Source organism: Lampetra fluviatilis, chromosome 44, assembly GCF_964198595.1.
Source record: "Lampetra fluviatilis chromosome 44, kcLamFluv1.1, whole genome shotgun sequence".
In the NCBI taxonomy this organism is placed as follows: domain Eukaryota; kingdom Metazoa; phylum Chordata; class Hyperoartia; order Petromyzontiformes; family Petromyzontidae; genus Lampetra; species Lampetra fluviatilis.
This window is the reverse complement of record NC_136318.1, coordinates 4099553-4169238: the sequence shown is the minus strand read 5'-3', so window position 1 is coordinate 4169238 and position 69686 is coordinate 4099553. Positions and strand designations below refer to the sequence as shown.

The 69686-nt window shown below is 51.6% G+C and overlaps 5 protein-coding genes across 6 annotated transcripts in view; 3 read left to right on the top strand and 2 right to left on the bottom strand.

Moving 5' to 3' along the window:
- RAB7A (RAB7A, member RAS oncogene family) overlaps positions 1-10643 on the top strand; it is a 12730-nt gene extending 2087 nt beyond the window's left edge. The window contains exons 2-6 of the mRNA XM_078876509.1: positions 4589-4649; positions 5493-5619; positions 6325-6543; positions 7226-7354; positions 8589-10643. Coding sequence (XP_078732635.1) covers positions 4597-4649; positions 5493-5619; positions 6325-6543; positions 7226-7354; positions 8589-8675 — 615 coding nt within the window. The 5' untranslated portion in view covers positions 4589-4596 and the 3' untranslated portion in view covers positions 8676-10643. The remainder of the gene's footprint in view (positions 1-4588; positions 4650-5492; positions 5620-6324; positions 6544-7225; positions 7355-8588) is intronic.
- A 9631-nt stretch (positions 10644-20274) lies between these two features.
- On the top strand, positions 20275-23160 carry LOC144947184 (uncharacterized). Its single transcript, XM_078876375.1, has 3 exons — positions 20275-20338; positions 20486-20619; positions 22346-23160. Exons 1-3 carry the CDS (start codon positions 20317-20319, stop codon positions 23138-23140), a joined length of 951 nt encoding a protein of 316 aa, XP_078732501.1. The 5' UTR covers positions 20275-20316; the 3' UTR covers positions 23141-23160.
- Positions 23161-24274: 1114 nt separating this feature from the next.
- NEK4 (NIMA related kinase 4) lies at positions 24275-34224 on the bottom strand. Of its 2 annotated transcripts, XM_078876373.1 has the most exons (13): positions 34102-34224; positions 31320-31583; positions 30329-30526; positions 29753-29860; positions 29425-29570; positions 28374-28911; positions 27775-27987; positions 27565-27628; positions 26822-26946; positions 25858-25958; positions 25407-25627; positions 24985-25112; positions 24275-24531 (listed from the first exon to the last, which is right to left on the bottom strand). In XM_078876373.1, exons 1-13 carry the CDS (start codon positions 34192-34194, stop codon positions 24430-24432), a joined length of 2301 nt encoding a protein of 766 aa, XP_078732499.1. In that variant the 5' UTR covers positions 34195-34224; the 3' UTR covers positions 24275-24429. The 2 variants fall into 2 exon arrangements, with proteins under 2 accessions (XP_078732499.1, XP_078732500.1); XM_078876374.1 differs by lacking the exon at positions 27775-27987.
- A 1516-nt stretch (positions 34225-35740) lies between these two features.
- SPCS1 (signal peptidase complex subunit 1) lies at positions 35741-40263 on the bottom strand. Its single transcript, XM_078876503.1, has 5 exons — positions 40177-40263; positions 39640-39699; positions 39170-39256; positions 37669-37781; positions 35741-35882 (listed from the first exon to the last, which is right to left on the bottom strand). Exons 1-5 carry the CDS (start codon positions 40219-40221, stop codon positions 35855-35857), a joined length of 333 nt encoding a protein of 110 aa, XP_078732629.1. The 5' UTR covers positions 40222-40263; the 3' UTR covers positions 35741-35854.
- Positions 40264-42799: 2536 nt separating this feature from the next.
- Positions 42800-68409, top strand: TXNRD3 (thioredoxin reductase 3). The gene is made up of 17 exons (XM_078876502.1): positions 42800-42883; positions 44163-44412; positions 48138-48198; positions 50006-50115; positions 51312-51464; positions 55731-55803; positions 56095-56214; positions 56645-56787; positions 57308-57423; positions 61097-61322; positions 62143-62235; positions 62429-62505; positions 62756-62912; positions 64057-64164; positions 64447-64542; positions 64865-64999; positions 65772-68409. Exons 2-17 carry the CDS (start codon positions 44302-44304, stop codon positions 65832-65834), a joined length of 1842 nt encoding a protein of 613 aa, XP_078732628.1. The 5' UTR covers positions 42800-42883; positions 44163-44301; the 3' UTR covers positions 65835-68409.
- The last annotated feature ends 1277 nt before the right edge of the window (positions 68410-69686 follow it).

Sequence of the window (69686 nt, the reverse complement as noted above, 5' to 3'; positions counted from 1 at the left end):
TCTTGTCTCCCCCTCTCTCTGCTGCCCCTCGTCTCCCTCCACCCCCTCTCACCTTCTGTCGGTCCTTCCGGTGTCCGGTTCGGGTGTCGTGGAAGGATCCGGTTGATGTTATGGATGTTGTATTGTGGTCCCGAAAACTGGACTTGTTATGAGTAGTAGTAGTTAGTGTGTGAGTGATCTGTAGTGGTAGCATTAGGGGTAGTGGTAGGCATAGTGTGGGTGGTCGGGGTAGTTGTAGAATAAATGTGGTTGGGGTCGTGTTAATGGTAGGGAGTGTGGTAGGGGTAGTGTGAATGGTATGGGTTGTGTAAATGGTAGGCAGAGTGGTAGTGTTAGTGTGTGGTAGGGATCGTGTTAATGGTAGGGGTAGTGATCAGATCCGTTGACCGTGTGACTCAGATGGAAACTGAATTGCGTCTCGAGATTATTTTATTCAACATGGGGGCTTATACGAGCACCGCTTCTTGATTCTTAGATTCGCTCTTGCCTCAAGTACCATGCTTTTCCACGCTGCTCTCCCTACTCCCTCTCTGCTTCTCCATTCTTTTCTCTCGGTTACTCTCCCTGCTGCTGCTCCCTCCTCCCAGTGTCCTTGTTCCCTCGTGATTCTGGATCCACGTGGCTCCTCGTGGCTCAGTAGATCGTGGGTGTTAGTGGTTGTGGTGTTAGTAGTGGTTGTGTTGGTGCTAGTAGTGGTTGTGGTGTTAGTGGTTGTGGTGTTAGTAGTGGTTGTGTTGGTGTTAGTGGTTGTGGGTGTCAGTAGTGGTTGTGTTGGTGTTAGTGGTTGTGGTGTTAGTAATGGTTGTGTTGGTGTTAGTGGTTGTGGTGTTAGTAGTGGTTGTGGTGTTAGTAGTGGTTGTGTTGGTGTTAGTGGTTGTGGTGTTTGTAGTGGTTGTGTTGGTGTTAGTGGTTGTTGTGTTGGTGTTAGTGGTTGTGGTGTTAGTAGTGGTTGTGTTGGTGTTAGTGGTGGTTGTGTTGGTGTTAGTGGTGGTTGTGTTGGTGTTAGTGGTTGTGGTGTTTGTAATGGTTGTTGGTGTTAGTGGTTGTGTTGGTGTTAGTGGTTGTGGTGTTAGTAGTGGTTGTGTTGGTGTTAGTAGTTGTGGTGTTAGTAGTGGTTGTGTTGGTGTTAGTGGCTGTGGTGTTAGTAGTGGTTGTGTTGGTGTTAGTGATTGTGGGTGTTTGTAGTGGTTCTATTGGTGTTAGTAGTGGTTGTGTTAGTGGTTGTGGTGTATGATTGCCAAAGTGCACCTAGCCTGGCACAAGCGCATTGGTAACGTCACCGCCACTCAGTGGCGAACGCCTGTGGTTGTGGTGGTTGTGGGTGTTGGTGGTGGAGCAGTGTTGTGTCGTGGTTAGCGCGCTCCTCTATCCACCCGTCGACCAACATCAGTGACGATTATCTGAAGCAATCTTGGGCCTCCCTTAGGTCGACTCAGCCTCAAATGGGTATCTAGTGTATGTGTGAGATGTTCATGGTGGTGTTAGTGATTGTGGTGTTGGCGGTGATGGTGGTGGTATTTATGATGATGTTCGATGAAGGTTGTAGTCTGAGTTGTGATGGTGTTGTGTTCATGGCATTGCCTTGTTTATGATAGACTGTTGATGGTGGTGATGTTGTGATGGTATTCATGTAAGTAATGTTGTTGATGTAGTAAGTGACGTAGTGATGTTGTTGGTATTGATGTAGTGATGGTGTTCATGTAGTAATCTTGTTGATGTAGTAAGTGACGTAGTGATGTATTCATGTAGTGAGTGACGTAGTGATGTGTTGATGTAGTGAGTGACGTAGAAGTGACGTAGTGACGTGTTGATGTAGTGAGTGACGTAGTGATTGATGGTGGTGACTTCCCTGTCGATCTGCCTCTCCCATTACGCGCTCTTGCTCTGGGGCAAAGTGAGTTATCCTGGTGGCGTGATGTGTTGATGTTCGGGTAGTGGTGATGTTAGGTATGGACCAAGTGATTTGGTATAATGCATTTTGATGTTCGAATCGTGGGTAGTGTTGTGAAGTTCTTATTGCAGTGAGTAGCAGTGTCGTTCGTGCTGATGTGGCGTTAAATTGGTAAAGGAGTGATGATAATGTTGTGATCGTGTTGTGAGTAGTGGGATGTTATTCTATCGACAAGTGTTGTTAGTAATGATGTGAAGTTAGTAGGATTGATGTAATGATAGTAAGTGATGTGATGTTGTTGTTGTGACGGTAGTATATTGAGTAGTGATAGTGTATTGATTAGTGTGGTCGTAATGTTAGTGATGTGGTTAATAAGCCGACGTGTTAAACTGGTTAATACTGTAGTGACAAATGTTGTGCAAGTCTGATCATGTGTATATGGTCATGTGCTCTGGGGGTGGTGATGGTGGTGATGATGATGATGAGTAATGTCAGTCGCCTGGTAGTGTTGTCATGGTAAAATAACAATAATTGACATCCCTTTGTGAATCCATTGCTGGATGAAGGCATTCATACTTAATGTCAGTCAAGATAGGGGTTTAAAGTAGTGATGATGATGTGAGGGATGTTAGTTACACTGAGTAGTGTTCTGCTACTACTGTGATGTTGAGTGCATTGTGTTGTGAATGTGTGGGTCTGCGTGTCTTTGTGTGTCAGTGTCTCTGTGTGAATCTGTGTGTGAGTCTTCTGTGTGTCTCTGTTTGAGTGCGTGTGGTTCTGTATGGGGCTATGGGTCTCCGAGCGACAGTCGGTCATAGGCAAAGGGGAAGAGGCAGGTCTTGAGCCTAGCAGGGGCAGGGGGTCGACAGCACGGATGGCTGGAGGAAGAGTGTTCTAGACAATAGGGGCAGCAGAGGAGAATGAGCGACCTCCCACCGAGCGAAGGAGTGGAGGGGAGAGGTAGGAGAGTTCCTGGAAGGAGTACAGTGATATGAGAGGGGAGAAATTGGAGAGTTCGTGGAAGTAAGGGGAGAGGTAGGCAGGGTCGAGAGCCCAGTGTGGTGTTGTGATGACGTGGTGATGTTGATGTGGTGAGTAGTGGAGTTGTGGTGATGTTGGTGTGGTGAGTAGTGGTGTTGTGGTGATGTTGGTGTGGTGAGTAGTAGAGTTGTGATCACGTGGTGATGTTTGTGTGGTGAGTAGTGGTGTTGTGGTGATGTTGGTGTGGTGAGTAGTGGAGTTGTGGTGATGTTGGTGTGGTGAGTATTGGTGTTGTGGTGATGTTGGTGTGGAGAGTAGTGGAGTTGTGGTGATGTTGGTGTGGTGAGTAGTGGAGTTGTGGTGATGTTGGTGTGGTGAGTAGTGGTGTTGTGGTGATGTTGGTGTGGTGAGTAGTGGAGTTGTGGTGATGTTGGTGTGGTGAGTAGTGGAGTTGTGGTGATGTTGGTGTGGTGAGCAGAGGTGTTGTGGTGATGTTGATGTGGTGAGTAGTGGTGTTGTGGTGATGTTGGTGTGGTGAGTAGTGGAGTTGTGGTGATGTTGGTGTGGTGAGCAGTGGTGTTGTGGTGATGTTGGTGTGGTGAGTAGTGGTGTTGTGGTGATGTTGGTGTGGTGAGCAGTGGTGTTGTGGTGATGTTGGTGTGGTGAGCAGTGGTGTTGTGGTGATGTTGGTGTGGTGAGTAGTGGTGTTGTGGTGATGTTTGTGTGGTGAGCAGTGGTGTTGTGATGACGTGGTGAGCAGTGGTGTTGTGGTGATGTTGATGTGGTGTGGCAGTGGTGTTGTGATGATGTTGGTGTGGGGAGTAGTGGTGTTGTGGTGATGTTGGTGTGGTGAGTAGTGGTGTTGTGGTGATGTTGGTGTGGTGGGCAGTTTGTTATGGTGATGTTTGTGTGGCGAGTAGTTGTGTTGTGAGGTTGCTGTGATGTCGTGTTTGGAGTGATGTCAGGTCTATTAGCAATGCTGGATCACGTGCGCTGTGTGGTGAGAGGTCACTGATGAGTTGCTTGGTTGTTGTCGTGGTGTTGGACGACCGTTTTGTTGTGTTATGTCATGTGTTGTGCTAGTTATGTGGTGTTGTGTTGCTTGTGTAGTGTTCTACGTTTTGCTGGCTGTGTAGTGTTGTGGTGTGTTGTGCTGGTTGTGGTGTGGTGTGTAATGGTGTGTTGTGTTGGTTGTGTAGTGTTATGGTGTGTTGTGCCGATGGTGTTTGCGGTGTGTCGTGCTGGTTGTATAGTGGTGTGTTGTGCTAGTTGTGTAGCGGTGTGTTGTGCTGGTTGTGTTGTGTGGTGTTGTGCTGTTTGTGTAGTTTTGTGGTGTGTCGTGCTGTTGTGCCGCAATAGTGGGGAGAGGCTGCGCACTGCCTTGGCTCGGCGCCCTGTGACCCCAGCCTCCTTCCCCCCTCCCCTCACACTTGAGCCTCTTGGGTCCTCTTTCAACTCCAGTTCATGATCCCTGACCCCTCGACCCTGACCGCTCACCCTTGACCTGCTTAGTCGTAGGAGGCTCAGCTCTGCTGATGAGTGCGGCTGACACCGAAACCTTCCATGCACAAAACTCGCCAAGACTCGCCCCTCCACACATCCCTCACTCTCACCCTGCCATACTCGCTTATCCAGACTCAACAACCTCACTCTCAATCGCCCCAACTCACCCCCGACTCACCCCCGACTCACCTGTGTGTCTGTCTGTGCCGGCAGACTCCGCCATGACTTCCCGCAAGAAGGTTCTGCTCAAGGTGATCATTCTCGGAGACTCTGGGTACGTGCACACGTGCACACACGTCAACGCACTTACACATACTTACACGTACAGAGATTCCCCGTGTAGCCTTAACAGACTATTGGGGCAAGTGCTGTTAGTGAGCACCTATGAAGGCTGGAACGGCACATGAGGAGGTGGGTGGCCAGCGCCATGCTTGGCCGCCGTTGTTTCCCCAGTGGCGATGTTTACACACCACATCAGGTACTCATTTCAGGATGAATCGGCCTCGGGGAGGCCCAGGACCGGTTCAGATAATCGTCACTGGTGTTGGCCGTGGGCGAGAGTCGAACTCGGGTTGCTGAGTTTGTAGTGCAACGTGCTAACCACTGCGCCACTGACCCCCCCACGCAGGTATACAGGGATCCCCCATGTAGCCTCAAACAGACAGTTGGGGCATGTGCTGTTAGGGGACTTGCACGCTCTGATAAATGTAGGCCGTAGCTTCTGAATGGGGCTTTGTAGTTGATGGCTGTAGGGCTGTGCGCGTGTCTGTGTGTCTGCATGCGTGTGTGCGGACTTGTGTGTGTGTGCGTAGCTGTGTGTGTGTCACCCCTACAAGTCTATAAGGCAAAATGTGGGGAGCGGCAGTGTCGCGGTTAGCGCACTTCGCTATAAACATCACAACTGGGGAGACAAATGCGGCCAAGTGTGGCTCTTAGCCATACCGCCCTCTCGTGTGCCGTGCCGGCCTTCATAATCGCAAACTCGCTAACAGCCCTTGCCCCAACATCCTGTTAATGGCTAGACGGGACATCTTGGGCACAGGCCCTTGCTGACAGCATTTGGCCCGGCAGTGTATAGAACTACACGGGGGACCTGTGCCTGTGTGTGCGAGCGCAGGGTGGGGAAGACGTCGCTCATGAACCAGTACGTGAACAAGAAATTCAGCAATCAGTACAAAGCGACCATCGGCGCGGACTTCCTCACCAAGGAAGTGATGGTGGATGACCGGCTCGTCACCATGCAGGTGTCGCTCGCCCCCCACGCTCACCCACGCTCACCTCTACTCACCCACGCTCAACTCTACTCACAGATACTCATCCGTGCTCGCACCTATTTGCTCCGAGTCCCCGTTCGTCCCCTCTCACCCACGCTCACCCTCGTCTTCACTTATCCTGAGCCGCGCTCGTTCACCCGCCCTCGCCTCAAGCCCATGCTCATCCACAGTGAGCTCGCCCACTCGCTCCTGCTAACCCCAACCCACTCCTCACCTCAGGCCCACTCACCCCCGGCTCCTCACCAGTGAGCGTTCTCGGTGTACTTTGAGAGACGTTTCTACGTGTCGCAGACTCTGGGACCCCGCGGGGTCAGGAGCGGCACCAGTCTGAGAGTTGCCTTCTGTCTCATGTCTCGGTGTGTTTCAACATCTGCGTGTGGGTGTGTGTACTGTGTCTGCCTGTGTCCTGTCGATGACGTCCCTGCCTTCAAGTGTCCTTGTGTCCTTTGTAGCCGAAACGTCGTGAGAATTATTTTATTATGTTTAATTTTTATTATTTTATTATTTCCCTTCTACGTGACTTTACCGAAAGAACCAAGAAGATGTCCTTGTGTTTCGAACTGGGACACGGTGGGACAGGAGCGATTCCACTCCCTGGGCGTCTCTCTCGCTGTCTCATGTCCCCACGTCTCCCCCCCCCCCCCCCCCCCCCGTGTGTTGTCCCCCTGCGTCTAGATCTGGGACACGGCAGGGCAGGAGCGGTTCCAGTCGCTGGGCGTGGCGTTCTACCGCGGCGCCGACTGTTGTGTGCTGGTGTTCGACGTGACGCAGCCCGGCACGTTCAAGACGCTGGACAGCTGGCGTGACGAGTTCCTCATCCAGGCGTCGCCACGCGACCCTGAGAACTTCCCCTTCGTGGTGCTCGGCAACAAGATCGACATGGAGAACAGACAGGTGGGAGAGATGAAGAGGGAGACACGGGAAAGAGAGAGAGACTGAAGAGAGAGTGGTAGCATTATAGTTAGCACTACATTACAAAATCCCGCGACACTAGATAAATTACCCGCTTACGGCCAACATCAGTGACGAAATTAATGTACCAGCCTTTGGGACTCCCCCAGTTCTACTCGGTCTGAATGAGTACCCTGTGCGGTGCAAAAACATCTGCACTGGGGAGACAAAGGCGGCCGGGCGCGGTCCTGGTCACGACACACTCCTCGTGTGCCATTCGGGCAGCCGCAGGTACTCGCTTAACACTTCCCCGTTCCGTGATGACTGCAAGTTGCAGGGTGGGGTCCCGTTCACCGCTGAAACCCAGAATGTGCAAGCAGTTAGCGTACATTTTATTGAGAGGCATAGCGCCATTGTTTTTAAAGACATTGTACTCACCGCAGAGAACTGTAGCGACACAACCGCACACTCTGATAGCTGGCGCCAAACTGTGCCACACGCCCTCCCGCATGGCCTTGTGGGAGCCTCGGCACCGAAAAAGTGATTTCATTTCAGTTTTTCTTCTGGTCCCGTTCCGATGACAGGCCATCAGAATGAAAAATGGTGAACAGCTCTTGGCCCCTGCAGCCTGAGTGTGCTACCCAGGGGACCTTTGGCTTTATCTGTGAGTCCCTGTGGTCCCCAGGTCCCGACGAAGCGTGCCCAGACCTGGTGTCAGAACAAGAACGACGTCCCCTACTTTGAGACGAGCGCCAAGGAGGCGATCAACGTGGAGCAGGCCTTCCAGACCATCGCTCGCAACGCGCTCAAACAGGTACCACCAGCGTCAACACCATCAACACCATCAACACCATCACCAGCATCATCACCAACTTCAACAACGTCGAATACAACCAACGTCAATAACATCTAGATTTGAAGCTTTCGTGACTGCAAGGATTCATATTCTTAGGTTTTTTCGGTAAAGTCACGTAGGTAAAAAATTAAAATAAAATAAAAAAGTCACGTAGGTAAAAAATTAAAATAAAATAAAAATCACGACGTTTCGGAGTCAACACAAGCTTCTGTCTTGTGTTGCCTCCGAAACGTCGTGATTTTTATTTTATTTTTATTTTACTTTTATTAATTTAAATGTTTTACCTACGTGACTTTACCGAAAAACCTAAGAATATGTCAATAACATCATCGTCATCGCCATCACTAACATTTACATCAACATAAATATCATCACCACCTTCACTACCACCATCATCACCACCACCATTAACATCAACACCACCATCACCACAAACATCAGCAACATAGAATAGAACCAACATCAATAATGTCACCATCACCATTCACGAACATCACCGCCATCGCCACCATGCTCATCATAAACATCACCATGAGTACCATTAATGCCTCTCGCATCACCAACATCACAACCATCATGCAACTTCAAACAACATCGTCAACATCGTATGTCTGAGTATTTGTGTATGTATGTATGCATAGTGTAGTGGGGAGCGATAGTGTAGTGGTTAGGCAAAGCTGCGCTATGAACCAACCATGAGATCTAAATTCAATCCCCGCTCTCAGCCAACACAAGTGACGAATATCTGAACTGGTGCTGGGTTTCCCCTAGGTTGACTCGGCCTCAAATGAGTACCTGGTGCGGTGTGTAAACATCGCCACCGGGAGCACAAAAGTGTTTGAGCGTGGTGCTGGCCACCCATCCCCTCTTGGACTGTGCCTGCATTCATAGGCGCTCGCAAACAGCACTTCCCCTAAAAGTCTGTTAAGGCTACACGGCGGGGAATATTTGTCTTTCTGTTTGCATATCTGTGTGTGTATGAGTATCTGTGTTTGTCTTTGTGCACCCAGCCTGGCACGAGTGCCGTAGTGACACCACCACCACCAAATGGCCAATGGCGGTTGTTGTATCTTTGTGTACATTTATATTAGGTGGAGTGTGTACAGAGGTGGATCTGTATATTGGTATGTATATATCTCCATGTATCTCACATATCTGTGTGTGTGTCCGTCCCTGTGTGTGTGTGTATTAGGAGACGGAGGTGGAGCTGTATAACGAGTTTCCCGATCAGATCAAGTTGACCAACAACGACAAACCAAAATCCAGCAGCTGCTGCTAGAGCGGGGCTCGCTGCTCACGGTTCACTCGCCGATCACGCACCGCTCACTCACAGCTCACTCACGACTCGCCGCTCACTCACGGCTCACTCACGGCTCACTCACGGCTCACTCACGACTCACCGCTCACTCACGGCTCACTCACGGCTCACTCACGGCTCTCTCACGGCTCACTCACCGCTCACTCACCGCTCACTCACCGCTCACGCACGGCTCACTCACGGCTCACTCACGGCTCACTCAGCCCTCACGCAAGGCTCACCGCTCACTCGGCCCTCACGCACGACTCACTCAGCGCTCAGGCACGGCTCACTCACGGCTCACTCAGCGCTCAGGCACGGCTCGCACACATCCACCCAGCCTTCGTCGCACCTCTCGCTCACATCGCACCGAGCTCTCACTCAAAGCTCCATCACCACAGCTCTTAAGAACACCGACTCACACCCATCTCCTCCACCTCGCACACACAAAGAGCTCACACCCACACACACACGCCGAGCATCACGCACACACTGTACACAGACACTAGTGCACAAGTCTCGTCGCCTGTCAATTCACACACCCTGCTAACACACGCCCGGTAGCATGCTCTCACACACATCCTTGTTAACATTCACACGCGCGCACACGCCACGTCGCAGGGTGTAACGCACACGCACTTGGCGCTTGCACATCTTCCCCCCCACCCCCCACGTGGGGGGAGGTGGGGGGGCAAGGGGAGTTTGAATAACATTATAAATACAATTCTAACGTCGCCCCTCGCGTAGTTCCCCGTGTCGCCCCGCATAATTCCCTGTGTTACCCTTCGAGTCCCCCCCGTGTCGCCCCACCAAGAGTCGGTCCCTGTCGTTCCTCGCATAGCCCCCTGTTGGCACCCCACCAAATCATCCCTGTGTTTAGCCCTTAGTCCCTTGTGTCAACCCACCAAGAGGCGGTCCCTGTTGCCTCGCGCAGAGCCCCTTTGTGTCACCCTACCAAATCGATCCTTGTGTTGCCCCTTGCATAGTCCCCTGCGTCGCCCACACCCACCTTACCAATATTCACGGAGTTATGGGGGGCAGAAGTTGAAACGGATAATTGGAGGACAAGTTTGCTTGTAGAGTTATAGAACTGCCTTTGCTTTGCTCTCCCCTAACTCTCCCACCTTGCCTCTCTTCACCCTCTCTTCCTCCTCGCTCTCATCTCTCTCTGCCCCCCGCCACCCACTCCCGGGGGCTGTGGTGTCGGGCTCACAAGGGGGGTCTTAATTTAGGACCCCTTGGCACCCCCTATAAGACCCCAAGACCAGGCCATGCTCCTTGTGTTATGTCTATCCCCAGTACCCCAGATTTCCTGGTTCCCCGAAGTTCGGCCAGACAGATTCTCTTGGTGATGACCGCCTCTCACTGGAACCACAGACAATTAGACAACATTGGTGTATGGGTCATGAGCCCTCAAAGAGCAGAGGGGGGGGGGGTAAAGAGGGAACCGGAGGTTGGGGGCGGGGAGTTAGTGGTTATCCCTTTGATCCCGTCTCCCACCCCTGTTCCCTATGACGCTGCACTGCCCTGACCCCCTTTGCTGCACCGCTGCCCCCCTCCTGTGCCTGTATCCCCCGCTACACCCCACCCTTTCCGCCGTTACCACCCCCTGGGTCTCGGTCTCTGTCTCTCAACATCTCTCCTTCTCTCGCTCGGTTTCCCTTCCTGCCCCTCTTCTTCCTCTTCGTCTCTCCTCCCTCCGTCACCACCACCGGTGTCTGGACATACGTTTCTCTTTCAAATGATGAGTCAAAATCCAGGGGAGGAATTTCAATTATGATGGTGGTGGTGGTGGAGTTGGTGGTGGAGCAGGTTGTGGTAATTTTTTGTTATTTTAAATTTCTTGTTTTCTTTGCAAGCTATTACCTGTGGCATGACTATGATGATGATGATGACGATGATGATTATTGTTGTAAAAAAAAAACCCCAATATATCCCGTATAAAGATGACCGATTCCTCCGCGTGTCTTTTCTCTGAGGGGTCGGGGTCGGCATGACGGTCAGGGTTAGCTTGAAGGGGTCACATTAGGGGTCACCCACCCCCCCCCCCCCCCTTGGGGTTCTCTGTGAACGGAGAGTAAGGGGTGGGGGGGGCAACTTGATTGGGGGTTCGGGCACCCACTTGGGGGGGGGGGGGCGACCCAGTCCCCTCTGTATGGCGAGAGGGGGGGGGGGGTCTGGTTTGAACCTGTGACCTCCAAAGGGGATGCTGCCGAGTTCATCTCACGTGATCATGAGCGCTGCGAGGAGGTGGTGGTGGACGATGTGGTTAACGAGGTGATGGTGGCAAAGGGACTCGCTGATAATTGAGGAAATGGTTATTGAGGTGATGGAGGTGGTGGCGATTGAGTGGGGAAGTAGGTGATTCGGGAGATGATTTAGGGAGGGAGATGTGGAATATGGTGGTGACAGGAGCTGATGGTGAGTGTGTCGTAATGATGATCATGGTGGGGGGGGGGGGTCGCGTTGCATCTTGGGAGTATGTTCAATTCACCCACGGAGCTGGGCAGCACAGCGTGTTTGCGGTCACGTGATGCGTGTGAGGGGTGGGGAGGGGGAACCTGCCTGGAGGCCACGTTCTATGATGCTCGACTGGTGCACGTGTGTGGCAGCCGCTCCCTCGCTCCGTCGGCAAGCAGTGGACAAAAGTACCCCTCGTATATAAACATCATTAAGGGCCTCGGACTTTCTGCCATTAAATAAGCGGACAATGTCGTCTCCTTCACATCTGTCTCTTCACCTATTTTTACACGTCCCATCAGCCCCGCGGGCTTCTGGGAGTGCACAATTGCAGCAGCGTTTTCAACGCAAGCGAAAACAACGCTTGACTTGAGCCGGTGTCGACATTCAGTGGCTCGAGAAGTATTCCGTTGTTTTGCTTGAACCAGTGCTGCCGAGCTGCCAAGGTGTCTTATCGACAAGGTCGCTCCGTGCTAGACGCGGGGGGTCCCCAGTTCGATTCGAAACCTCGAGGCAGTTCACAGAACGGAGTCGCTCGCGAACGCGTCTCAATGTTGGCCCCGTCCACGGCTCGGGAAATCACGCCCACGCCCATATTAGGAGTTAAAATGTAAAAAATAATAGGTTTGGGGACGTCCATAAATGACGTCACGCACCTGGGGGGGTGGGGTCAGACATTTGTGATGATGTGTAACGAGGGAGGGGGGAATGAGACATGTGACGTCACATCAAAATGCGCAACTTTAAATACATATAGAATTGTTATAACACTAATTTCGATTTGAAGCTTTCGTGACTGCAGGGATTCATCTTCTTGGCTCTTTCGGTAAAGTCACGTAGAAGGGAAATAATAAAATAATTATAAAAAACATAATAAAATACAAAGTAATAAAAAGAAAACATAATAAAATACAAAGTATTTTATTATGTTTTATTATTATTTTATTATTATTAAGAACCAAGAATATAACACAAATTTTTATAACAACAATCCTACAACATCAGAGTGCAGCGCCACATTAAATACGCACTACAATGACAATAGTTTAAAGCGATTTGAAGCAGTTTTATTTTCAAAATGGAAATATGTTTTGGGGGGGGGCAGAGCTTTGTGACGTCATATTTGAGGGGGGGGGGGGTCTGAATTTTTGTGACGTCGTGTGACGAGTGGGGGGGGGGAGTCAAAAATCGTCCAAAATCGTGTGACGTAATTTATGGACGGCCCCTTTTACCCTTTCTGGCAATAAAACAGGCGGCGTGAAGATGTTCAAACACCAAATTGAAACCCTTTTCAAGGAATCAAGCCTGCATTAAACCACAAGTACGTATTCTTAGGTTCTTTATCGGTAAAGTCACGTAGGTAAAATAAATAAATTGATAATTTTAATTTAAAAAATATTTAAATTAATAAAGTCACGTAGGTAAAAAATTAAAATGAATAATTTTAATTAAAAAAAATATTAAAATGAATAATTTTAATGTTTTACCTACGTGACTTTACCGGAAAAAAACCTAAGAATATGAATCCTTGCAAGTCACGAAAGCTTCAAATCTAGAAACACACGTACGCACTCTGGTGAGACTAGGCCCGAAAGAATGTTGCTCTGTCTGGTGTAGGCCATTCAGTTAAAAAGACAATGCAAATATTATCAGAGCATATTGTTTGCATGTTCAACACAAGTACCGTGTGTGGTTTGGGGCCGTCCATAAATGACGTCACGAGATTTTGGACGATTTTTGACCCACACCCCCCCTCGTCACAAAAAGTCAGACCCCCCCCCCCCCTCAAATATAACGTCACAAAGCTCTGCCCCCCCCCCCAAATAAAACATGCTTCAAATCGCTTTAAACTACAGTATTGTCATTGTAGTGCGTATTTAATGTGGCGCTGCACTCTGATGTTGTAGGAGTGCTGTTATAAGAATTAGTGTTGTTATAACAATTATATATTTATTTAAAGTTGCGCATTTTGATGTGACGTCGCATTTCTCAAACCCCCCCTCGTCACACATCGTCACACATGTCTGACCCCCCCTCCCCCCAGATGCGTGACGTCATTTATGGACGGCCCCTTAATGCAGTACATGATTCCTTGAAAAATGTTTCTATTTAGTGTTTGAACATCTTCACATCTCTTGGTTTAATGCCAGAAGGGGTTAAACCTATTTATATTTTTTCATATTTTGATACCTGGCAAAAAAGGTCCCATTTAGGAGTCCAATTGTTTCGAAACGTCGTGATCTATTATTTTTCTACCTACGTGACTTTACCGAAAGAACCAAAGAGTATGGATTCCTGCAGTCACGAAAGCTTCAAATCAAGAACACATTCCTGCGGAGGGAGCTGGTAGGAACGTTGGGTTGCTCGGTCAATGGCCTGCAGGGTCAACGGCGGCGTGGTGTATTCCGCAAATATGCCCGACTGTGAGGGCGGGCACAAGCCGGCGTGAGTAGGTTAAACGTTGAGTTTTATAAGGGCACCACGGGGTGACCAGCCCCTCCCCACCCAACCCCTTCCCACCCAGCCCATCCCCACCCTCCCCTCCCCACCCAGCCCCTCCCTGCACGACGGACGGACACAATAATCCCCTGTGGGCTGGTGGAACCAGTGGGCTCCTACCAGTATTAATTGTTTAGAACTCTGGGACATGGCCATTATGAACACCTGGTGAGCCCACTGCTGCTGATGATGATGAGCAGGGCTTGTCATGGTTAAACTCAATCTCGATTTATTTATTTTTAAACCGCAACACTCCCGTCAATGTTATAATTTCACGTGCTACGAAGGAGGGCCGTTACCCCGAAACGTCGCCAAAATAAATTTCGATTTAAAGCTTTCGTGACTGCATGCAGGTATTCATCTTCTTGGTTCCTTCGGTAAAGTCACGTAGAATGGAAATAATAAAACATAATAAAATAATATAATATAATAAAATAATAATATAATAATAGTTGCCCCCCTCTAAGGCCCCACACAGCAACGGTGTTGTTATTGACACTCGGGACGTGTTGAGTTGTCTCTGCTCGTGCACCACTTGCGACGCAGCAGCAGCATCGCCAGGTAATTCGTGGAATGTTAATGACATCACCGCAGTCAATTAAGCCTCATCGCTGCTGATTGCTTAATTAGGCAGAGGCCTGCACATGCCGTCGGGTGTGGTTGGGACGGTGATGGGCTCATCGTCATCAGCCATGGTCAATCCACTGCTGGATGAGTATCCTGCGATGTAGCGATCCACCCGATGAAACTTACTGCTCTGCTGCGTGGTCCAGATATCTTGTGACCCCCCCATTTAATTCTTTAAAACTTAATCTTTTCAGCATTTATGTATTTATTTAACACATGCATATGCAAAGGAAAACTGTTAGGGGTCATTTGTTGGGGGTCACAAGACATCTGGAGCACCCTCTGCACTGCGAGGAGCTGATCTCATCTCTTCTCATTAAATCATCATGAGCCCATTGGGAGGCGTGGCTAACGTGGCGTTAATGGATTGGGGCGGGGCTACTACGGGGGGGGGCTTGGATCACGTGACAAGGTTAATTGGCTGCCGCGCGGGGAGAAGCGGGATTTGAATCCGGGGTGCTCACGAGGACTTGCGCGTACATACACACACGTAGAGCTCCACACAAAGTCACACGTGTACACACGGATAGACACGTGTACACACACACACGTAGAGCTCCACACAAAGTCACACGTGTACACACGGATAGACACGTGTACACACACACACGTAGAGCTCCACACAAACTCACACGTGTACACACACGTAGAGCTCCACACAAACTCACACGTGTACACACACCCACGTAGAGCTCCACACAAACTCACACGTGTACACACACGTAGAGCTCCACACAAACTCACACGTGTACACACACGTAGAGCTCCACACAAACTCACACGTGTACACACGGAAAGTTACACACAGGATAGACACGTGTACACACAGGTAGCTACACACACACACGCGTGTGTACACACACGGAAAGCTACACACACGCGTGTACACACAGGGAAAGCTACACACACACACACGCGCGTGTACACACAGGTAGCTACACACACACGCGCGTGTACACACAGGTAGCTACACACACGTGTACGCACAGGGAAAGCTCCACACACGCGTAGCTGCACACACACGTGTACACACAGGTAGCTTCACACACACTCACACGTGTACACACAGGTAGCTTACACACACACACGTGACCAGCACCCTTTCTCACCCCCCCACCCCCGTGCTGATGTTTACCACACCGCACCAGGTTCTCCTTTAAGGCTGGGAACGGGAATTGAGCTCGGGTTGATAGCGCAGTGCGCTAACGGCCGCACAACCGCTCCTCACGTGTACCCTCGAATCCCTCCCCAGCTCTCCTCATCCCAAGACCGCTCGCAAATGGCCTCGCGTCTCCCCCTCCTCGCCATTTCCCTCCACCACTTCGTCATCCGGCTCCTCGTCCTCCTGCTCCTCCTCGCATCTCTCTCGCAATGCGAAAGCCACGGTTCCTCGACACCGACCAGGGAACATCCTACCAGCGGTGATCCATCCAAGGACCCTCCGAGCGAGGTCCCATCCAGGGATCCTCCTCCTAGCGGGGTCCCATCCTCCGAACGGGGTCCTCCGGTCGGAGGAGGGGACCCCCCTCCCAGCGCGGAGCGGAGTAGAGGAGGAGGTGGAGGCGGGGCGATGGCGAGGGTGGCGATGATGATGGAGATGCAGGCGGAGTCGTCGAAGCCGCGTCTGGGTCTCTGCTGGAGCCGAGCCCTGGCCGAGCTGCGCGCGGGCTGCGAGCGGCTGGGCGAGGAGGCCCAGCGTCGCGTGGCCCTCGCGTTCACGCGGTGCCACCTGAGGGCTGCGGGCAGGGCGCTGCCCTCGTGCCCGCAGAGGCCGCGTGACCCCCGCGCGTGCACGCGGAGCATGGACCCCGTGGCGTTCAGCGCCTACACGGAGTTCTACACGCACGCTCACAGCGTGTGCCACCACCTGCGTGCACAGGTGTGGCCTGGGACTGGTTTTTTGTTGTTGGGGGGGTATTTTTTTGTCGCTGCCTTGCTTGACAAACGCTTGAAAAATGGGAGTCGCGTTGTTTATAGATTTGAAGCTTTCGTGACTGCAAGGATTCACATGGTCTTCGGTTTTTTTCGGTAAAGTCACGTAGGTAAAAATAAAGAATAAAGGTAATAGAAATGATAAAATAAATAAAATAAAATACACGTATGTTAAAATAAATAATAAAAATAATAGAACTAATAAAATAATTAAAAGGAAAAAATCTCTATTATTTATTCTTGTGATTTATTCTTTTATTTTATTTCTTTTATTATTTCTATTATTTATTTTTACCTACGTTACTTTACCGAAAACAACCTAAGAGTATGAGTCGCATTATTGTTTCGTGCGACCCGCTTGCGCTTTTCTCGATTTCGCACTCCTGTCGTTTTTTGTTGTTGTCGTTGTTGCATTGTTGGCCCTTGCAACTTGCTGACCCGCCCATACTGGACATCGTAGCAACTCCGCTTCTCTACGGGACGTCTGCCAAAAAAAGCATTACCAGCGTGCACGACATTCTCTCTGGCACGTGGTCGTGACGGGAACTGCAAGATCCGACCGTATCCTTCCAGTGCTCGCTGAGCTGCATTGGCTTGCGTTTGCCGAACGATTTCCATTGTCGGGTCGCGATTCATCACACACACAAAGCGCCTGCCAAAAAATGAACCACGAGACCTCGCTGACCTCGTCGATGAGCATACACCGCCACGTGAACTCCGCTCGTCGTCGGCGCAGCAGCAGCAGCGGCTTTTGGCTGCTGGCCATCGAACAAAGACGGCGGTGACCGCATCGCGTGGCGCTTTCAGATGCGCTGCTTCTGCGGCCGTCTGGAACGCTCTCTCTTCCTATCGATGTTAGGAAGCCGCTGGAGCTACTGCTTTCTGTTTAGTTCGTTGTCTTTTCCCCCGCACCTCCGATTAGTAGGATTGGTGCAAAAAATGTTCGACATACGCAGCGCCTCCGTAATTCCCTCTGACAAGCCCCCTGCCTTCATTCCCCCTCAATGCTGTCTGCCATGCCTTTCGTTTCCCCCATCTTCATCTCTCCAAGTGCCCTCTCAACCCCTGCCCCTGGCATTTCTCCCCGCGTCCCTCGTGACTCCTTTATGCTCCCAAATTCCTCGCCCCTCCCCTGCTCGTGCCCTCCTCATACGTCCTGCCCCCGTGGCCTCTTGCCCTCTGCTGTGCCACCGTACCCCCTGTAACCCGTGCCCCCTTGCCCCATGTCCCCGTGCCCCCTGTCCCCATGCCTCATGTGACCCCTGTCCCCATACGCCATGTCCCCATGCCCTCTGTCCCCCGTGCCCCCTGTAACCCATGTCCCCGTGCCCCGTGTCCCCGTGCCCTCTGTAACCCGTGCCCCCTGTAACCCGTGACCCCTGTAACCGGTGCCCCCTGTCACCCCTGTCACCCGTGCCGCCCTCTGTAACCCGTGACCCCTGTAACCCGTGCCATACGACATGTCCCCATGCCCTCTGTAACCCTTGCCCCGTGTCCCCGTGCCCCAGGCGTGGCGCGACGACGCGGAGTCGCTGCTCTCCGTGCTCGCCCGCGGCTCCTCGCGCTTCTCCCGGCAGCTGCGGCGCAGCGCGGAGCTCGGGGAGAGCATCCTCAGCTCGCAGGGGGAGTTCGCCAGGGCGCAGCACAGAGCCGCGCGCAGCGGGGAGAGCCTCAGGAGAGCGCTGGCGCAGTCGCAGAAGGGTGAGCGGGCAAGGGCGCGCGAGGTAGGGGGGGAGAGTGGTCACGGGAGAGAGAGTCAGAGGGGTGGAGGGGTAGTGTGAGGGAGGTGTTAAGGAGGATATAGATTGGATGTGGTGTGGGCAAGTTGGTGAGTTACGGGTGAGTGGAGTGAGGGTGCGAGCGAGTGGCGCTGGTGTGAGCATTGTGTGCATAATGTTAGTGAGCTGCAACCAGGCGGACAGCTCCCTGTCCCGGTGTCTTCCTGCCTCCCCGTGTCTCTATCTACCCGTGCATTTTTCCCGTGCATCTCCTTGATCTTCCCGTGCGTCTCCACCACCACCCCCCCCCCCCCACGCCAGGAGTCCGCGTGGCCTTCTCGGAGCTGCGGGGCAGCGCGCTGGAGAGCCGCGCGCTCTTCGCCGAGTCGCTGCGCCGCCTCTCGGCACTGCACGCGCTCCTCGCCGGGGATCTGGGGGGTCTCCACGCGGCCCTCCTCTACGCCCTCTGCTGCCCCCTCGCCTGGATCCTCACCACGGCCACATCGACCGCCAGAGCCAGGCGAGGGGGGGGGGGGGAGATCGTGGGGGATTGGGGAGAGCTGTCGGCTGTGGTTGGGTGGAGTTCTGGGGGTGATGGTCGTCGTGGTCGCGGTGGTAGTTCGAGGCGTGTGGGTATAGTTGCTGATTTGTGTGGGTGTATAATTCTGGTTATGGGGGTGCAGTTCTGGTAGTGGTTGCTAAATGGTTTGGTTGTGGCAGTAGTTGTGGTGGTAGTTCTGGTTGTGGTGGTGGTTGCCGCAGGCCGTGGTTGTTCGTGCTCCTCACGGCGCAGCTGCTGCTGGAGCGAGGGGTCACGACCCTCATCACCTGGGGGGCTCCCGCAGGACCCAACGTGCAGGTGAGGGGGGGAGAGCTCACCTGGTGAGAGGGGGGGGGGCTCACCTGGTGACGGGGGGGGGGGTGTTCACCTGGTGAGGGTGGGGCTCACCTGGTGAGGGTGGAGGGGGTGGTGACGAGGTGAGAGTGTGGGGGGGAGGTGAGCGACGATCATTGCAACACGGTGGTGAGGACGGATGTTGAGGGGTGTGACTGGATTGGTGTAATGAGGTGTGATGATGTATGACGAGGTGAAGGGGCAGGGTGATGTGGTTACGAAGTGAGTGACGATGTAGTAGACCAGGCGAAGGGTTGAGAATGAAAGGTGAACGTGAAGAGGTGAGGGTTGTGGTATATTTGACGAGGTTGTGCGAGGCACAGCATGCCATGAAATTGTCTTTATTGCATTGTGACGAGGTGTGTTAACGAAGTGATCATTCTGTATGCTGACAAGGTACGTTCATATGAGCTGTGGTGGGGACGCGTGCGTGATGACGAGGTGTAGCGATGGTTTGGTCTATTGACGAGATGTGGTCTTGCTGAAGCGAGGAACGTTGGTGACGATGTGAGGCTAGTGATGAGGTGGGGTTGTTGGTGAGTGACGAGGTTGGAGTTGTTGTTGGTGAGTGATGAGGTGGGATTGTTGTTGGTGACGAGGTTGGGTTGTTGGTGACGAGGTGGAGGTTGTTGTTGGTGACGAGGTGGGGTTGTTGTTGGTGGGTGACGAGGTGGGGTTGTTGTTGGTGAGTGACGAGGTGGGGTTGGTGAATGGCGAGGTGGGGTTGTTGTTGGTGGGTGACAAGACAGGGTTGTTGTTGGTGACGAGGTAGGGGTTGTTGTTGTTGGTGACGAGATGGGGGTTGTTGGCACAGGACGAGGTGTGGCTGTTCTCGTGGTGGTCTCGCCGCGTGGCGCTGCTCGTGGCGCTGCTCCTCCTCCTCTTCGCTCACCACTCATTCCGCGACCTCCCGGCGCTCAACCACCGCCTCCTGGTCACCCTCGTCGCGCAGCAGAGACAGCTCACTCGACACCTCCTCGTCGCCCGTGAGACGCTCCCCGTCGGCCTCGCCCTCCCCTCTCTTTTTTTTTTACCATCAGTGGAAACAAGAAGATGCTCGGTGTATTCGGCACTTTGCTTCGTTCATCATTTCGTAAAAAAAATTTTTTTTACATTTTTAAACTTAGCTTTTATGTAAAACCCCCACCTCTCGCTCACTCTCTCGCTCTCTCTCTCACTATGTTGCTCTCTCTCTCGCTCTCTCTCGTTCTGCACGCAGCTCCTTCTCGCATTTGGACGGCCTTCGACGGGTAGCTCATATCAGCATGCAGAGCTCTCCGTCATCTGCCACCGAGTACACGGCCTCCTCCATCGCCCTTCCCTCTCGTCCCCCTTGCCCTTCTCTCGGTCTCTACTTCAGAGACCCCCCCCCCCCCTCTGTGCAGGGCAGAAGCCCCCTGGGAAGGGGAATGCGGACGCTGGGACCCCTGCGACTGAGCTGAGCATCCTAAGCGGGGCCCCCGACGTAGAGGGCGAGAGGGGGAGCGGAGGAATGCAGCTCAGCATAAGACGGGGTGAGAGCGTGAGCGAGCGAGATGGTGAGCGTGAGGATGAGAGGGTGAGCGTGTGAGCGAGCGAGATGGTGAGCGTGAGGATGAGAGGGTGAGCATGTGAGCGAGCATGAGGGGAGTGAGTGGAATGTGTCTCCTCGCACCCCCCAGATTCCTCCCTCCAGCTGTGGAGCCCCGCACGTGGCCCCCGTCCCTTCAGGTCCCCGGGAGGTGTGCGGAGGGAGGTGCAAGTGGAAAGGAGGGGCCTCCATGACTCCATCTTCATCGCAAACATCTCCAGTTCGGTGAGCCAACCACCACCACCACAATAACAACCGCCATTCGCCACTAAGTGGTGGTGACGTCATCACGGCGCTTATGCCTGGCTAGGTGCACTTTAAGGCCACGTGAAGTGTCGAACACCCGCTGACAGGTCACAGGACAGACCCAGGTGCCATGGGTTGACTGAGATGACTTGCCGATGGACCACCTGTGCCATCTCTACTGTGCCAACTTGCGATGTTTAGGCCACCCGGCGCTCCGCTCGTTGTTGTGAGATCACTCCTCTGCCCTCTGTTGTTGCTGGAGCGCGTCTGCCTCCAATTGTCAAGTAGCATCCTTCAAGAGCCTTCTCCACAGAAGCTGATCTTGACACCGCTGGCACCAGTTATGAGCAAGTGTACTTGGCTCCATATCCGCTCATACCACATCATTCCATCTCTTCTCTAGCCCGTGCAGTGTTTGTTTAGCCTCCTATTTGGCTGATCAAAAGCTGTTTAGGCATGCAGTGGCTGGGCATGCGGGCTCCATGACCCAGCCAATGCAGCCTTGCCTGCTGGAAGGAGCTCACTGAAGGGACTGTGTCCAGATCTTTTCCAGGATTTGTCAGCTCCTAACACAATCCAGCCTAGTTAAACCTAGGATGGATCGTAGGCAAGCCAGCTTGGATGTTTCTAACCGGCGAAGATGTTCCATTAGTGGGGTCCACATTTTGCAAGCATAGAGAAGGGGGAGGGCATGCCTGTGGCTGAGAAGACCCAAAGCTTTGTGTGGAACAACAGACCGGGTAGCGTCCACACCGCGTTACGCAGATGATGAAAAGATGCTGCTCGACTGATTCGGGAGACCTATGCTGTCAAACCAGATCTGGTCATAAGCACACTGCCCAGGTATGGAAACCTCCCCACTCTCTCCACAACTACCCCACCAATGAGGAGTTGTTGATGGGGTGGAGTGTTTGATGACACAAAATACCCAGCGAGGTGCTTCGTTTTGGAGGGGCTGTAGCACACTTCAGGTTCAGCAGCAGCGCCTCCTACTCCTCCTCAGATTGAGCTGCAATCACCAGTCCATCAGCGAACGTAACATGGTTGACCAATAGGGAGCCATCACTCGACCGCACCCGAGCATCGATCAGCCTCCCACTGTATCTGTACCAACTGGAAATTCTTCCTGTACAGCCATGAAAAGTTTCTCGAACTATGTAGTCAAAATTGTATTAATTAATGTAGGTGCCAGAGGGCCATACCTGTCGCACCCCAAGGTAAACAGGGAATGGCTCTGACTCCCAGTCACATAGCTTTACCCGGGCCCGCCCATCATCATGAAGAGGTCCTTAATGATTGTGAGCAGAGAGTTAGGAACAATAAGGCTGGGCTCTGGGTTGATGGACAACCTAGAGCCCAGGTTTATTGATGGTATCATAGGCCTCGACCGGGTCAATAAAGCAGAGATGTAGGTCCTCTTGGAATTCCCTAAACCTCTGCTTTAGCAGACGGACAGAAAATATGGCATCTGTGCATTGGGGCTCCACAAGCCTCTCCTCAGCCATCATCACCACTCCCACCATGATCAATCACCTCCATCACCATCATTACTACCACCACAACCAATCACCACCACCATCCCTACTTATATCAACACGACCATTATCCTCATTACCATAATCACCACCGCCGTCACCTTCACCACCCCTCCGCATCCCGTGCTCACCCTCCCCGTGCCCCCCCCCCCACCCCCCGTGCCCCCCAGGTTCTGCGTTGCCGCCTACGTGAGCGAGGCCCGGGGTCCCCGCTGTCCCCCTGCATGCCGCACCATGACGCCCAGCGCAGGGCGCGGCGTGGGGTGTCACCAGATGAAGCGTTCCCACGATGGGTGCAGGATATGGAGCCTCCCGCGAGGGCATCTTCAGGCGGGGCGTTCACAAGGAGTAAGTTGCAGGACCAGTCCTCGGGCAGTGTGCAGGACCAGTCCTCAGGCAGTGTGCAGGGTCGGTCCTCAGGCAGGGTGCAGGACCAGGCCTCAGGCAGGGTGCAAGATAAGTCACCAGGGAGGGTGCAGGACCAGACCTCAGGGAGGGTGCAGGACCAGTCCTCAGGCAGTGTGCGGGGCCGGTCCTCAGGCAGGGTGCAGGACAAGTCACCAGGGAGGGTGCAGGATAAGTCACCAGGCAGGGTGCAGGGCCGGTCTTCAGGCAGGGTGCAGGATAAGTCACCAGGCAGGGTGCAGGGCCGGTCTTCAGGCAGGGTGCAGGATAAGTCACCAGGCAGGGTGCAGGGCCGGTCTTCAGGCAGGGTGCAAGATAAGTCCTCAGAGAGGGTGCAGGATAAGTCACCAGGCAGGGTGCAAGATAAGTCACCAGGCAGGGTGCAGGGCCGGTCTTCAGGCAGGGTGCAGGATAAGTCACCAGGCAGGGTGCAGGGCCGGTCTTCAGGCAGGGTGCAAGATAAGTCCTCAGGGAGGGTGCAGGATAAGTCACCAGGCAGGGTGCGGGGCCGGTCGCCAGGCAGGGTGCAGGGCAGGGCAAGCAAAGGTGAACAGTCCTGATCGTGACCAACTTGTGTTGAGGGACGGGGATGAGTAGGGGGGGGGGGGGGTGCGCAGTGAGGAGGGGAGCCCACAGGGAGGTGGTGTGTGCCCCTGAGAGTGAGAGCCGTTTTAATCGCGTTCCTGATGTCGTAATAAAAGAGTTTTTCTCAAGATCATGGGAAGCCGTGGACCTTGTAGTGGAGACGTTCCTCGTCGCGCGTCGCGCTCATCGGCAGGGTTGCGGCCAATGGCAATCTGTAGAGAGCAGTTTGCGGCAGAGGTCGGGTACGGGTACCCGTTTGCGACCCTGGTGCGTGAGTCACTGGTGAGTAACTGTTTGTCACTCATTTCCCAACGTCTTGTCTCTTCTCACAATTCAAGTTCCTAGAATCAACCCACCCGCGCCTGCAACATGGCTTCCTCCCAGAGGTCGCAATCAGGTACCCGATACCTGTACCCTACCCGTACTTGGCCGGGTACGGGTAAGGAATCAAAACCCGTTTGCGACCTCTGGTTTGCGGTGGGGGGGGGGGCTTAGTGATCCCACCACGGCAGCAGCAGTGCCTCGAGTGACTGCCGGGCGACGCGTGCACAGCGCTACTTGACCCACGAGGTTCACGCACGGGTCGCGACGACAGCGACGACGCGCTTGTGATGTCGCGCCCTCCTGTACGCCACGCGTTTTGAAATGGCACCCCCCCAGTGACGGCTCAGTTTGTGCTGTGTGACCAATTGAGAATGCAGGAGGCCGGGATGAGTCTCGTTTGCAAGGGTGACTCGAGTCTGCTGCCAGTAGGGGGCGATGATCCTTGCTCTGTGTGATTCCCAATTGAGTAATTTGCAATGTCATTTTTCATAATTGGACCGTGACGCCGGGACACATTGGCCCACTCTTGCGAATGGCGCCACGGGGATATTTAACGTCCACTGTGAGTGAAGCACACAACGCGTGGGTAGTGGTATTGCCACGGTTACTACAAGCCCTGCAGTGATAACCAGGGCAGCCGCTGGGATCCGAACCGAACGAACCTCTTGCAACAATTACACGCGCGACTTTTGCTGCCGCCGCGTGTGTAATCGTCATCCCGGCCCTGGGGCCACGGCGCGGGAGGAAGCGACCGACTCGCAGCCAAACACACACCGGGCACCGTCTCCTACAAAAGCACGTTTATTATTTCTCGCCAACTCATCGCGTGATACTGGCGAGTCATCGATTGCTCGTCCGCTACCTCGGCGGTCAGGAATCGGCAGTCGCAGCGCAAGGTGGCAGGATGTTCGCGGGGGTCGTAGTTTTGAGGATCGGGGAGTCAGGGGCCAATGTCCATCATCTCTTCGAAAAACTTGAGCCTCCATATTTTCTCGCCGAATTCCCTGAACCGTGCCTCCCCCAGCAGCTCGATGAGCTTCTCCTGGGTCGTGGGAGCGGGTGAGGTGGGGGCGGGTGAGGTGGGGGCGGTTGGGGTCACACAGTGGGCAACAGTTAGGCAGGAGGTCATTCGTACAAAATATAACGAGGTCAAAGGAGTTTGTGGGCTCGCACGTTAAGTTCATGGGGTCAAGCAGGAGATCGCGCGATTACGCAGGAGGTTGTGGGTCATGCCATGCAAGAGGTCGCTGAGAATTGTGGCGTCACCGGAGGGGATTAAGGGGTCATAGAAGTTCATGGTTCACAAGGTAAGAGGAACACACATGGGTCTCGGGGGGGTCACACGGATAATTCCAGAGATTGTAGTAGGTTGTGAGGCGTCATGGGGTCAGAGGAGGTCACAGGAGGTTGTGGGGCGCATGAAGTCAGAGATCATGGGTCACACGGGGGTCACACGGGGATGGTTAGGGAGGGGGGGATGCTGGTGGTGTGGCACCTGCTGCTGGTGCTCTGAGTCGAGGATGGCGTACGCGGCCTCCAGCGTCTCCCAGTGCAGCGCCGGCAGCAGCTCCTTGCGCAGGCACAGCAGCTGCTGCTGCATGCGGCCCGACCTCGCGCCGCTCTCTGCAGCAGCAGCAGCAGCCACAACGGCAACATCACCAACGAGATCAATACCACCACCAACAACAACAACGCCAGCAGCACAAACACCAACGCAACGGTCGCCTGTTCACCACAAAGAATCAATCAGAATATTTATGCTGGAGGAATCCGATGAGCTGTAAAGTAATTTTTCACAGATGTCCAGTAGTTCACAGATGTCCAAAGTGACAGTGCCACGAGAGGGAGTGACACAAGGTTGGTTACTGGGAAGATAGAGGTGGTTACCGAGCAACAGAGGGGTGTGGCGGCGGTTACCGGGAGACAGGGTGAGGAGGAAGGTAGAGGGATCTGGTGCTTTGCCCTTGAGCACCAGCGTGTCCTGGAACTTCCTGTGGAACCCCCGCATGGCATTCTGGGAGGCCGCCAGCGGCGTGTGGCCATTGGTGATGGGCGGAGCGCCGCGAGGCTCCATCTTCAGCGTAAGCGTCATGGCCTCCATGAGATCCTGCACGTCACAGGACCCCGCACTGCTCGGCCTGCGCACGCACATTCACACATGGGGCGGTGTGGTCGACGCTCACACGGCGAATCCCGGGTCTACCGCAACAGCACAATCGCCACAACACCACCTCTCTACCACAAGAACACAACTGGTACCACCACACCAACCTCACCACCACTACCACCATCCTCGCTGTCACATCAACACCCTCACCACCCTCAACACAACCGACACCACCACCACCGCCGCTCCCACCACCCCTACCGGCCACAGCTGTCCTTTGATCGTGCCACACTGCCTCTTGAGGCAGATGCTTCGTCGTCATCATCCTCATCGGAGATGAGGGAGCCAAGGCCACTCTCCCTCTACACACACACATACACAAGCAGAAACATACACAGACAGACATAAATAGACCCAGACATCCATAAGCACGCAAAGATATGCATACAGACACACACGCAGAAACAGGTAGACACACAAGAACATACAGCTATGCATACAACAGCCGTCATTTTATACTAAGTGGTGGTGACATCACCACGGTGCTTGTGCTAGGCTAGGTCAGCCTTGAGGCCACGTGAATTGTCATTGGCTGGCAGGAGATCACGGCAAAGACTGCCTAAGATGATCATGATCAGCAGATGTACTACCTATGCTCCCTGCTGCGTTTTAGCCGCCTGGCGCTCCGCTCATTGTTGCGAGCATCGCCCCTCTGCCCTGTACTAGGAGGGCAACTGCCTCCAACTGCCCAGTAACTTCCTTCACGAGCCTTCTCTACAGAGGCAAATCTTAACACGGCTGACACCAGTCATCGGCAAGTCCAATTGGCTCCACAGACTTGTGTACCACATCAGTCCATCTCTTCTCTAGCCCGTGCAGTGCTGGTTTAGCCATCTCTATCCGGCCGAACAGAAGCTACTTGGGCATGCAGTCTACATGACCCAATCAATGCACCCTCGCTGCTGGAGGAGCTCACTGATGGAACCGTGTCCAGATCCTTCAAAGATCTGTGAACTCCTCACACAATCCAGTCTGGTTAAATCCAGGATGGATCGTAGGCAGGTCAGCCTGAATGTTTGAAACCAGTGCAGATATTCCTTCGGGGGGGGGGTCTATGTTTTCCTAGCGTAGAGAAGGGATGATAATACTATAGAGCGACAGGCGAGGTAGCTTCCACACACGCCCACCCCGTCACGCACATCACCGTTTCGGTGCTTCCTCTCACCTGGCTCTCGCTCACCACGGGCGCCGGGACTCTGGGTTGAGTGGTGGGGTGGGCTGCGGGGGCTGCGGGGGCTGCGGGGGCTGAGGGGGCTGGGCCAAGCGATACGAGTGGGCGGTGCTGGACAACTGCACACGCGAACGAGTGAGGGTCAATGCTCGCATTCGCAACCGACAATGCAATCAACATCCTTGCCACCGCTCACCACTGCTGCTCACCAATGATACCATTAACACTCCACCAGCTACTCTGAAGCTGGCACACCAAGACAGAGACCCCCCCCCAGTACAGCCTTAATTCACTTTTGGGGTTCCTGGTCCGGAATTGGATCAGGAACCCCAAGGTGGGTGGGTGGGGTACAATCTCCTGGCTCCGCCAAATGGGGTTTGGCCAGGAGGTGTCATGGGGGCCTGCGGCACAAGCTAGTTTTGATCTTTAATTCGTAGTCTTCTGGTAAATTACTTGAAGTTGGAAGGGTTACCAGACCCTCGCTCCCATCTAGAGCCCCTATTGGCCACTGTAACAGCTGCGAACACACTGTAGGGATAACAGCTGATTGTTATCGGCCTTCACCGAAATGACATTGCTCACAGCCATCTCGGTGTTACCGGCTGGCAACCGCCGAGGAGGTGGGGGTTGTTTTTGCCAGCACACACAGGCACTGGGACACAAAAACCACACACATCACAGGCGCTCGCACAGACATAAGAACCACACATCACACACCCCCACGCCAGCCCCCTCACCCAGTGGCACGTGTTGCTGCTCCTCCTGCAGTTTCCTCTGCCGCCTCCTCTCCCTCGCCACACTCTGCCGCACAACCACAGGGTGACACGCAACCACGCGGTGAGACAACCACGACACAAGAACCGTGGTGTCACTACCACGGCACAAGCCCATGGGGTGGTGGAGGTGGTGGTTGATGGTGGCGGTGGTGTTGGTGGACAGAGCCGCACCCTGTGGCTCGGTGCAGGCACGCCCTGGGATGGCACGGCAGGCGGTGTCGCGACAGGCGGTGTCGCGACAGGCGGTGTCGCGACAGGCGGTGTCGCGACAGGAGGGGTCGCGACAGGAGGGGTCGCGACAGGAGGGGTCGCGGCAGGAGGGGTCGCGGCAGGAGGGGTCGCGGCAGGAGGGTTGACGGGGTCACTGGTGCAACGGCCCGAGGCCTAAAACACAACACAATCACTGGATGCACACAGTGTACACACTCAGTGTACACACGCTTATTATACACACACTCACACTGTACACACACGTCCGATTAGCACGGTTGGCTACGCACAGTGCAAATGAAGTTAAACATACATACACTGTACACACGGTGTAGTCACACTCGCAGTGTACACAAACTACACACTCAAGTACAATACTGCTACACACACTCGTGACATTCACAACATATTGACATCTGACTCCACACTTGCACAATTGGGCACGTTGGCCTCACCAGTTGGTAACACGTGCACAAGCACATACACACACATGCGCGCACCACTCTCCCCCGTGTGTGTGTGTGTGTGTGCGCGTGAGTGTGACACGGTGACACCGCTACCTCTGTGCGTGTAGAGTGAGGTCGTTGCCCGGTGTTAGGAGTTGGCCGAGGTTTGGGGTCGAGGTCGGGGTCGAGGTCGGGGTCACAGGTCGGGTTAGGGGTTGCGGTGACTGTGGGGAGGAGGGGATTGGCGACCTCTGGTGTGGGGGTCGGGTTCCGCTTCATAACAGGGTTTGAGCTGGTTTCAGGGTTGGGGTTAGGTTTGGGGTTAGGTTTGGGGTTACGGTTTGGGTTAATTTTGAAGTTGGGGTCAGATATGGGGTGAATCGCGGATTCGCTGCTGGGGCTGCTCCCCATCCTCCTCCCCCGCTGCTTATCCAGGGGGGGTCCCCCTTTGTCCTCCTTGTCACCCCATGGCCCCTTCCCCAGGGTCCCCAACTGCAGCTCCACGTTGGAGATGGTTGCTATGGGGACACACGAGTCTCCCGTCTCCATGGAGACCTTGGCGCTGGGCTGCGATTGCGATGGAGCCTTCTCCGCTCGCTCCCGGGGTTTCCTAGCGGCGCCGCGTCCGCCACGCTTGTGCTCGGCCTCCATCCTGTAAGGTATACGAAGACAAAGCACACGCAGCTCACCCACACAGCACAGGATCCTCGCTACGTTTGCCACATGCCGTCGGCAGTGGTAATATGGGTGATGCTGGCCAGGGTGATAATAATGATGATAGTGGCGATGATGCTAGTAATGCTGATGTTCATGATGCAGTGCTGATTATGCTGGAAGTGATGAAGACAATGTTGGTGACTGCTGATAAGTTACTATTATTATAATGCTGGTAATGCTGCTGATATGGTTTATAGTGATAGTGATAATGCTGATCCTGATGATGATACTGGTCGTGCTGAAGATGATAATGCTAATACTGACAATGTTCGTTATGCTGTAGTGATGATGCTGATGCTGCTGATTGTGCTGATGGTGATGCTTTTGTGATGATGATGTTATAATGATAGTGATGATGGCAATACTAACAGTGAAGTTGATGAAGATGATAATGCTGGTGGTGATGGCAGGGTGGACGATGCAGACAAGCGGGATGAGGTGGACTGACTTTTGGAGGAAGTCACTGATGTGCTTGCGGATGAACTGCCGCTTGAGGATGTGTTGGAGGCCAGGTCGCTCATCAGGGGAGCGGCTCAGCATCGACACGATGAGCTCGCCCAGCTCACGGCTGTACTGCGGCGGTAGTGTGGGGATCTAGAGACACGGGGGGACGCGCGGACGCACACATTTATGTACGGTGAAATTATTTTGCACAGTACGTAGCCAACCGCGCTAATGGGAGGTCCAAATGGGTACAGAGACACAAGTGCTGGGCATGCGTGGGTAGGGTACGGTGGGGACGAGGTTGGGGAGGGGCCTGGGGAAGGACTGCTCACCTTGCCCTTGACCACTTTGAGTACGAGGGCGTTCATGTCGCGCGCGTTGAACGCATGTCTCAGCGTGGCCATCTCCACCGCACAGCAGCCCAGCGCCCACACATCCGACTGTGGGTGAGAACCGCACACTCACCACTTACTCAATAACCACCACCTACTACTCACAACTCACTAACTGCTATTCACTCCTCACCCACGGTGAAAATCGCCACTCACCCCCACAACACTCACCCACACGCCACTAATCCCCATTTCTCTCACACCCACAACACTCGCCCCTATGAAAGCCGGCACAGAAGACATGGGGGTGAGTGACCAACACCACACCTGGCCAAATGTGTCTCTCCAGTGCTCATTTAAGGCTGAGTCGACCTAGGGGAGGCCGAGGACAAGTTAAAATATTCATCACTGCCATTGGTCGTGAGCAGGAACTGAACTCGCGTCGCCGAATTCGTAGCGCAATGCGCTACCTACGACTGCACCACCGCTCCCCACCACTCGGCACAAGCCACTTAAAACTGCCTCATTCAGCACCGCCCTACCCAGCACCAGCCTAGCCCGCGTGGACCCACGTGCCTTGTAGTTGTACGGCTGGTTCTGGAAGAGCTCGGGGCTCATGTAGTACGGCGTGCCGATCAGCGTGTTCGCCATGGCCGCCGGCTCGTCCAGCACACGTGCGATGCCCAGGTCGCCCACCTTAATCACATCTCCGCGTGTCAGGAAGATGTTCTGCGTCTTTAGGTCCCGGTGCAGGATGCTGTTGTCGTGCAGGTACTGGGGGAGGGTGGGGGTTGGGGAGTTAACTGTGGTTAAGCATGGGGGGTAGTGTAGAGATTTGGGGTCAGGATTGATGTTGGTGTTGGGTGAAGTTGGGTGTCAGGAGTAAAGTTTATCAGTGAGGTTTGGGTAAGGGTTAGAATTGCGGTAAGAATTAGGGTTGGGGTAAGAATTATGGTTGAGGTAAAAGTTAGTTAGTATGAATGTTAAATCTAGTGTTAGGTATAGTATTAGGGTTAGGTTTTGGTATTAGCGTGAGAGCTCGTGTTAGTGTTAGGTAGAGTTACTGTTGTAGAAGATATCAGAAAGTGAGTTTCATTCAGGAAAGGTCCATTGAGCTCTGAACCTCTTTGACCCGACCAGCAGCGGGTATGTGTAACGGTTCGTGTCAGTCCCTCCAACTGCCTACACAACTACCTTGAGTCCACACACAAAGACAAAGATCCCCCATATAGCCTGAACAGACTGTTGAGGAAAGTGCTGTTAATGAGCACCTATGAAGGTGGACAAAGCACACAACTGGGTGGGCAGCCAGCACAATGTCCTTTATCTCCCTAGTGGCGATGTTTACACACCCCACCTGGTACTCATTTCAGGCTGAGTCGACCTAGGAGAGGCCCAGGACCAGTTCAGATAATCGTCACATATGTTGGCTGTGAGCAGGAATCAAACTCTGGTGACTGTGAGGGGGAATCGTACGTGCATTGCCTGATTCGTAGTGCGGCATGCTAACTACAGCACTACCGCTCCCCACATGTAGATACACACGCATGCTCGCTCGCTTGCCCACCTTCAGCGCCATGGCGATTTGCACGAACCACTGCACGATCTGCGGCTCGGGCAGCAGCTGGCCGTTCTGCTGGCGCAGGCGATGATAGAGGTCGCCGCCCTCGCAGAAACCCATGACAATGTGGAGGCAGCCGCCCTCCTCCCACGATTCGCGGTACGTGACAATGTTGGGATGGCGCAGAGACGAGAGGAGATTCGCCTCCTGCTCAGCAGCCTTGCGTTCTCGCGCCGACGCAGAAGCCAGGCTCAGGTGCTTGATGACAAACTGAAGGGGAAAGGGACACAAGGCGCAGCGTGAATGCATGGGTGATGGCTGTGCTGCGCGTGGTCTTTAATCCAGCACTATGGAGGCAGCAGCGAGGGTTGGTGAAGCACCGCACAAATGTTTTACAACTCCTGTGCACGGCGAGAAAGAACCGTAACCTGGCTCGCCCGGAGAAGGCGGTACAGAAAAAAATGTGGAATATTATCTGTCCCATCTATATGGGATGGAGTGTTTCCCCCCTCACATGCGTAGGTTTCTTTCAAGTGCTCTGGTTTCCTCCCGATTACGCCTGAAAATAAAGACCGCAGAGGTTGTGCAATTGTTGGTGCTGGCTCATTGCGTGGTTGTCTGTCTTCCCGCTCGTCTGTGGTTCTCTCTCTACAAGAGTGAGCGAATACTGTGTGATGCATTACAATTTGAAATGATTACCAACACACGACATCACTTTACATGCAGGCTTTTGTAGCCAGTATCACGATTCATGCTCGTTTTCAAAGGAAAGACTTTTTTAGCAGGGCCTTGACAAGTTTTAACAGTAGGGGGCGATGATCGCTACCGTAATTTACGGGTACTATTTAAAATACTGTACAGTATTTGGCAAATTTGGGTCATTACGCAGGCACACAAGTGTCACACGGCGTCACAAAAAGTCAGACCCCCCCCTCAAATATGACGTCACAAAGCTCTGCCCCCCCCCCCCCAAAATAAAACATTTTTTAAATCGCTTTAAACTATTGTCATTGTAGTGCGTATTTAATGTGGCGCTGCACTCTGATGTTGTAGGAGAAAACATTTATAAAAAAAAGGCTATTTAATTAAGTAGAACGTGTTGTCTATATTTATTTAAAGTTGCGCATTTTGATGTGACGTCACATTTCTCAAACCCCCCCCCCTCATCACGCATCGTCACAAATGTCTGACCCCCCCCCTCCCTAGGTGCATGACGTCATTTATGGACGGCCCCTGTGTACGCGTGACCATTTTTTTCTGCGGCGGGTGGTGGAGGGCCTTCACGACACAAACATGAGCAGATCATTACGTGCACACAACACACACACATCATATACTACACCAGAGACCCCGTACTCATCACACAGACACCACACGCCTGGGAGATGAACCCCACATAAGAGTCATGGGTAGAATCATGGCGAATATCTGGGTGACTACAGCATAACCATGGGGCATGGGGCGCCACGGTGGCGAGATGTTAACTCCCTCGCCCGGTATATAGGAGGTCGTGGGTTCGATCCCAACCCTGACGCCTGCAGCTGTATATATTTGGAGTTTGCGTGCTCTCGCCTGTGGCTGCTGCGTGGATTTTTCTCCGGGTCCTCCGGTGTTTCCCTCCACATTTAGAACACATTCCTGCGGAGGGAGCTGGTAGGAACGTTGGGTTTGCTCGGTCAATGGCCAGGGTCAATGGCCAGGGTCAACGGCGGCGTGGTGTATTCCGCAAATATGCCCGACTGTGAGGGTGGGCACAAGCCGGCGTGAGTAGGTTAAACGTTATAAGGGCACCACGGGGTGACCAGCCCCACCCCTCCCATGTTTTGGATGCACGACGGACGGACACAATAATCCCCTGTGGGCTGGTGGAACCAGGTGGTGGAACCAGGTGGTTCCTACCAGTAATATACGTTTCGTGTCCACACGATAAGCCACTTCGTTGAGATACCATTTGTGGACCAGGTCGCCTCTCAAATAGGGCAATGTCGCTCAGTGGGCCTTATCTGGTAAAATAAAAAAAGTCAAGCCCTGGGTGCCTCGCCGTAATGAGGACGAATATTTTGGTGGCTTTGGGAGATTGCGGTTGCTTTTCGGGGTAACTGGATTTTATTTATACTGTAATTTTATTGGCTTTAGGGTATTTTATTTTATCTATATTTTGAGTGTAGTTATTGTTATCAGGTTTCATTCATTTTGTTTGAAATGTATCATAATTGGCAGATTAATTAATTTTTTGTGCAACGCTTTGAGACTTATGAAAGGCGCTTTATAAAATGAGCACTGTTATCTGGACGAATGACTGCGTAAATAAAGGATGTTTGGGTAACTATGAGTGACTATCTGGGTGGATATATGTTTAATAATATCTGTGACTCACCCTGCCTGAGCGTATGTGGGTGACGTTCTGCTTTGCTAAGAGGTTGTCTATTTGAGAACTGTGGATGACAATAACGTTAACAATTTTATTGATTTTGACTATGGGGGGGTGGTGACTATTTGGGCAACTATCTGGTTGATTATCTGGTTTACCGTGCAACTAGTTTACCATGTGGTTGACTATTTCATCGATCTGGCCGACGATTTGATCGATCTGGCCGACGATTTGATCCAACTGTCTCGCTCATCGTCTGGTCAACGAGGCCTTGACGAGGGGTGATGGGACATCGGTCTCGCCAGACGGGGCGGCCCAGTTAGCGGGCACCTCCTCCCAGCACCTCCCAAAACCGTTCACCACCCCGGCCGCCTCACGCCTCCTCACCCTCCTCCTCCACCTCACCCTCCACCTCACCTGCTTCTTGCTGCGTTCCTCCAGGCACTGCACGAGGTAGACCTCCCCGTAGCTGCCCTTCCCCACGAGCCGAATGCGCCGGTATCTGTCCATGGCTGGCTGCCGTTCCAACCTCCGCCACCCCCGCCGCGTCTCTATGGGGATCAGTGGGGGAAGGGGGGGGACTTAACATTTTGGGTCCTCAAAATTTTGTTCAAGCGACGCCGGCGCGGCCATATTGGGTAAGGGTTACATCGTCAGCGCGAACCAATCGGGGGACGTTTCGGCTATCACGTGATGCATCGCGTCACACGGTGAGTGGGTATTTACCCCCGTCCCCCTTGCTAAAGATGGCGGCCCGGGCTTCACAACGTACGGCGGTCGACGGGCAGCTTTCCCGGTACGCCATTGGACAGGCCCGATCACGTGCGCGACTCCACCAATCGAGAGCCGTGTTTACGTCGAGGCGCGTGCCGCAATGAGATACGCAGCGCGTCCCCCACCCCTCCCCCGGTGTCGCCATGGTAACGCGGATTTTTGGGTTTCAAGCAAATGTTTAAGTCCATAATAGTTCTAGGATTAGATCTCGTAAATATATAAATGTGTCGTTAACACCCGCCACAGCCAACTAGTAAGGGTTGTCACGTAAACAGAACGTGGCCAATTCGTCACTAATACAGCACTAGTGTATAGTAGTGGTGTAGAGTGTAGTATACTAGTACAGCACACCGGTGTGTTGGAGAGCCAAGCCACGACATTTACAGAGTACAAAGTTTCGCCAGTAATTACAACCAGCTTCATCAGGCGACAGCCAGATTTGTGGAGTACACCTGTTTCGTTCCTTATATAAAGTTAAAGCTTCTGTAATATAATCATCGTTAGCTTCTCGTGGCGAGTGTAAGTAGACAATTCGCCTCCACGTGTCCCTCCTAAATAAAATGTTACTTTGCACATCCCGTCAGCCTCCTGCGAGTGCATTGCAGCAGAATTAGTTGAATTTCGACCGCGTCCCATTAACAGCAGTCAGGCTTTGCTTGAACAAATCAATACTGGTGTCCGATGTTTATAAGCAAGGTCTAATTTCAAGTGTCCGATCAGTAGGGTTGGGCTTGCTTGAAACGGTAATGAACTTCCACCCGTCGCAGATGTGGAGCGAAATAAATTTCGATGGCTTCAGGAAGGCCTGCATCCAACAGTGGATTGATAATGACTGCTGATGGAATGCTGAGTTTGTACCCATTTCTATACACTCCTGGGGGTTTAATACCAGCCAATACTTCTTGGGGTTCAACCTCCACCTCTGGTGATTGTCGCCAATACCCGTTTTCTTCTGGAACATGCGAGCCATCATGGGGCCATCACAGCCCTGGGAGATTTCCACTGCGAGGGGGTGCGTGTGCATGAATGCGTAATTTATAAGCGTCTCTACTTATTCATTCCGCATGACGTTAGCGGCACGGCTAGGCTTGTGCAGTGGAAAAACAACCTGGTGCCTGCTAAGCCACACCGGGATGGCTCGACTCGGCTCTGGCACGGCCCAGATGCGCCAGTAGAAAAGCAGGTATCATGCACGGTGTAGGACACACACACACACATAAGGCGGTACAGCAAACCACAAACTCGCGATGGGTAAAGCAGACAATGTAGACACAGTTCTCTTTCACGCGCTCCATCCTTTATTGAACCAGGGTTCTCTGTCGGGGGAGGCCCGACAGAGCCTTTCAACGGCTGCAACAACGGAGGGAGGCTGGCATCCGGGAGTCGAGGTCGGGGGTCAGCGTCCCTCGCGCTGCGCCAGCGGCCTGCACGGTTTTACACGCTTGTTAGCATGGCTGCGCCGTTCACAGCTGCTCATTCGGTAATCAAAAGAATTAGGTCATACAACAAGAACACAGCACTAGAGAGGAAATGCACGCCGTCATCTCTGGATTGTAAGATGAACTTATACTCTTTGGGTCTTTCAGTAAAGTATTTTATTTTATTTTTCTATCTACGGGACTTTACCGAAAGACCCAAAGAGTACAAATTCCTGCAGTCACGAAAGCTTTAAGTCAAAATTGAAGATGAACTTGTTTTCCCGACTTTGAAAAAAAACTTGAAAGTTCGTCTAATGCTGAGAATACATCGTCTTCCAGAAGACGTGTTTTAATCTTGTTAAAAATCATCTCAAGATTGTAAAGACACTCTTTTTTTTAAAGAGGACCCCTAAAATTTTGGGTGCGTCTTGTAATCCAGAGAATGAGGTAATAATCTAGATTTGATCTGAAACACGGCAGAACCAATACATCCGTCATGGCTGACCATTGCTATAACGCTGTGGGGCTCTCATGATATTGTTTTTTTCCGAGACCACGGTACTCTGCAAACCTTGGGGCTACTATCAAAGCTTTGTTCATGAAGCCATCCAGATATATAAACAGACATAACTTCACCTGAGAAGATGGATACAAATTGAGCAATCATTGGAAGTATGTTATTAACCAGGTAAAACTTTAACTGCTTTATGGTGTTGCCTTCATTTCCGCATCTCCAGCTTCTTCAGCCTCCCACTCCCAGCCCCACTCACTTCGCCCCCCCCCCCCCCGCATTTTGCCGTGCTCGCCCTTTAATCTCTCCAGCAGCGCCCCACTTCCCTTACCCCACAGCATTTTGTCTGTTCGTCCTCTAAACGTTCTCGCAGCACTCCCCCCTACCCCCCCCCTCTCCAACTCTCCCCCCTTGCTCCTCCCCCCTCTCTTACTTATATAGCCCTCTTGTTACAGCAGCCCTTTTGCCCACTTCAGCAATTGTTTCTTGCTGTGGTTGTCCCACCTGATGACAGACGCTTGTGTTGCGCCCGAAACGTCGTGATTTTATTTATTTTATACCTACGTGACTTTACCGAAAGAACCAACGAGAATGAGGTAATAGGCTACGTTTTGGGCAACGGCCCTTCATAGTAGAAAGATCAGCAGAGGGTTGGTCTCTGTGCTGTGAAGAAGGGCCACACTGAAACACCGCCAACACGGGCGTCTAACCTTGGTCTGTTCCATATTCATCTGGGACTCGTGACGCCACGGAAGGGGTGGAGGCTAGCACTGTGATAGTCACCGATCAAATGCCCTCTAGAGTTCGCTCTGGAAAAGGCACTTCCGCCAGCATTGGCGTGAGCAATTGCAGGGCTGGGCCTTTACCTTTTATATGCGACGGTGGCCCAGTGGTAGCGAGTTTGCCACTTGCTGCAGAGGTTTACAATCCTGATTATTACTGTGGTTTGTATTACCGTAAAAATGCTACGGGCCATCTGCTTCACTCACAGTGGACTTTAAAGATCTCGAGCCGTAATTCACAAGAGTAGGCCACTGTGTGCGAGCGTCATGGTCAATATTTGTACAAATCTAAAAACTTACTTGCAAATTACACAATTATGAATTATACACAGCAATCGTTGCCTCCTATGGTAAAAACTTGACAGGACCCTCCTGAAAAATAGTCCTGGGACTCTTTTCCAGTGTAAAAAAAACCTGAATAACCAAATTAAACAAGTACTGTAATACAGCAGGCTGAGTGACACACTCAGCTGGGCTACCACAGACCGCATGCTCTCACTTTTTCTTGCTCTTCCTGCCGGGGTCTGGCGCTCGTGGGGGTTCCCCGGGGTCGCGGGGGGGCTGCCACGGTAGGGGGCTGCGCCGGTAGAATGGCCACGGCGGAAGAGTGAGCTGAGTGGTGGAAGACATGGGGGGGGGGGCGGGGGAGCGGATCACAGCAAACTGAGGGGTGAGTTGCGCTGATAATGAGCAAGGGGTGAGATGAACACATGGGTAGCGACACAGATGGCGCATACTAAGACAGCATGGACATACAGAAAACAGAGAGACAATACACAGTGAATACACAAACCGCATACACAGTGAACACATGCAGACAGCATACACAGTGAAAACATGCAGACAGCATACACACAGTGATCACATGCACACAGCATTCATACTGAAATTATGCACGTGTAGTGACATAGCGCCGACTGCTGTCCATCAGCGGCAACTGCGGTGGACAGTTAGTGCACACACCATCGAGCACATACACGGCTGTGTGCTGGCGGGGCAGAGGAACTGGGGCAAGGGTCACGGAAGACCTCATCGCGAAGCCCCTGGAACCCGCTAGTGGGTTCGAGAAGGGAGGCGTGGCCCAGGCGGATCCAGGCCGCGCTGAGTAGAATAAAAGCAGCTGAGAGCGAGAGCTCCAGGCTGCCGGTTCTGGGAGTGGACTCGTCTCGCTGTTGTCTTCACCACCTTCGTCGCTGCCGCCTTCACTCGATAATTGCGTGGCCAGACAGTTGTTGGCTGTCTCGGTCGACGTCGTCGGTGCAACGCGGTTAGGGTTGTGTCTAGGCTGGGCTGTACGGTAACGGGAGCGAGGAGGCGATCCTGTGTGTGAACGGCCGAAAGGTGTTACAATAAAGGTGCCTCCTGCAACTACCTCGTCTCCGACTTGTGCTACACTACACACGTACAAAGTGACAAGATGACATACAGACAGTATAGACCCAGAGCACAGTCTTCAGGCACTAAGACTTCATTTAAACAGCATACACCACACAAAGTACTTGCATAATATAGTACATACACCACATACACAGTGCAGATACTGTATGTATGCATCACAATGCACGAAGCACACACACAGGTAAATCAGCACAAACAGCACACCGTCACACTTTGAGCACACACTACAGAGTACACACACAGCCCACATACTACAAACCGCAGTGGACACTGACCACAGTGGACATTCATCAGTGTTTACTCACCACCGTGCACACCATAGTACTTCACCAGTGGAAACTAAATCACAGTGGAAACTCACCACAGTACCACACCAGTGGCCACTCAGTGAACATACCACAGTGAACATACCACAGTGGACACTCACCACAGCCCACATACTACAAACTGCAGTGGACACTGACCACAGTGAACATTCATCAGTGTTAACTCACCACCGTGCACACCATAGTACTTCACCAGTGGACACTAAATCACAGTGGAAACTCACCACAGTACCACACCAGTGGCCACTCAGTGAACATACCACAGTGGACACTCACCACACACGAGAGGAAGAAGCCGGCAAGCACCACGTAGACCGTCTGCCCAAACTCCTCCACCATGTAGCCCCAAACAAAGCCGGCGATCTGCTCACGAGACAACAGCAGCAGCGCTCAACTACTCACCAATACTCACCATCACCGACAAGCAAACTCTTTACCAGCAACTGAATCGTTATACTCACTACCCTGAGCTCATCACAACAAACTTACGACACATTGTCGCCTTCATCAGAACTCACCACCTATACACTCACCATTTTAATCACCAAACTCACCACCTGAACTCAAACCACCTCACCACGCGTACACGTGGCTGGTATACAGCAAGCCACTGGTGTGGTGTGTGTGTACTGTGGTGGCTGTCGTAAACAACAATCGGACCAAAAAAACCACACTATCACATGATAGGTGGAGAGGTGAGGATGTGAGACGAGAGAGAAGAGCGAGGTGAGGAGGTGAAGATTTACCGCAAACACTCCCGTCACCGTCTGGAAGATCTGCTCAGCCAGGCGCTGTCCCTTGTAATCCTGCAGATGGTTGGAGGAGGGGGGGGGGCAGCGCCAACATCAGCACCAGCACAATCATCAAGCAGCACTGTGCCAGTATTATTCGCTGTGAAAAAAAAAGATATTCATTGCCCATCGTAATCCTCCAAATCTTAAGTAAAGATTCCGATCACTAGCATCAGCGACATCAGCACTCCCATCGCCACACCATTCGCATTATGACAAAGCATTAGCAACAGCAGCAGCAACACCATCACCACTAACACCCAGGACCGGTGGTGATCCTCACGCCATCCACCAAACACCATCGCCAATCACAAACCCAGCACCAAAATCGCTGGCAACATCCCCCCCTCCCCATCCCATATGTTAACATAACTACAGCGCTCGGGCTCGTCTCGCCACAGGGACCCGGGCACTCCGCTTGACTGCAGAGGGGCCGCGTGCGCTGTGAGCGTAGGGAGCGGCGCTCGGCCCAGCACGGCTCGGCTCGGGTACCATGTCAGTGGGAATGGCCCTGAACCGCGCCAACACCGACTCCATCTTGAAAGCCGTGCTGCCGGAAGCGGGCGTGGGGGACGAGGGGGGGGGGTCTGTGACGTCACTTCCCGTCTCGCGCTGTGACGTGTACGCGGCGATATTGTTGGAAGGGCCGTTGCCCGAAACGTCGCCGGTTATAAATGCGTTTCCTCCCCCCCCACGCTGCTTTTTAAGTGTTCTTGATTGTTATATGGTTGTTGGGGACGTCATTTTGTTGCAAGTCCGTGACGTTAGTTTCTTTAGTATGGTCGTGCCGTCACACGTCCCTCTGTTTGAGTGACGTCATTGTGTAGAAGTCCCTGACGTCACTTACCCAACATGTAGGGACGTCATGTCTCCCCCCCCCCCTCCGCCACAGTAATATTCGTTGTAAAATGAAGAAAAAAAAATCACATAGACTATGAGACCTCCTTTACCAGTGGCAAAATATAGTAATAGGTTTTTACCCTTTCAACTGCGTGTGTTGTGGTTATTGCAAACATGATGCCTTGTATAAAGGCGTCAGTTTTTTTTTTAACTAAAATCACATACGTCAATAGCACTGTGGCTATGCGACAGGCAACGTTTCGGTCATTGACCCTTGTTCCTTGCACACGAGCAGTAGGTGGGGCCAATGTCAGGCCACTCACGGGCAACGAGAGTGGCGAGATGGGGAGAGGCCGATAACTCACCACGTGTCCCGGTTTAAACCTCAAAGAACATGCGCTAGCTTTATTGATACAAGGGGCCGTTCGTTATACGGTACAGTGTTGTATAAAGTACTTTTTTTTCCTTATGTCAGTTTGGTGACTCAGATCACGCTTGCAAAATTAGACTCATCCCGGTTCTCTTGAGTTGTCGCCTCGTGAAATAAAACCAAATTGACTTAAAAACTGTCCGGAAAAGTGCGGTGACTGATCACCGATAACAATTGAACATACTGTATAATAATAAAATAATAAAAATAAAACAATAAAATACAATTCTCAGACGCTGTCTTTCCGACAGACCTGTTCTTCACCCGAGGACGGCTGCTTGCGTTGTGGCCGAAACGTCGTGAGAATTGTATTTTATTATGTTTTCTTTTTATTATTTTATTATTTCCCTTCTACGTGACTTTACCGAAAGAACCAAGAAGATGAATCCCTGCAGTCACGAAAGCTTTAAATCGAAAAATACTGTATAATACTCTTTGGTTCTTTCGGTAAAGTCACGTAGGTATAAAGGTAGGTATAAAATTGTATACCTACGTGACTTTACGGAAAGAACCAAAGGGTATGGATTCCTGCAGTCACGAAAGCTTCAAATCAAGATCGATACTTCTTCTTGGTTCTTTCGGTAAAGTCACGTAGAAGGGAAATAAAAGAAAAATGAAACATTATTTTATTATGTTTTATTTTTATTATTTTATTATTTCCCTTCTACGTGACTTTACCGAAAGTTTTATTTTTATTATTTTATTACTTCCCTTCTACGTGACTTTACCGAAAGAACCAAGAAGATGAATCCCTGCAGTCACGAAAGCTTTAAATTGAAAAAGATCGATACTGTATAATAACGACTCAATGCCCGATTGACAAGAGGGGGGGGGGGCTTCATCGCGATACAGCTGCTACTTTTGCCGCAATTATCCAGCTCGTGAAAATTACAGCTGCTGCTCTCCATCAACACAAACCACACGAAGAACTTGAACCTCAGGTGGTGGGTGGTGGTGGGTGGTGGGTGGTGCCCCTGATTGACCACCCATCCATCGTGGTTGGCGTGGAAATCTAAAATTCGCACGAGGTGGCCCCGTGCGGCAACAATGAGGTGACTCATGGCCCCGCCCCCTTCACCCGTGCCCCGCCCCTTCACTTGCCCCGCCCCTTTACTCATGGTCCCGCCCCTTTACTAGTGGGCCCGTCCCCTTTACTCATGGCCCCGCCCCTTTACTTGTGACCCGCCCCCTTTACTTACAGGCCCCGCCCCCTGTACTTGTGGCCCGCCCCCTTTACTTGTGGCCCCGCCCCCTTCACTCGTGGCCCGCCCCCTTTACTTGTGGCCCCGCCCCCTTTACTCGTGGCCCCGCCTGATGAAGACCGCTTGTGTTGCGATCGAAACGTCGTGGGTTTTTTGCTTTTATTATTTTAAATTTGAGAATGGCAGAAAAAAAGAGGAAAACCTATTCTCATATTTTGGTACTGGCAAAGGAGGTCCCATGATATTTTTTTATAATTAAATTTTACTATTAATTTTTTTTTCTTTTTATTGTGGGTTTTTAGCTTTAATTATTTTAAATTACTTTTTTATTTAAAATGTATTTTGTATTTTTTTCTATCTATGTGACTTTACCAAAAGAACCAAGAATATTAATTCCTGGAGTCACGAAAGTTTAAAGTCTAAATTCAACCCATCCCTTTCAGTCGCCCCCCCCCCCTTTACTCGCGGCTACGCCCCGTAACCGTGGCCCCACCCCACCTCATGAGCTTGACCACCGGGTGCAAACCCGTGGGCACAGAAGTGACAAGGAAAAGTGCCCTGGGGGCGCGTAATCGGCTTGGAAGGGTGACGCCCCTCACGTTCGTTGGACGCCCGCAAGGCGTTTTAAGAATCGTGAGTTTGGTCAGAGTGTCACGTGCTCGCTGACGCGCGCGAGGCTTCTTAGGCAAGAGCGGCGCGGGGTTCCCGCCAGTAGCGCGAGGCGGAGGTGAGAAGCGTTCATCTCATCACCATCACCACCTGATCACCAACACCTGATCACCAACACCTCATCACCACCTCATCACCATCATCACCAACACCTCATTACCAACACCTCATTACCAACACCTCATCACCACAACCACCTCATCACCACCTCATTACCACCACCTTATCACCAACACCTCATCACCACCTCATCATCATAACCACCTCATCACCACCTTATCACCAACACCTCATCGCCATCACCCCCTCATCACCACCATCTCATCCTCATCACCACCACCTCATCACCACCACCTCATCACCTCCTCATCACCACCACCTCATCCTCATCACCACCACCTCATCACCACCACCCCACACCACCTCACGCCACCAACCTCATCTTTACCTCGTCTACAACCCCGTCCACATCTTATCAGCGACGTAATTCTATTACCTCATCACCAACATCGTCTTGACCTCGTCACCAACCTCATTCGCACCTCTTAACCAAACCTCGTTATTACATCACCAACGTCCTCGTCAACTTTGCTATATCCTCAACATTATGCTCTACGTATTCAGCTTCGCCTCGACATTATCAACTCATTGCCTAACTCGGGAAAATCAGTCAGTACCTTACCAACATCGTCATGTACAAGAACATCTTAAAACTAACTAGCGTGTCAATAGTCAGAATCACCTAGTCTTCAACACAACATCATCAATATTTTTCGATTTAAAGATTTCGTGACTGCAGGGATTCATCTTCTTGGTTCTTTCGGTAAAGTCACGTAGAAGGGAATAATAAAATAATAAAAATGAAACAATAAAATTATCACTACGTTTCGATTGCAACACAAGCAATCATCATCAGATGTGAAATCCACAGCAAGAAACGTGAGAATTAGCTTTATTTGCATTGTTTTATTATTTCCCTTCTACGTGACTTTACCGAAAGAACCAAGAAGATCTTCACACACCTCTTCACTCGATTCCCCCCCTCACGTTCCCCGCATCTCTCTCGTCTCAACTTCCCCGTAAACTCCCCACCGCACACACTCGCTACGCAACTCCCATCAACTAGGAACATCACTCGGCTCCACTGACCTCTCCACACACCTCGTCCACCCTCCTCTGCTCCTCATCCCCCCCCCCCCATTCTCTCACTCACCACATGCTCTTAACTCTCTCTTCGTACATCTCTTAACGTGGCTTCATTGAGAACATTTCCCGGGGCTCAGCCGCGGACATCTCCGCCTGGAATTAATCGCTGCTGCTGCTGCTGATGTTTACAGACCCCAGTTGCATCCGGACCCCCTGTCACCATCGACAACACAACAGGGCTCACCACCAGGACCTACAGACGCCTTTACAGAGGAGCCACAGAGAGCCACAGGGAGCCACAGAGGAGCCACAGAGAGCCTCAGGGGAGCCATGCCCCCCACGGGAGAAGCACGGGAGGCGGCCCGAACGCGAGTCCAAGGTCTTGTGGAGCGAGTCCCAGTGGTCTTGTTCAGCAAGAGCTTCTGTCCGTTCTGCGAAAAGGTGAGAGGGCTGTGAGGGTGAGTGAGTGACGGGTAGTTGGTACAGTAGGGGGCACAGGTGGTGCATCAGCCACTCATCTCGGTCATCTCAGTCAGTCGACCCGTGGCACCTGCTGGGTCTGCCCCGTGACCTGCTGCCAGCGGGCGTTCGACAACTTCACGTGGTAGCCTCAAGGTGCACATGGCCTGGCACAAGGACGCACCGCCACTTAGTGGCGAATGGCGCTTGTTGTTGTTGAGGGGTTTGAGGGTGAATGTGAGGGGTGAGCGGTGGGGTGTGAGGCGGTCGGTCTGGCTTTCTCTCGAGTCGGTGTCGTACTCGACTTCGTGGTGAAAGCTGAGTCACTGTCTGGTTCAGGGAGAGGGTTCAAGGATGGTAAACTCGCGCCGTGTGTGTGTGTGGTTCGCCTTCCGGATGTAATGGTTGCGAGGATTCGGGGCCTCTGGGGCGCGGTTGTGCTCGGCATGCGGAGTCTTGACTTGCCGGGGTGAATTCCTCAGCGTGTTTTCTCTCGTCACACGCGAGACGAGGCGTCATCACTCACGCCACGGCCGTGATTTAAACCCGGGTACGGCAGGACACGACGAACCACAACTACTGAGTTTCACGCGACCCACGACTTAATTATGTACGGCCCACAATTGATGTACATCTCAATTGCATTACGCTCCACGACTTCGTTTCATTACGGCCGCACGAGGACCCATCATCACTCTGCAATGGGGGGCACAGCGATGGTTTTTTTTCCATCCGTCATTGCGAAGTAGCATCTTAGCCTCGCGAATCGGGTAACTATAGGGATTAATTTTTGTCCACTTTGCAAAAACAACGTTTGGCTTAATTACATCCTGGAAATGCTTGCAAACGAAATATTCCGTATCAAGGCATTCCAAAATGAAATGTTTGAATAAAATTTTTTAGCGCTGTGCACAGTAAACTTCTGTCACCGCAGGGGACTTTTCATAGTCGGACGACCACTCGTTATTTTCCACTCAACTGCAGTGGAACAACTCTTCAGCAGTGTTTAATCGTACTGGAATGAGAGCAAAGCATTAAAACAATCCAATATAGCCGCGAACTAAAAAATTACGGGGAAATTCTATCACGATCATCACCTTACCGTCAACGTTAAAATTGTACGATATTACAGTGTGAAGTATTATAACACTGCAAGAAGCCTCCAAGTTACCCAGAGACGGACTTGGGTGGTGACCGAGTCTGGCCGATGTTGGGAGGGGGGGGCTCTGTGGTCAGGATTTGCATATCCTCACCATAGTCTCAACCACGCTCACCTCGTGAGCCCGGAGGCCTGTGGCAGCAGGCAGCGTTGTCTTACAACACCGTCGTTAAATCTGAATGCTTGTAAAGTTAATTACACCACGTCCCAGGGCAGCGGCAGCCTTACTCGAAAGAGTCGAGGCTGCTGCAGATAAAGATTGTGTGTTCAATATCATCATCATAATCGTAATCACTTAATTCGAGATCCAAACATCGTATCTTCTGGATTTGACACCAACCTCGAAGACACTGGGGTAACCATCAACCGCATTAGACCGTCAACAGGCCGATGCGCACAGCTCCTTCATGAATGGAAAATTTATGACAATCCACAGTACGATTGTGGCCGTGTAAACCAAAAAATGGTGCGCATCATAAACGACCGTACGCTGTGCTCCTTCAACGGAGGAGAAAACGCAAAACTACCCGAACTTTGTCATAAAGAGTCCTCTCGTCATGGCTATGTGTTAATTTTGGAGCTTTCGTGACTGCAGGAATTATTCTTTGGTTCTTTCGGTAAAGTCACGTATAAAGATAAAATAATAAATTAAATAATAGCATACTACGACGTTTCGATTGCAACACAAGCAATCATCATCAGGTATAAAAGAAATAGCAACAAAAATCTAACCAGAAAACTATAGACAGACATATAAGCAGACAGACATCATAAAGATACACAGAGAGAGAACACGTATCGGCACAAAGAGAGAGGTCGCCTCTGTGACGGGGCCTTAAATATAGAGAGGGGGCGGGGGCAGAGAGATGATGATTGCTTGTGTTGCAATCGAAACGTCGTAGTATGCTATTATTTAATTTATTATTTTATCTTTATACGTGACTTTACCGAAAGAACCAAAGAATAATGGCTATGTGTGTTTGTTGAACTCTCTTTGCCATCGTACGTAGCCAACCGTGCTAATGGCTCGCAGACTTTGATATTGGCGTTGAGCTTCTGAACATATTGCCATCATCATGGGGGGGCGGGAGGAGGGGTCTGCAATGCAGGTCTCCATGGGGGGGGGGGGGGGTTAAAAAGGAGGCTGATTGATACTGATGAGTGTGCCGTCATAAAGCACGTGTAATTTTTGCCCACTAATTGGCGTGGGAGCATTCCCCGGTGGGCTTGCGCCTCTGATCACTAGTTAGGGATAATTGCCACCTACATGCTGGGCGTGGAGATAAGTGTACCTGTTAATATTTTTTTTTTATAGTTTATGAGCAAAGGCCCCCAAACGTCTAACGGCCAGCAACAAGCAGCACTATCAAACGGATAGCCACCCCCCCCCCTCTCGCAAACAACACTTTCCCCAACAACCAGTTAAGGCCATAAGTATTGGGGGAATCTTTATCCTTTTATTTGTGCATGTGTGCCAAGTGCAGACCTAGATACCTAAAACGTCAAGCAGTCAGCAATGGTACTGATTGCTTTGAATGAGCGATCCAGAGTTGCAGTGTTTATTTGGGTTTATTGCTTCGTTATTGAGGGTTTTCACCTGAACAATCCATCGAGATGGAAAAATCTCATTTGCTAGGGTGTCCTGGGTGTTGATTTACACACGGATAGCAAACACGTAATGATGCGTGTACAAACAATATACATTTACACAAAAAGACAAAGATCCCCCATATAGCCTGAACAAATTGTTGGGGCAAGTGCTGTTCGTGAGCAGCACTTATGAAGGCCGACACTGGCACACGAGGGGGTGGATGGCCAGCTCCACGCCCGACCGCCTTTGTCTTTCCAGTAGCGATGTTTACGCACCTTACCAGGTACTCATTTGAAGCCGAGTTGACCTAGGAGAGGCCCAAGACCGATTCAAATAATCTTCACTGGTATTGATCGTGATCTGGAATCGAACTCGGGCTGTCGGGTTGATAGCGCAGTGTGCTAATCGTTTCACTACCACACCCCACTTACACATACATACAAAGACATAGATCCTCTGTATAGCCTTTAACAGACTGTGGGGGCAAGTACTGGTAGCGAGTGCCATTGAAGACCGATACCGCGCGTAAGGCGGTGAGGTGGCCATCACCAAGCCTGCCCACCTTTATTTCTCCAGTGCAGATTGTTTACATGCTGCACCAGGTACTTATTTAAGGTTGAGTTAACCAAGGGTAGGGTCAGAACTGGTTCAAATATGACACCAATGTTCAGATATACGCAAAAACAAAGATCCCCGCCTATAGCATTCAAGTGCTGTTATCGAGCACCAATACACATGCACACACTCGCATGATTGCATATATATACATACATAAACATATCAAACATGTAATTACACATGCACGCGCACCCATCCATCGCAAACAATGTAATAGGTATACGATTATTTTAAATCTATAACTGACACAGTATGCATTCATGCAATTAATTTCGCACCTAGATAAACACAATGTTGGTGCAGAATGTTAATGAGTTCATTCCCATCTCTGGTCGGCAGGTGAAGGGGCTCTTCACAGAACTGAAGGTCTCTTACGAAGCCCTGGAGCTGGACCTCATAGGTACGAGACCCGGTCACGCACTGCTGCCTCTCAGCACACCCAACCACTCCACTGCCAATGCAAGCCCTTTTATCCAGTGGTCTGCAACCAAAATAACAAGAAGAGTAATTTTATTCGAATTTGGTAAAAAAAATATATATATATTTAAAGAGCCGCAATCCATGTTAAGACGAGAATTTCCTTCATAAATAACGAACACGAAGCAGTCCTTCGAGAGCCGCATGCGGCTCCGGTGCTGGAGATTGCCGAGTCCTACTCTAGCCGTGCGCTAACTGGCACGCACGGCGCTACCAGAAATGTTCTTGTGTGCAGCAGGCCTCGGGTGAAGGTGATGGTAACCGTGCCATCTGTTTTTAATTGCAATAATCCCTATAATTGTAATTTCAAATAACATTGCTGTGGTATAGCATATTATTATTCTTGAAAATATAATTGCCGTTGTGGAGACTGACATAATGGCAGCAACATTTTCAGAAGCTTAATGCCAATGTCGAGGCCCGCTAGCCACAAGAGGGCTTCAGGAGAGAGTTCGTGTAGTGTTGCTATTCCTCCTCCATTGAAGGAGCTCAGACGAGAGTGGTTGACTATACGCTCCATAATTTGGGTTGCATGGCAACAATCGCACTACTGTGGTGGCTTTTGTTCTTAATTTCCCATTTATGCAGGAGCTGTGCGCATCAGCCTGTTGATGTTCTGATGCGATTGATGGTTACACCAGTGTCTCCGAGCAATTGCAAATCCAGGAGATGCGATGTTTGGGTCAAAATAAAATGAGCAGACAAATGCGCCTCCTTCATAGTATGCATTCCCAGAAGGCTGCGTGGTTGTTGGGATATGTGAAAAAATATATAATGTGAAGGAGGAAGGCGGATTGTAATTTCTACGCATTGACACGATTGGATATTTTTCATGAGAGTAGAGATCTTGCTACTCGTACGATGTATTATTGAGAGGGGTTAGAAGTTGCATTGAAGATGTGGTCTTAGTCATTGTTTTCAGAAGTATGATTGGCATGTGTTTGTAATTGTTTGTTCGGCCCTACAGTAAGCTATGTCATGCTGCTTTGCAACACAGTGTTACACTCCTACACTACACATCATGCTAAACTTCACCATTGTTCTTCTTGTATTACAACACAATACACCGCACTGTACAGCATGCCAAACTACACCATGCTACATTACAACACGCCATGCCACACGACACACATGCCTGATTGTTTTACGCCACCACCTTGTCAGACGTATAGAGTAGTATAGTAATAATAATAACAACGACCACTGTATGTTGCTTTAAAAGCCTCATGAACTCCTCCTTTAGACGTTGCCACATGTTTCACCTTTAAAAGGATTACTCATGGATGTGGATTTTGTAGTTGTGTGAGTACAGTAGTAATGCACAGAGAAGTCAGGACTGTAGGGATGTGGTATTGATGTGTGGGTATGTGGCATTAATGTACTAAACCCACACACACAGAGGAACTGGTATTGGCCAAACATCCCACTGGTGAAAAATTGCCTGCAGATTATTGGATTTCACATAACAGCAACATTGCTCTCTACTGCAGCCACTTGACAGGGCCCTCCTGAAAAAGTGAATTTAGATTCAGTGAGGCTTTCCTGGGTAAACAAGCATACTAAAATACAAAAATATGATAAATGTGACGACTGTGTTTGAGTGTGAGATTAATGTATCAGTGTAGTATTAATAGGTAAGGATGTGTATGAGAAAATTAGTAGCGTATAAGTCTGGCTGTGGGAGTGTTAGGCTTGCTCCACCTCTCTCACTCTCCAGTGTCTCCCCTCAGACGATGGGCCTCTCATCCAGGAGGTTTTGCTGGAGATGACGGGACAGAAAACAGTGCCCAACGTGTTTGTCAACAAGACTCACGTGGGAGGCTGTGACAAGACGATGCAGGTAAGGCACAGCCATCACCCCAGTTTGTACAGGTGTGTAGGTGTATATGGGTGGGAAGCGGTAGTGTAGTGGTGAGTGCACTGCACTATAAACCCGGCAAGTGCGATTCCCACTCACATCGGTGACTAATATATGAACCTGCCGTTTGCTCCCCTAGGTTGACTCGGCCTTAAATGAGTATCTGGTGTGGTGTGTAACCATCGGAATTGGAAAGACAAAGGTGACAGGGCATGGTGCTGGTCACACCACCACCATGTGCTCCGTTGCTGACTTTCATAGGTGCTCGCTAACAGCACTTGCCCCAAAATTATGTTGAAGCTCTACTGGGGGGTCTTTGTGAGTGTGAGACACCCGGGACAATTATTTAATTTGAGTAGACATTGCATTCTCATCTCGCACAGAAACCCCCAGAATATGCAACGTCGCTGGAAATAGACGGTCTGAAGGAGATGTTAATTGGTGATAATTGGCTCCGGGTTCCTCGGATGGAAATGTGCGAGGTCTTTGTGATCTTTTCACATGTACAGCTCATTATTTACAAGTGGGGTTGTGCGTATGTGTCTGTCTGTATAGCCGTTAACAATCTGTTAAATGCTATACAGGGGATCTTTGTCTTTTGTGTGTTTGCGTGTATACATGTGTGTGTGTGGTGCTGGCCACCCACCCCCTCGTGTACCGTTCTGGCCTTCATAGGTGCTCACTATAACAGCACTTGCCCCTACAGTCTGTCAAGGCTATACGGGGGATCTTTATCGTTGTGTTTGTGATGGTAATGAGGAGCGGTAGTGCAGCAGTTAGCGCACTGTGCTACAAACAAACCCAGTGACCGCGAGTTCAATTCCTGCTCACGGCCAACACCAGTGACGATTATCTGAACCAGTCTTGGGACTCCTTTGGGTCGACGCAGCCTCAAATGAGTACCGAGTACAGTGTGTAATCATTGCCACTAGGGAGACAAAGCTGGTTGGGCGTGGTGCTGGCCACCCACCCCCTCGTGTGGCTCTCCGGCCTTCGTAGGTGCTCGCTAACAGCACTTTCCCCAAACCTGTATGGCTATAGAGGGAATATTTGTCTTGGGTATGTATACAAGTGGGTGCATATACACACGCCATGTGCCTGAGTGTTGTGAGAGGATGTGGTGTGAGCTATTGGGTGGTTCTGCTTGTCTCTGTCTGTTGGCCCTGGTGGTGATGCAGGCGTATCAGAGCGGTCGACTACAGCAACTGCTGGCGTCCTCCACGGCCCCCTCACCCACACCACCGGTGGAGGACACGGACGCAGTGCACCACTCCTACGAATACGACCTCATTGTCATCGGGGGGGGCTCCGGGGGGCTCGCTGCCTCCAAGGCAAGAGGGGGGGACCGCTTCCCTCGCTCACTCACTCGCTCACACACTCGCTCATCTACTTGCTCACTCGCTATCAAACTCTCCTTCTCATTTACGCAGCCAATTCCACTTGCCGGCACGCTCCTTTAATAGCTCAATAGCTCACACAATTGCTCACTCGCCCACTTTCCTACTCATTTGATAGCTTACGCAACTGCCTGCTCAACGGCGCGCTCACCCACCAACCCACCCACGTGCTCATCCACGCTGTGGTGGGGGAGTTTGTGGTCTGCATTTTTTCCCCTTTTACCATGACTGCTGCAGCAGGAATCGCATTAGCTTTGAAGCGAGCGTCATTAGCACTAAAAAGCAGTACGGCCGTACCTTGTGCTTACGCAATGAGTTACTGGCCATGGGTGCCTGATGAGGCTCAAGTGTGACGTTGCCTCTTAGTGGTGGTGGGGGTAGGAGCAGAAATGCTGTGCGGAGTGGTGCTGGTGCCGTTCCACACCGGCCCCTCGTGCTTTACAGCAATCGTCCCACCCCTAACCGGAAAACTGCCAAGTCATGGTGCATGCATGCGTGTGTGTTTGCCTCTGGCACAGTTGGGCAGAGATTACTGCCAAACTAACTTTAGGAGTTTAGTTTTAGCCGTGACCGGCTTAAGTGGGTGGGTGCCGTGAGTAGAAATAACCTTACTCAATTCTTTTACTTCTTCACATATCCACTCACCCACACATTCACTCGCTTGTTCACTCCCTCATTCACCCACTCAGTTACCTACACACTCACCCACTTGCCCACGAATTCACTAATTAAATCATCGTCCACACTCAACCACTCACTCACCACACTGCAGAACCATGACACTTCTATTTCTAATCCTTCTCTCGCTTTGCTCCCCTTGGTGATTCCTTCCCATTCGTGTCTCTTTTCCAAAGCTCTTACAATGGCCTTGCTCAATTTATAAAACATGTAAACTCGTACCGATTATAACTTTGATAGTGCTCTTTGTTGCTAGCCGTTTGAAGTTTTTGTCCTTTGTGTCTGTACTCAGAAACTGTAACAATGTGTAGGGTAGTGAAGCGAGGCTGTGTGAAGACTTCGGGTGGCTTGTGAGTGATGTTGGGTGATGGTAGATGGTTGGTGATGGTGGCTGATTGGTGGTAGTTGGTGGTAGGTGATCAATGATGGTGGTTGATGGGTGACCGTGGGTTGTAGATGATGGTAGATGATGGGTAATGGTGGGTGATGGACAATTGTGGTTTATTAGTGATGGTATCGAATGACCAGGAACATAGTTGCCTGCACTATCATCGCATTTTCATCATCCATAAACTCCACTCGCCGCCACCACCTGAGGGCACGGCCCTAGCATCAGCTGGTGCCAATTTACGTTTCGATTGTCACAGTGTCTCGGTATAAATCTCAGAACTCAGGTGCCACCTCATGACCACGTGTCACCATCACCACTGCTAACACAAGCACCTTGTGTGTTATGAGGGGCGTTGTTTGCACCGCGTTGCAAGTGTTTATTGATGGCGCATGTGATCCTTATGGCGGTACCCAGGGGTACCAAATAATACAAAATGGCTGAGGCAATTAAATATTTTATATCTGGGACACTATTTTTTCCAGGGGTGTACTTAACTCCGCGACTGGGGTACCAATCCGAAATCAGTGCTACTCCGAGATGTCGAAACGCAGCGAGGACGATTGCGCTGAAACCCTGAACGCTCGTATGCACCATAGTGCATCGTGTACAGCTCGTCGAGATGAGTTGATTGCCGCATCGCCGACCATCAACAGACTAAAAATGACTATCATGGACATTATGCGAGAGCCGGGGTACCGCCATAAGGTTCATGTGTCATTGTGTTTTTGCCGCGGGAGTCATGAGAACAGCGTGTAGAGATTACGACTTGGTGCCAAGCGTGGTGACCGTTTTTAAAGCATGGCAGAACTGCACCTACATTTAGCCCTGAGGCCTTGGCATTTATCCCATTGTCACCTGCGCGTCCCTCCCTCTACTTTGTCACCACATGGCAAACAGTTTTGAAGGCTTCTGTACACATTGTAAGTGATGTCAGAAATTGCCTGGTGAGTCAGCATTTCCTCAGATAAAAAAACACATTGGTCGATAACAATGACTCGAAAGAGGAATATAAGTTTAATAGGTGAAGTTTAAAGTAATGGCCCTTCATCATAGGACAGAGACCGTCTCTCTTCTCAAAACGTCGCCAATCATGATTATAACACACTTTTTTAAATGACATTTTATTGCTCGAATTGTGGGTGCCTCTAAATATGGTAGGTGTATGTGAGATTAGATTCGTCACAACGCACCACGGAGACTTTTCCATCCGGGTGATGGGAACCACGGGCAATCTGCAGCTGATGCTTTGAACTGCCTCCGTGCAGATGTGGGCTGCGACAGAGCAAGCCTTGGGAAAGTGGTGGCCATCTTGAGCAGGCCCAGAACCCACAACCTGCTGATCTTGTACGGCGTCGTAGGAGCCATGCATAGCCGATGATTTAAGCACCAATACTGGCCGTGCTAGGACCTTTGCCCACATTTGGGCGTCATCCGATCTAAGTTTGAGTGATGAACACGAAATTATGAAAGCCAGATCTGTGTAACTTTATTAACACTGGGAACAAGTTGATGGGTGCATCTTATTTTCCCAGGGTGTCTTATAATCTGGAGAATGCGGTAATAGACTTAGGGGCAATAGTTGTACTTTGATCTCTGTGTACCTCTGTACATACCTTTAGAGGTGTAAACGGATGTAGAGGTAGCCGCTTGATTATTATTCACTTCTTCTGGGTTCTTTCGGTAAAGTCACGTAGAATGGAAATAATAAAATAAAAAAATGTTTTAATAAAATAATTCTCGCGACGTTTCGGCCACAACGCAAGCAGCCGTCCTCAGGTGAAGAACAGGTCTGTCGAGAAGACAGAGAGTCTGATTATTATTTTATTATTTCCATTCTACGTGACTTTATCAAAAGAACCAAGAAGATGCATCCCTGCAGTCACGAAAGCTTTAAATCGAAATGTATTATTCACTTGTTTAGCCAGGAAAGTATTCACTCAGTCCCAAGTTTCTTGTATCCCGATGAGTAATTTGCAGGTTGTTTTTCAGTATTGGGATGTTTGGTCCATACCAGTTAAATATATTTTTTAGCTGTGGGAGGAAACTGGAAAACCCATACCAAACAGAGGAAGAAACAAACTACACATAGAAAGGCACCTGAGTTGGGTATCTAACCCAGGCCCTGTTACTCTGAAGCTCAAGTGTTACCACTGCGCCACCCTAGCTCTGACATTTTTCCTTCCTCCCATCCCCCCAACCTCTCACACGATTTCATGAATTGTCGAGATTAGGAGTGAAGATTGGATTTAAGAATAATTCATTTTTGTGGCGAATGTTGTGCCGTTTGCTATTTAACCCCTGCCATAGTGATGTAGAATTTTCGCCCTGGCTCAAAATCCCTCCACTAATTTTAAGGTTCGAGCTCTTCATCAGCTGGTGTCTCAGTGGTAGAGCGAGCGACTTGGAATCAGATTGACTCAGCCCGTCATCCTTCCGGGGTCGATAAAACTAGTATTGCTTTGTGGGGAAGTCAACAGTGGTTGTCCTATGCATAGACTGGCCCTTGCCAGAGGAATACAGAATTTCCACCACTGGTTCAGGATTGTTAACAGGAGATGAGCACACATTCCTCAATGCTCAGTTGAGCAGGAAATCGCTTGACTTGTGTTTGGCTGCAGGGGTCATGTTGGCCCATGATCATCATCCATGAACAATCCACTGCTGGATGAAGGCCGCTCCAAACCACCACCACATTTCACGAACCTGTAATGCAACAATCCAGCCAGCACCTGCTCACCATGAGCTGATCTCATCACTCCCTCTCCACTGGGAACGTCCTCTCAAATGCCTTCCATTCTTTGGCTGCCACTCCGTTATTATTCTTGACCACGCGCAGCTTCCCTTCTGGCGACGTATCTTTCCCAAGCCCAGTTACTTCTCCAACACTGTAGATGATGTCTTTAATCTGTTTTCTTTTTATATCACACTACAATTCCAAACACGCATCTCTCCACGCTTCTTTGAGCACGTTTCTGTTTTTCTAACCGCCGCGTTTTCTGAACTGCGCATTGTAGCAGGTAACATCGATTTATGTGTGTTTTGGCGCTTGCATTGTGAGTGTAAAAATTTACGTCAAATAGTTGAGTCGACGCATCGCTACCCGCAGTACCAACGCGCCGTTCCCTTCGCAGGAGGCGGCCAAGCTCGGCAAGAAGGTAATGGTGCTGGACTTTGTGCAGCCGACTCCGCTGGGCACATCATGGGGTGAGCCTCTCTCCTGCTCACCCACACACCTGCTCACTTAGATGCTCACCTGGCCTAACAGAGTAGGCCATTTTGTGCCGGCGTCATGCTCCTTATTAGAAAAATTACACTTCATATTGCTTGGTTGGGATTACAGCACACATAGCAATCATCGCCCTCTACTGGGTAAACTTTGCAGGACCCTCCTGTAAGAGAGTTATGGGACTCGATGAGGCTTGTTTAAACAAGCCTACTGATAATAACAATATACTTTATTAATGAATAAAACATATCTCTCTCTGTTTTATCCAGGCCTGGGTGGCACGTGTGTGAACGTGGGCTGCATCCCAAAGAAGCTGATGCACCAGGCGGCTTTGCTAGGCCACGCGCTCTCCGACTCGCGCAAGTTTGGCTGGGAGTACGACCAGCAAGGTGCCTTCCTCTGCCACTGCTACACTAGATGTGCCACTTCTACCGGCAGCCGTGTGACTGTTTCATCAGCTGTGCCACTTCTACACCAGCTGTGGCCCTACAGCACTTGCCAAGCCACATGAGTGGAGTGAGTTAGTGAATGGGTGATTAAGTTGCCGATTGAGTTTGTGTATGGCTTCACGAATAAGTGAGTTGCTCCCTTCCCACTGTAATTCATAACTGGGGCACGATGAGGGACCCCCATAGTGTGGCATTGAGAGTGAGTTGGTTAGTGAGTTGGTGATTATGTTGATAAGGAGTTTGTTGGTAAGTGAGTGGGTTTTGAGCGAGCATGGCAGTGAGTGAGCTGGTGTTGATAATTGAGTGAGTTTGTGAGTGGGTTGATTCATTAGTTGGTGAGTGAGTAAGTGAGCCCGCTCCTGACCCACAGTGACTCACAACTGGAACACCATGAAGGAAGCCATCCAGAACTACATTGGCTCGCTCAACTGGGGCTACCGTGTGGCACTGCGCGACCATACCGTGAGCTACGTCAACGCATTCGGAACCTTCACCGACGCCCACGCTATCAAGGTACGCATGGTGGGAGTGCGGGTCAAGTGAGAGGTGGTGATAGAGATTGTGATGGGGGACTGATGGAGTCTGTGATGAGGGTGGTGAGAGGCAGTAAGGGTGGTGGTGGCCGAGTGAGTTGGGAATGTAGTGGTAACGGGGATGGTGACAAATTATTCAATTGGTAAGCAAATGCAAGTGCGAGTCGGAGAGGCTTTCCTGGGTAAACGAGCAAAAGAATAATACAACATCACCCCCTACTGGCAGCTCTATGCCTACTAGCAGGTCAGTGCTGCATCCACCTTGTGCTACACAGGGACAGCTGCCGCTGGGAGGCTTCTTGGCTAGACAGGGCAGTGGAATGATTGAGATGAGATGATACATTTACTCACCCTGTATATGCAAATCCTTGTTCTTACCGACTCAGTACTCTTGAAAGAGATACCTGTGACCTCATTGTAAACAAATTCTTGGTGACTGTGTGTGTGTGTGTTTGTACCTATGTGTGCGTGCGGCTGTACGTGTTTGCTGCGCTCCCTAGGCCACCAACAAGCGCGGCAAGGAAACCCAGCACACAGCCGAGACATTCATCCTCGCCATGGGGGAACGACCGCGGTACCTGGGCATCCCAGGAGACAAGGAGTTTTGCATCACCAGGTGTGGCCGGTGTACAGGACAGAGTGTGAGAGTGCGTGTACGCAATCAACCAATGCAACTGCCCAAGCAGCTTGGCCGGATAGAGAGGGCTCTTAACGGCCACAGCAGGATCTAGAGAAGAGCTGTGCCAGGTAAACTGGTACAGAAGGATGTGGAGCTAAGTGGACTTGCCGATGTCTGATAGCAGCAGTGTCAAAATCGACTTTTGGAGGAGGTTTATGAAGGATGCTACTGGGCAGTGCCTGGCTAGGTGTACTTTGAGGCTACTAGGTATTTTGGAGGCTTTCGGCTTCCAGTAACAGCGGAGGGTGGATCAGTGATGCTCACAACAATGAGCGGAATGCCAGCTTGCTAAAATGCAGCAAGGTGGCACAGTGGGGAACACAAGAGGTGCATTTGCCAGTTATCTCATTGAACCCGTAACATCCGCGTCTGTTCTGTGACTTCCTGGCAGCGAGGCTTTTGCACTTCCCATGGCCTCAAAATGCACCGAGCTTGGCACAAGTGCTGAGGGGGCTATTGTAATCTATGTGCATATGTAGTTTGGAGCGGTAGTACAGTGGTTAGCGCAATGCGCCACATATTCAAACAACAGAGTTCAATTCCTGCTGTCGGCTAACAACTGTAAAGAATCATTTAACCATTTCTGGGCCTCCACTAGGTTGAATCGGTTCTAAATGAGTATCTGATTTAGTGTAAACATCAGCACTGGGGGAGACAAAGGCGGTCGGGCGTGTTGCTTTGGCCTTCAAAGGTGCTCATTATGCACGTGGTTTTATAAAATGGAATTTATGTGCGGGTCTTTTAGGTTCCTATATGATTATCTAGGTCTCTGTGCGAGTCTATTGATCTCTCATGCAAGAAATATAGATCTGAAATATTTTGGAGGTTGCGCGTCTCGACATTGTCGTAGCAGCTTGAGGAACTGGCATGAGAACCTTACTCTGCAGTTTCAACCCGAGCGCACCGCGAGCACGGGAACGCCGAGTCAGGCGGTGGCACGTGCTGCCTCGCAATTCATTCAACCCAGCGGAGTTCGCTCAGAGTCCAAAGCTCCGAGGATGCGGCGATTAATCATTGCAGAGGTCAACACTCAACCACACCACTGTTGAGTGTTTTAAACCTCCCTTCTGCGATGTGGCCTTCCTTCTGGAAGCGTGTAATTTCGGCAACATTGATTCAATACGCATGGTAAAACCGATGGACTGGTTTCGACATTCAGTGTCTCCTACTGTATATATTTCCCTTTAGTACATGTGTAATGAGCGACTTCCGCGACACGTCGTGTAGAGGGTACTTCTTTATTACTCACACTGGGCACAGCACAGGCCAACACTTGTTCTTCCTCACACTGAGTATAACTCTAAGTATTAACACCTCTACTGGCTACACACACAGCCGATCACTCAGGGTGGTCCCATCGCCCTCACTCGACACACAGCCGATCACTCGGCGTGGTCCCATCGCCCTCACTCGGCTACGCCGCTGGCTGGCGGCGTGACGATGACGGCGATGGAAACCACGCAGGAGATCTTCCACGTGGCCGGACGACGGAGAGAGATGTCGGCGAGCAGCGACGCAGCCAGGACCCAGGACCCCACACATGAGCCCCGAGCCCCGGGTCCGCTCCCCCTGATATCCCGCCAGGCGTGGCTAGGCTCCGTCTCCGGCCACGCCCTCTTGTGGAACCTTCGAGCAAGTTCCCAGAGTATCTCGGCTAACCCCCCCTGTCACCTTTGCCCCAGATACACCGCCTTCTCTAATTGGTTGGTACTTAACCGTGCCCGTACCCGTGATTCCCTTTCCAGGCCAGCAGGTGTCACCCTGTCATTACACATGTACAGCCCTTTTGTCAGTCCACTGCTGGATGAGGGCCTCCCTATACCACGTGGGTTGTGGGGGTTTATTTGACCCATAACAGTAAGTGAAGTCGGGGACCGTGGAAGCAGAGTGCAACATTGTTGTTTTGCTGAACTGCTATCTGCTGTCAACAATGTAGCCAAATAACAACCTGTTATGCATATTGGTCGCCCATCCAAGCACTAGCCAGGGTAAAGCCTGCTTAGCATTTGAGATCTGATGACACGGGTGCATCCTGGGTGATATAATCGTTGGCGTTTCAGGTATAATAATATCAGACGCGGTGTTTTTGAGTTATGCTTTTTGCACCACTGCCAACTTGTTGTGTGGACTCCATTCGGCGTTGTAAGCACCATCAGGGTTGAAGTTGCATTGTTGGAGGTTAAGCGCTTGGGTCCAAAAATGGGTCTGTGTGACTTCGGGCAGTGGTGAGGGACGTTATTTAGATCTTGGTTAATTCGTTGGACTCCCAGTGAAATTTGAGTTGTTGTTCTACAATTTCCCCCAGCTTTTCGAAGGAGACCTATCAACTCAGCCTCTTAATTCTGAAATTTAAACACGGAACAATAAGTTCTCAGTTTTGGGGAGCCGGGGGACATCAGGACACGGTTGCATAGGAAGAGGCTAAAACTACCTCGCCATGGTAGATCGATGCTGCCGCTCATTAGCCGGGTCTCGCGTCTCAAGTCGAGATGAGTTAACGAGCTGGAGAGGGTAACGAGTGCGGTTGGAGTGGACGCAGCTGCCCACCCCCGTAAAAGCTCGATCCGAGTCACGCGCCAAATGAGGTGACCGGACTGTGTCAATAACGACACGCATCTTATCAATGTCGTCATTGTCATCGTTTGTGGTGTTGGCATCACCGGTTATTGTGAAATCAAATCACGAATCGAATGGCAGTGTTGCCCTTTGACAGACCTGCATCTCAAGTCGATAACAGGGGTCTGAAACAAATATAACAAGAAGAGACATTTTGTCGAATTTGGTAAAAGAAACAACAACTATATTTCAAAAGCTGCGATGCATGTGAATAATGTCACGAAGCAGTCGAGCCGCATGCAGCTCCAGAGCAGCAAGTTGCCGACCCTTGGTCTATAATAACTTCAGTTCTGTTGGTTGCTGGCCACTTGACGTTTTGACCCTTGGACTTGGAGCTCGCAACCGCAAGGTTAAAACAAGCAAAGGAGTTTCTAGTGTCATATCGCTCCGTGTTTTCTTACCGCTTGTGTTATTATTACGATTGCACTTGTTTACCCAGGAAAGCCTTGCTAAGTCAATACAAGTTGGATTGTTGTTTGAGCTATGGAAGGAAACTGGAGAACCCGGAGGGAACCCATGCAAAATATGAGGAGACCATATAAACCCCACACATTCTCTCACACAAAGACAAATATCCACCGTGTAGATTTAACAGACTGTTGGGGCAAGTGCTGTTAACGAGCACCTATGAAGGTCAACACGGCACATGCGGGTGTGGGTGGCCAGCACCACGCCCAGCCGTCTTTATCTCCCTAGTGGTGATGTCGGAACATCGCATCGGGTATGGTACTAATTTAAGGTTGAGTCGACCTAGAGGAGGCCCAGGACCGGTTCAGATAACGGTCATTAGTGTTGGCCATGAACGAAAATGGAACACGCACACACCCTCACACACTCAAACTCTGCAGAACAGGGGGGGGGGGGAATATGCAAAGCCCACGTAGAAAGGCGGTCGAATCGGGAATTGAATCCAGACCCGGCTTGCTGCGAGGCACGAGTGTTACCACCACGCCGCCACCCTGTTGCTGATTGCGTTGCATTGCTGTACTCTCAGCGACGACGTCTTCTCGCTACCGTACTGCCCTGGCAAGACACTGGTGGTGGGCGCCAGCTACGTGGCGCTGGAGTGCGCCGGCTTCTTGGCGGGGCTGGGGCTGGACGTGACTGTGATGGTGCGCTCCATCCTGCTGCGAGGATTTGATCAGCAGATGGCCGAATTGGCCGGAGACTACATGGAGAAACACGGGGTCAAGTTCATCCGCCAGTTCGTGCCCACCAAGGTAGGGCCACTCCTGGCCCCCCACGGGCCCCCATGGTTCTCCCCATGGGTCCCCATTGGGGCCCCCCACTAGGCCCAATTGTCACGATTGCCCAACCCGGCGGTGGCGCTGCCGTGTGCCGTGGTATAAGATTATTCATGGTACAACACGACGAGGTGCGCGCTTGTGGCTACATTGAGAGACAGAAATGGGAGCGCGTGTTTAACGAAGAGACTTGATTCACTTAATACCATAAGATACGAGACGACCTTCACACGATAGAACCGTTATCACAACGTCGGTAGGGCTAACGGCGAGGAGGAGGGCAGCTGGGAGTCGCGGCGCAGTGGTTCACGCGTTACGCTACGAACCCGAAGTGTGAATACCGCTCGTGGCCAACGTCGGTGACGATTATCTGAACCGGTCCTGAGCCTCCACGTGATCGGCTTAGATTGAAATAAGTACCTGGTGCGGTGTGTAAACATCCCCACTGGCAAGTCAGAAGTGCCCGGGCATGCTGTTGGCAACCCCACCCCCTGTATTATTGGCCTTCATAGGTGCTCGCTAACAACACTTGCCCAAACACTCTGTCAAAGGGTATATATACGAGGGATATTTGGTATGTACATGGTGTATGTATGCATGTTGAACTTCACCATACGTAGCCAACTGTGCTAAACGTGCACATTTGTATAGGTGGAGCAATTGGAAGCCAGCACTCCGGTGGGTGTATATGGATATGTATAGTATTTGTGTAGTAAGTAAGTAATGCAACCTGTGTGTGTGTAGGTTGAGCTCCTACAGTCTGCTAAGGCTATATGGGGGTTTTTTGTCTGTGTAGGTTGAGCAGCTTGAGGCCGGCACCCCCGGCCGCCTCAAGGTCCATGCGAAGGCCACGGAGGGCTCGGAGCTGTACGAGGGCGAGTTCAACACGGTGAGTCCTGCGCACCTCTCCCCACATTATTTTATTTACGCTTGTTTACCCAGGATACTCTCACCGAGTCTCTTCGACTATTTATTTTCAGGAGGGTCGTTTCAAGTTTGTCCCCGTAGGGGGCGATATTGAGTAATGGCGTATTATGTTGTTAAGCGACGACGGTGATTGTCACTTCTGGACCCCCGTTTAGGTGCTGATCGCCGTGGGGAGAGACGCCTGCACGTCCAACATCGGGCTGGACGTGGTTGGGGTGAAGGTGGATGAGAGGTAGCCCCCGGCCACACCATGACCACCACCACTCGTACCGGGCCTAGGCCACCCCCAAACGCCACGATATGCCGGATGAGTCTCATGGACTTGTCACTGGCGACCGTTTAACAGTTTCCTTGTTTTTCTGTAGTAATTTTCTCCCAATTTTATCCCAATTGTGCAATCATCATGGTTAATGCTTTTGCCGGTAATGATTGCCCCTGGCGTAGCACGGCGCTAATGGTACGCTCTGGTGTGACGTTGGCAGGACGGGCAAGGTGCCGGTGAACGACGTGGAGCAGACGAACGTGCCGCACGTTTACGCAATCGGCGACATCCTGCAGGGCAAGCTGGAGCTCACGCCCATCGCCATCCAGGCCGGCCGGCTGCTGGCCCACCGGCTTTACGGGGGCGGCACCACCAAGGTACCCACTCACCAGCGGCACGCTAGCCACACGCACTCACCAGCGGCACGCTAGCCACACGCACTCACCAGCGGCACGCTAGCCACACACACTCACCAGCGGCACGCTAGCCACACGCACTCACCAGCGGCACGCTAGCCACACACACTCACCAGCGGCACGCTAGCCACACGCACTCACCAGCGGCACGCTAGCCACACGCACTCACCAGCGGCACGCTAGCCACACGCACTCACCAGCGGCACGCTAGCCACACGCACTCACCAGCGGCACGCTAGCCACACACACTCACCAGCGGCACGCTAGCCACACGCACTTACCAGCGGCACGCTCGCCACACGCACATTTGCCACACATTCACCAGCAGCACACGCACCACACACTCACCACACACCGGTGGCGAACTCGCTAGACATGCTCACCAGTGTTGGCACACTCAATGACAAAGATCCACCATGTAGCTTATAACAGGCTGTTGGGGCAGGTGCTGTTAGCGGGCATCTATGCAGGCAGGCATGGCGCACCTATGCGAGGGTGTGTGACCAGCACCACACCTTAGCTGCCTTTGTTTCCCCAGTGGTGATGTTTAAATATTGTACCATGTACTCATTTTAAAGCTAATTCGACCTAAAATAGACCTAGAATTGTTTCAAATGTTCCCCACTGTTATTGGTTGCAAGTGGGAATCGAACTTGGGTCTCCGGGTTCTTAGCGTGGTGCACTCACCCCTGCACTACACTCGCCACACATGCTCACCAGTGGCACCACTCTCACCGGGAGCGATATATTAAATGGAATGCTGATCTTGAGAACAAGCACACCATTCTTCACGTTCCTGCTGTGTGGGTCTGCACGTGCTGTGCGTCACCTTTGTCTTTTTTTAAGTGTATTAGCTGCGCATGTTGCATGTGTGTACTGTGCATGTTGCATTTATATCATTGCATGTGTTCATGTGTCGCTTGCATGTTAACTAGTGCGCTGCGTGTGTGTGTGTGTATACACGTGCGTATGTATATGCTTGTTTGCTGCGTGCTTTGTATGCTGCGTGTGTGTGTGTGTATACGTGTCCTTGCGCCACGTGCGTGTGTGCTACGCGTTGTGTTCGTAACATTGCGCGTGTTTACGTGTCGTGTGTGTGCTGCAGTGTGACTATGTGAACGTGTGCACCACCGTGTTCACACCCCTCGAGTACGGCTGCTGCGGCCTCTCGGAGGAGAGGGCCTTCGAATTGCTGGGAGAAGACAACATCGAGGTGAGACAACCACCACCACCATTACTGCCCCCACCACCGTCATCACCATCGTCTTCACCACCACCAACACTCACCTCCACCACCAACACCACCACAGCTTCCACTGCTACCACGCCACCACCACTGCCACTAGCACCACCGCCACCACCGTCATCAACACCACCATCACCACTAGCATCACTACCACCAACCACCACCCAGTGGGTGAGAACCTCCTGCCACACTGTGGGCACCAGCATGGGTTTGTGACCTCACATGGACCCCCCCCCCCACTCCACATAGGTCTTCCACAGCAACTTCTGGCCGCTGGAGTGGACTGTGGCCGGTGGTGATAACAACAGCTGCTATGCCAAGATCCTCTGTAACAAGGCTGACAAGGCACGTGTGCCCACACATTGTGTGACCGTGGTGTGCCTCCACTTGTCTGTGTTGTGCCTGCAGGTGTGGCTGGTGGTATTGGTGATTTGCCTATGGTTTTCGTTATACATGTTGGTGTTGTGGTTGACCATGTTGGTGGTTTGTCTGTGATGTGGCTAATTATTGTTGGTGGTGTGGCTGATAGTATTGGTGGTATACCTGTAGTGTGGCTGACAGTATTGGTGGTTTCCCTATGGTGTGGTTGACATGTTGATGCTGTGGTTGAAAATGTTGGTGGTGTGGACAACCATATTTGTGGTTTGCTTGTGGTGTGGCTTGGCAGGACCGAGTGGTGGGGTTCCACGTGCTCGGCCCCAACGCCGGTGAGATAACCCAGGGCTACGGTGTTGCCATGAAGTGCGGCCTCACAAAAGCCCAGCTGGACAACACCATCGGCATCCACCCGACCTGCGCCGAGGTCAGCCGGGAACGCAACGCAACGCATCCCAGCACGACACACCGCACCATAACACATAACGACAATACCGCATGCCGCACCATGTCATTGTAGCATGTCCCTGGTGTGTGTTAGTGTGTCCCTGTGCGTGGGTACGTGTCGCTCACGGCCAGCACCAGTGACGATTATATGAATCGGTCCTGGGCCTCCCTTAGATCGATTCAACCTCAAATGAGTACCTAGTGCGGTGTGTAAACATTGCTACTAGGGAGAAGAAAGGCAGCCGGGCATGGTCTTGACCACCCACCCTCTCGTGTGCCGTGCCAACCTTCATAGGTGCCCACTAACAGTGTTTTCCCCAACAGTCTGTTGAGGCTGTACGGGAGGGGGGGGGGGTCTTTGTCTTTTACCCTGAGATCCCTGTGCATTTGTGGGGTGCGGTAATGCAGCGGTTAGCTCACATCTCTACGAACCCTGTCGCCCAAGTTCGATTCCCGCTCACGGCCAACACCAGTCGGTGATGATTATTTGAACCGGTCCTGGGCCTCCCCTAGGTCAACTCTGTCTCAAATGAGTACCTGGTGCAGTGTGTAAACATCGCCACAAGGCGACCGGGCGTGGTCTTGGCCACCCACCACCTCATGTGCACATGCCGGCTTTAATGAGTGCTCGCTAACAGAACTTGCCCCTACAATCTGTTAGAGACTACGGTGGGATCTTTGTATGCGCCTCCTGTGTGTGTGTGTCCATGTATGTTCTGCATGTGTCCTTCTCTCTGTGTTTGCGTGTACAGATCTTCACCATGCTCGCGGTGACCAAGCGCTCGGGGGCCGACATTAAGCAGACCGGCTGCTGAGGTTAAGCCCGGCTGTCGTTACCGCTGCCCGGGCCCCTGCTCCACCACCGCAAGGCCACGCCGAAAGAAATCCGCGGAAGCACGAGAGCTCGTTAAGTAATTTACGAGCTCTGCAGCCGTTGCCGTGTGTCTGTGCATAGTCACAACCTCGGCGGCGCTTCCTTTCATGAAAAATGAGCTTCCATAGATTTCTATTCGTCGTGCAAGCCACATTGTGGCCTCGATGCTTTGCGATCCGATCCAATTCCATCTCCCGGCACTGTAGTTAAACGCACCACTGCTCTGTAAAACACTGCTGCAGATAAGTGTATTTAGTTTAACCAGGTGAGAACTCAAGAGACCAGGATAGGAATCTTATTCGCAAGAGTGACCTGTGTAACCAAAGTAGTGAAAGCAATAGCGTAAAATGGAGTACAACGACGAAGGAAATGGATATTGGGGCGAAATCAATGACGGGTTCCACAAAAATGTATGGGAGGAAGGAGATCATGAGGGTTGGGATTAGAGTTGAGGTTAAGGATGGAGTTAGGGGGATAGTGTTGTGTAAGTTTATAGTTGGGGGACAGGATAGAGTTGGGGATAGTGTCGAGTGTAAGATTAGAGTTGGGGTACAGGATAGAGTTGGGGATAGTGTGTTGTGTACATTTATAGTTGGGGTACAGGATAGAGTTAGGGATAGTGTGTTGTGTAAGTTTATAGTTGGGGTACAGGATAAAGTTGGGATAGTTTGTGCCTATTGGCAGCGGCCATATTTCTCAGAGCAGTGGGTGTTTTGCAACACAGCTCCCCATTCCCTCTCTGCGTGATAAGCACCCCCAAGTTGGATGGTGCCACGTGGTAGGAGGGGAGGGGATAGGGAGAAGGATTGGGGAGGTAATGGAGCAGAGGAGCCCGGGCAGCGGGCGACAGCTGGGTCACCTCGACCTCTCACCCCTGACCTGCGACCTTGAGGGGCATCGAAAATGCCCTCCATGACGCTTTGGCCGTTTAACCTCTGACCTGAGGCCGGCCAGTGCAGATGAAACTTAGGGAAGCGGGTCCGTCCCACAACCCCCCCCCCCCCCAACACCCCCTCCATGTCAGAAGGGTTGTCCCATATTTATTTTGGTGGTGTGATGATGTGGCATCACCGCAAGTTAACGCCCCCTCTGGCAGGCAGTGCGACCCTCGGCTGCCTCGTGCGTGTTTGCGCGCCCGTGTCTTTTGTGTGCAGGGGGTGTCGCACTGCGCTACGAACCCGGCCACTCAAGTTCGATTCGCACTCGCAGCCAATATCAGTGACGATTATTTGAGCAGGTCCTCCGCCTCCTCTCGGTCGACTGCTTTAAATGAAGACCTGGTGCGGTGTGTAAATATCACCGCCGGGGAGACGAAGGTGCCGATCATGGTTCTGGCCACATCAGCACCCCCTGCGTGTCGCATTGACCTTCATGGGTGCTACTCGCTAACTTTCCCCAGACAGCCTGTGTGGGCTACATGGCGGAGGGTGGTGCGGTGGTGAGCGGGATTTGTGTGATGAGTAATGAATGTGATGAACACGGGGCGGGCTCTGTCCCCCACCTCCCTGTGTCTGTCCCGTGTCGCTGGAGTCGCCACAATGCCACATCAGCCGTCCGATCTCATATCAGTGACTCCGTGTCCCTCTTGTGCCACGTGTCTGCTGTCCCGGGTTCCCCTCTGTTTTCTGTCTCTGCTCTCGTGAATCTCTGTCTCCATGTCTCCGTCTCCTCGCTATGCTCCCCTGTCTTTCGGTTTCCCATATTTTTGCTCCCCGTGTCTCTGTGCAGTGTCTACACCCCACGTGTGTCTAGCTGCCGTCTCCATCTCCTGCCTGTACCCCCTCAACTTGATTTTCTCCATCTCACCTCCCTTCGCCCACTCCTCAAATGACTGTGACCTCACCCATCACTATCTCTGGTTCACAAGTACACGGCTAGTGAAGTGAGCTGTGTCTTTTTCTCCACGGACCAACCTGGGTGGGACGGGCTTTTATTTAGCCGAACCATGAAGGAGCCTGTGATTGCGAGTGGCGGTGCTGTGTGACCCGCATGCATGTGTGCGTGCGTGTGTGTGCACGTGTGCACGCCAATGCCCGACGTGCGCACGTGTGGCACCGCAGTGAAAAATGTCGCAGCAGACAATCGGAGTCGAGTACCGGTTTTGGCTGTTCGTGGTGCACGATGGGTGGGCGGGTGATGGATTTCTGCGCGACGTGAGCGTGCGAGTGAACGAGAGAGCGGATTTCTTGATGTTGGGGATTGGTATGGGGATTGGTATAGGGTTTGGGCAGAGTATAATTTCATCCAGGTCTTTCTGGCACACCACGTCCAGTACACCGCTCGCTATGGCTGTGGCTACTACTAGTTGGTGAGAAATGAATCCCTGTGGGAATAGGGTCGGGTCCATCACAGGATTGCGAGATGGCGGTGGCTTTGGGAGGCATCCATTCAGCAATTGGGAGTGTGACCATGGCTCATGATGATGATGATGGGTTTATTGTATCGGTGTTTCTGGCGTTGAACCGCTGTCTGTACCCGACGTGAGCAGAGACAAAATAAAGAGCGAGTGAAGAAGGGCACGTCGTGTGAGGATCGGTGCTGCCATGTGGGAGGATGGACCGGTTCGCTGCAGGCGCGGCCGGGTAGCTCGGCTGTGCAGCGAGTGGCTCGCAATGGAAGGTTGCGAGTTCAAATCCTGGTTGGGGGGTGGGTGGGGGGGATCAACGTCAGCTCATCAACTCCAGGGTTAATTAAAATAAGTACCACTTTGGGAGGAAGTCAGTAGTGATTGTCCTCTGGAGAGAATCGCACTCACCATAGGAATGTGGAATATCCATCGCTGAGGAGATGAGTGCACCGATGCCTCTGCTCATTTGAGCAGGAAGTCACAGACGATTTCTAAGTGTGGGTTGGTGAAGGAAGGGAGTGCCACAGGGCCAGTGCTGACATCACTCACCGCCAGCGATGTTGACCATGCCCCGGGTTCGTAGAACGCGCTCACTCCAGATGTTTGTGGTTCGATACCAGTGGGCTGCCCTGGTTAATACTGTGGTGTGTATTGACCATAACTGCTCCGTGCCGTCTGCTTCAAGGGTGGACGTTAAAGATCCCCTGCCGTCATTCGCAAGAGTAGACCGTTGTGGGCCGGTGTCACGGTAAAAAAATTCCCAAACCAAGTGTTGAAAAATGTATACCGCAAAATTACTCAATTGCGATTGCACACACAGCAGCCATCGTCTCCCTACTGAGAATGTAGCAGTACTCTCCCAACGCCGCCGCACCTTGTGAACAAGCGGAGTAAATAAATAACAGTGCGCTAACCACTGCGCCACCGCTCTGGGTTTATAGTTCACGTGTTTTGAATTCCGTTTGTTTGGGAGATCGATGGGCCAGATACAAACGTGGACTCTACCACCCCCCACCACAGCCAAAGGCCGACAGCTACCGTATTCTCTGGATTACAATACGCAGGTCCTTGAACTGAAAGGATGGGGGTACGTCTTTTAATCCGGTCGGTAGTGCAGAGGTTAGCACACTGCGCTACGAACCCGGCGGACTGGAGTCTGATTCCCGCTCACGGCCAGTAACAATGACGATTATCTGAACCGGTTTTGGGCCTCCCCTCAGTCCATTCGGTTTCAAATGAAGTAACCAACATGGTCTGTTAAAGGATATACGGTGGATCTTTTGTGTGCGAGACCCGATTAGTAGATCTTTGTTTGCACAGGGCACAGTTTTACTTGGATAAGTAGAGCACTCACACTCAAGATTATGGGAGGTGAATGTGTGTGAGATATCCACCGGGCTATCGAGGACGCTCGATAACAACAACAACAGCAGCCGCCTTTCGCCA

Excerpts from the sequence above, each read along its gene's own strand:
- SPCS1 (XM_078876503.1), bottom strand. The coding sequence starts at position 40,221 with ATGGAGTCGGTGTTGGCGCGGTTCAGGGCCATTCCCACTGACATG. Across the intron at positions 39,700-40,176 it reads GGGCCATTCCCACTGACATG|GATTACAAGGGACAGCGCCT; the intron begins GTACCCGAGCCG and ends AACCATCTGCAG. Across the intron at positions 35,883-37,668 it reads GGCAGGAAGAGCAAGAAAAA|GCCGCTGGCGCAGCGCGAGG; the intron begins GTGAGAGCATGC and ends AAAACCGTGCAG.
- LOC144947184 (XM_078876375.1), top strand. The coding sequence starts at position 20,317 with ATGCAGCTCAGCATAAGACGGG. Across the intron at positions 20,339-20,485 it reads GCAGCTCAGCATAAGACGGG|ATTCCTCCCTCCAGCTGTGG; the intron begins GTGAGAGCGTGA and ends CGCACCCCCCAG. Across the intron at positions 20,620-22,345 it reads TCGCAAACATCTCCAGTTCG|GTTCTGCGTTGCCGCCTACG; the intron begins GTGAGCCAACCA and ends CGTGCCCCCCAG.
- TXNRD3 (XM_078876502.1), top strand. The coding sequence starts at position 44,302 with ATGCCCCCCACGGGAGAAGCACGGGAGGCGGCCCGAACGCGAGTCCAA. Across the intron at positions 56,788-57,307 it reads CCGACGCCCACGCTATCAAG|GCCACCAACAAGCGCGGCAA; the intron begins GTACGCATGGTG and ends TGCGCTCCCTAG. Across the intron at positions 62,506-62,755 it reads GGGGTGAAGGTGGATGAGAG|GACGGGCAAGGTGCCGGTGA; the intron begins GTAGCCCCCGGC and ends TGACGTTGGCAG.
- NEK4 (XM_078876373.1), bottom strand. The coding sequence starts at position 34,194 with ATGGACAGATACCGGCGCATTCGGCTCGTGGGGAAGGGCAGCTACGGG. Across the intron at positions 29,571-29,752 it reads TCAAAGTGGTCAAGGGCAAG|ATCCCCACACTACCGCCGCA; the intron begins GTGAGCAGTCCT and ends CCGTGTCTCTAG. Across the intron at positions 25,959-26,821 it reads CCGTGGTGAGCGAGAGCCAG|AGGGAGAGTGGCCTTGGCTC; the intron begins GTGAGAGGAAGC and ends GTGTGTGTGTAG.